This window comes from Glossina fuscipes, unplaced genomic scaffold (assembly GCF_014805625.2).
Source record: "Glossina fuscipes isolate IAEA_lab_2018 unplaced genomic scaffold, Yale_Gfus_2 121, whole genome shotgun sequence".
Taxonomy (NCBI): domain Eukaryota; kingdom Metazoa; phylum Arthropoda; class Insecta; order Diptera; family Glossinidae; genus Glossina; species Glossina fuscipes.
The window spans coordinates 7,023,517-7,088,413 of NW_023998464.1; the positions used below are offsets into that span (position 1 = coordinate 7,023,517).

General features: G+C 34.7%; 6 protein-coding genes across 10 annotated transcripts; 2 read left to right on the forward strand and 4 right to left on the reverse strand.

Moving 5' to 3' along the window:
* Positions 1–12,782: 12,782 nt before the first annotated feature.
* On the reverse strand, positions 12,783–15,852 carry LOC119640456. The gene has a single exon (XM_038038521.1). The coding sequence runs from the start codon at positions 15,795–15,797 to the stop codon at positions 15,303–15,305; it is 495 nt and encodes a 164-aa protein (XP_037894449.1). The 5' UTR covers positions 15,798–15,852; the 3' UTR covers positions 12,783–15,302.
* Positions 15,853–16,909: 1,057 nt separating this feature from the next.
* Positions 16,910–17,653, reverse strand: LOC119640657 (probable phosphorylase b kinase regulatory subunit beta). Its single transcript, XM_038038847.1, has 2 exons — positions 17,102–17,653; positions 16,910–17,041 (listed from the first exon to the last, which is right to left on the reverse strand). Exons 1-2 carry the CDS (start codon positions 17,493–17,495, stop codon positions 17,037–17,039), a joined length of 399 nt encoding a protein of 132 aa, XP_037894775.1. The 5' UTR covers positions 17,496–17,653; the 3' UTR covers positions 16,910–17,036.
* Positions 17,654–29,325: 11,672 nt separating this feature from the next.
* LOC119640621 (28S ribosomal protein S2, mitochondrial) lies at positions 29,326–30,515 on the forward strand. Its single transcript, XM_038038789.1, has 2 exons — positions 29,326–29,601; positions 29,666–30,515. The coding sequence occupies exons 1-2, from the start codon at positions 29,577–29,579 to the stop codon at positions 30,436–30,438; spliced, it is 798 nt and encodes a 265-aa protein (XP_037894717.1). The 5' UTR covers positions 29,326–29,576; the 3' UTR covers positions 30,439–30,515.
* Positions 30,435–32,032, reverse strand: LOC119640620 (ras guanine nucleotide exchange factor Y). The gene has a single exon (XM_038038788.1). It carries the CDS (start codon positions 31,836–31,838, stop codon positions 30,528–30,530), a length of 1,311 nt encoding a protein of 436 aa, XP_037894716.1. The 5' UTR covers positions 31,839–32,032; the 3' UTR covers positions 30,435–30,527.
* Positions 32,033–32,665: 633 nt separating this feature from the next.
* Positions 32,666–40,494, forward strand: LOC119640435 (eukaryotic translation initiation factor 4E-binding protein Mextli). Of its 5 annotated transcripts, XM_038038487.1 has the most exons (11): positions 32,666–32,732; positions 34,630–35,107; positions 35,170–35,428; positions 35,648–35,719; positions 36,115–36,175; positions 36,239–36,540; positions 36,607–36,680; positions 36,758–37,046; positions 38,137–38,286; positions 38,353–38,471; positions 40,130–40,494. In XM_038038487.1, the coding sequence occupies exons 2-11, from the start codon at positions 34,712–34,714 to the stop codon at positions 40,259–40,261; spliced, it is 1,854 nt and encodes a 617-aa protein (XP_037894415.1). In that variant the 5' UTR covers positions 32,666–32,732; positions 34,630–34,711; the 3' UTR covers positions 40,262–40,494. The 5 variants fall into 5 exon arrangements, with proteins under 5 accessions (XP_037894415.1, XP_037894412.1, XP_037894417.1 ...); XM_038038484.1 differs by having other exon boundaries at positions 36,239–36,680; positions 40,130–40,492; XM_038038486.1 differs by lacking the exon at positions 32,666–32,732 and adding an exon at positions 34,448–34,550 and having other exon boundaries at positions 36,239–36,680; positions 40,130–40,492.
* Positions 40,495–42,005: 1,511 nt separating this feature from the next.
* LOC119640522 lies at positions 42,006–43,087 on the reverse strand. Its single transcript, XM_038038609.1, has 4 exons — positions 42,884–43,087; positions 42,671–42,828; positions 42,411–42,616; positions 42,006–42,349 (listed from the first exon to the last, which is right to left on the reverse strand). Exons 2-4 carry the CDS (start codon positions 42,781–42,783, stop codon positions 42,006–42,008), a joined length of 663 nt encoding a protein of 220 aa, XP_037894537.1. The 5' UTR covers positions 42,784–42,828; positions 42,884–43,087.
* Positions 43,088–64,897: the final 21,810 nt, after the last annotated feature.

The following is a 64,897-nucleotide window of genomic DNA, read 5'->3' on the forward strand; positions in this document are numbered from 1 at the left end:
AATCTTTTTTATATAAATGTATCAAAAATATAAATTCATCTCCCCTTCACTTCAGCATAGCACCGTACCGAATGCATTTTTGTTCATTTTTTTCTTTATTTTTCCCTTTCTCGATGATTTCGTCGAGGCCCATCTCTATTTTTATTATTCATTCTTATGAAAAGAAGTAGTAGTAATTGCCAGATATGTTTCATCTCGATTGTTTCTTTTATTCTAAAATTTGAATTCATTAGTATTAAATTATAATAATGGTGATAATAAAACTCAAGATAACTGAGCACGAGTATTAAAATAAATTCGAATTGCAAGTTTTTGCTTTTATCATATTTGCATCAAAGATATTATTTTATTCAAATTTATTTCTTTTCGTTTTAGTTGATTACATTAATATTTCAGAGTATTTTTTTTGTTTGACTGATTTTTCTACTTTATTTTAAAAATGAAAAATTTTTAAATTTTTAAATTTACTAATCTTTACCGGGTGAAATTATTAATTTCTGGCATGGTGTACATGAACACGAAAGCAACTCTGTGCTCATTCTCATTCTTTTTGTTTACTTTTGGCGTAAAAAAATGGCCGGTTAACGGTTTTCAAAAGCCAAAGCCATTTGACAAGCGCAAAAAGTGAAGAAAAATTTTTTCAAACAAATAAATAATTATAAGTGATTAAATACAAAAGCAAACTATATTAAAGCGAAAAGTTGATATAAACATTATATTTTAATTCATTTCTACAAACTAAATTTCATAATTGTAAGTGAATTCCTTTTTTGCTTTAATTTTGTAATTTAATTGCATGTCATCGGCATCTCGAGAAGCATTTGTTATCATCTTTATTTGGCGCATTATTATTTAGCACTGATCAGGTTATCGATTTGCTTATTTAAAACCAAAAACTTTAAATTAATTTATATATTTCAGTTTATAACAATTTGTGCTCTCCATACTATTGTCAGCAACTGTTGAAAATATAGAAAAGTAAAAGTGCATTAAATGGGTTAGTGTTGTGTTATCATAACATATTAAAAATTAGACCTTTTTTTGGTATTATTAACCACTTCTGATTAACCACTATCTGAAGATTTAATTTTATAGAAGCGGTGTATTGTGCAGAAGAGGGTTAGAAAAATGTAGTCCTTTTATTAATGCGTGCTATTGACTCGCAAAAAAATGCATTGAACTATTTGGAGAAATTGCTGTTGGCAATTTAAGAGAAAACTATAATAAAGTTTTAGCTTCCAAATGGATTGGTCTAAAACTGAAAGTAATTTGTGAATCATACAAAGTGGTGTACTCTTCCATTAAAATTTACATTTTACGCAAGATTTGGGATCAATGCAAATGAGATGACGAGGCACCTGTTGTCTGTTTTTATATCCACAATTATAATAACCATGAAAAGATTCAAAGTCGATTTGGTAATTGTCCGCCCGTCCGTCCGTTCAAATGATTTAAAGCAATTAATTACTGATCCTCAGTATTTGTTTTGTTTGTTTTTTTTTTTTTTTGGTACATTTGCAAGCAAGCAGATAGGACATATGTTAAAAGACGTACATTTCGTAATGCAACTATTACAAATAAATTACGTGCTGCCTTAATCAATTCAACTTTGAGTAATTACTTTCAATTCCTTCTTTGAAACTTCTTCCATTTCATCACTAAGCTCGAACAATATTTAAATCAATCGTATGGGATAAAAATATGGAAAGTATATATAATATTATAAATAATAAATGATAATCAAAAAATTATAATAAAATGAAAGCAAGTTCGCATTTCTTTCTATTTTTCTGTTTTTTTTTTTTTTTGTTTACATTCCATAACATTCCGCCTCGACTGGTCGAACTTGATGAATTACTGTAAATACCAGAGTAACTGCTCGATCAAAATTGAAAAATCGCTCAAAGTATTTCGCGAGGTTACTAAACTGCAATTTTTTCTTACTTACTCAGCTACTGCCATTTCCGTAGCCTCCTAAATAAAAAACTAATTGTAATGAATATAAAATATAGGTACATTCTGCAAATAATTTCGATCTTCTATAAAACATGATAAAATCTCTTATTTAGATTTGCATTGTCTTAAAGCGCAGAAAAAACTTATAGATAACAAAAAATGGGACAAAAAGCCACATTGAATTTTTTAAACTTACGGTTCCATTTTCGAATGAAGTTACTTCATCATTTACGCTTGCTGATGATAAACTGACTCATCCTTGTTTGATGTTACTGCTTGATTTATTGTGGGAGATGATAATGTTATTGTTGTTATTGGTAATTTGTTTATCCCTAAGGATAACTGGTGAATTATTATTTATAATTGGGCAGCTGGTTGATGGTTTTGGTTTTTACTTTTAATTTGATGCCTATTTGCTATATTTCTATTATTTTTTTTTTCTAGTAACATCGCCACTCAAAAGCTGCACGAGGGGTATTCTCAACTTGCCTCCCTTATTATAATATGTATTTATATTTGTAAATTTTAATTTGTAAATTTTAATTGGTAAATTTGCTTTCATTTCTTTTATAATTTGATACAATGTATTTGTAAATTTTAATTTGTAAATTTGCTTTCATTTATAATTTGTTTTTTAATAAAATAGTTGTTTTACTATCTTACTATCTTCTATCTTGTACTATCTTTTGTTTCTATCTTTTCTTGCCGTGTTTCGGAATATAATTTAAAAAGAATCGTTGTATAGAGGATTGCCTGCCTGATAGCCAAAAGTTCAATGAAGATGGATGATAACTCTTGTAGAACTTGGATCATTTATCGCAGATAACATAGTTGAAAGGCTTAAAGTGGAAAGAACTAAAGTTCTTCATTTCGTATTTAATACCATCATGACCCGCTGCTGTAGATTTCTTTTTTTGATTTAAGGATATGTAAAAGTTCTTCCAATGAAAATGCAGAGATGTCTTCCACCTTCAAGTTAAGCGAGAGAATATTGAGAGCATTTGTTGTGTGTTGTCTTGGTTTTTCTAACGGCTTTTTCCATTCTTTTTGGGATAGTTTAAATTCGTTGAAATTAGATATGTTAGGGTATTTAGAAAATTTTTGATTTTTAACTAAAATATTGTTTGACTTTAGAGTCGAATCTCTTATTCATTCAGTCTTCATTGCCGGGAAATCTTCATCGTAATTGTTGTCTACTAGATTGAATGGATTGGTAGATAGTTTTTCTTTGTATTCTCTAAAAGAGAGAGAGAGACTTTTTGCTTAAGCTCTTTTAAGAAAATTTGCTTTTTGCTCACGCCATCCTGACGATGTTTTCTCCTTTACATGAGGCCAAAAACAAGCCGCGAAGAAACAAAACGTGTATTTGTGGAAAAATGTTGCATAAATCGTGATATTTTTGGGAAAAAAATTTTGTTTTTTAAAACATTGCATATTTTCGGCCAATCGTTATAATTGTGTATAATTGTAATAAGCAAGTACTCATCTTCAAGAGAAATTCCATACAGTGTCAGACAGCAAATCGGTCTTGTTCGCTTTACAATTATTTTTTTTTTTCGTTTCATTTATACTCTTTATTTCCACAAATAAATAAAGCTCCTTAATTTATTAATTGCGGACTCAGATGTGACAGATGTTTAATTACACGAGATGTAATGATTCAAAATTAATACCGTGAACAGCCATATCCTGTTTGTCTGTCCGAATAATTCCATTTCTTAAACGCCATTTCATATTTCGTAAGTTGGGTACAAGTAGTCGTCACAACCGCAAGATGATTAGAAAAGATATCCCTTTTTTGTGGTTTTTTGCATAAGACAGTAAAAAATACTGAATTCCATACTTCGACACAAAGAGCTTTGCCTTTATTATTTATTCATTTAACTTTGGTGGATGCAAAACGTTAAATATATATTCAATATATTGGCTTGTACAACTTGAAATATAATTTCAACACTTGGGTCAACAATTTCATTATTAGGGATTCTTTTTTTCTTTTTTATTATTTGAGAAAGATTAGTGAGTCAACGAAAAGTAATTTTTCCTATCCAATTAAATTCTTCAATTAAATGACTACAAAATACCCTTCAATCTGAACTACCTTCATTAACGCTAATATGGCAGAATAGTGCAATGAATTTAAGCTTCATATATAAAGTATTTTACTTGTGTTACAACGAAAGTCGTAAAGAATAAGGCCAAGTCCATTAAAATGCAACTTAGGAGACTAGACAGACAAGAAACGAGAATACGATCGGACCTGGGCGCGTTTTTATGGTATGCGGTACAGTTAGGGCTGCGTCGCGCAACCGACAGACTGACTAAAAAACTGATAGCGGACCACAAAATAATAGTAGAAGTAGACAGAAAATCGGAGAACTTTTTAGGCTTAGGAATAGACCACGGACAGACTAATATTAATATGCGAAGCCCCGCTTATTTAGACGAAGACGATGGGCCATCAACCTCGGCCCAGGCAGCAGCGAGGATATCCCGAAAACGGCGCTATGCGGACGAGCCACTGATAGAGGGGGCAGCAGGGACATTGTCAAAACGGCGTCATCTCAACGAACCGGAGTACGCAGCAGTCAACATAACAGTGTACCAGATATTGCCGGATGTCGAAGGGCTACGAGAGGTGGTAGGAAGATTAACCCCTGAAGACAAAGTAGTCGTATTAACCTTCGACGAAGTGTTTACGAAACCAGAAACGACGTATTCGGCAGCAGAAGACAGGCTGTATGGGTGCTGCTACAATGAAGAAGGAGAAGCAGACAAAATACAGAGGTTTCTGTTATTCAGAGTGCGTAGCATATTGATGGCGTTCAATATGCTACTCGAGATACATGGATTTTTTCGCTACCGCGGGGCCAAAAGAATTCTACACAAATATATAAAATTAATAAAAAGGTATTGGCCTGGACATAAAGGGAGTTGTGAACGACAGGTCCGGTGCGCAAAAGTGAACACTCAGAGGGTTTGAAACCGGAGTGTACGTTCGAAAATCAAGTAATGCAACGCGGCACAAGGTACGCCTCTTGCATGATTACATACACTTAATTACCAGATTTCATAGAATTATGCAAGGCGACTCAAACTACAATACGAAAATTATAGCCGAGCTAAAAGACGAATATTTGAAGGATGGGAACTTAGCCAAATGTAGATTCTGGCTAAATAAAGGAGTTTTACTGTCGGTCGTCGCACCGTCGCCGCGGTATCCCGAAGCTGTCATACCCTTCTACGATAACGTCACGCCACCGTTTTTAAGATCGGCTATAGACGCAAAGGTCAGAGGCGGCCCCAAGATAATGAGGACATATCGATTTATTCCAGCGATGACCAAATTCAACAACGTTTTCCATCGAAACAAACTGAATAATAATACTTGGCAGCACAACAAAAAAGATTTAATAACTGCAATAAATTATATGAAAAAGGAGCACAAGATGGCGGAGGTATCGGCTGACTGCAATCAACTTCATCAAGATAGTAGAAGAACAGCTGCGGGCTTACCCTGACATTTCAATTTCAGGGTACAGGGTAAGCCAGGACCTATTGGAGCGATTCATATGCAACATGGCGCCAACAATTAGAAAACGGTTGCGGGTACCATGGCAAATAATTCAAATCACGAAACGTTTTATTACCTTCCAGAAGGAATTCTGGGAGACATCGACCGACGACGACTATGAGATCACCCAAAAATTTAATTATCGACTTGAAGAACAGAATTCGTTAAAGAAAACGTCAACACGGTATTTGAAGATGTGTATCACCTATTATACTTAACAGAAAAATATATGCCGGATAAAAATATAAAGGAACATGCTGTGGCGGCCATTATCTCCCGAATTGCCTTTTTCAAAGAGAAAGGAACTTGCAAAAACGGAGATAATCACAGAAGAAATTTATTAACATACACCATTCAACTAGCGCTGAGCGGCAAAAATTGGAGGGAGAGACCGGTCCGCAACGTGTCGTCTTTTACAAACTAATTATAGATAATAGGATTTATTTTATAACATTGTAAATATAATGCATGTTATATTTATTTAAAGTAATGTGATAATGTGACATTTAATGTAATTAATATAATTGGTACCATTATATTAAGTATATAATGTTGTAGGCCTATAGGTGAGCCAGCCATTTCAAGCAATTGGCAACGCGCCTATCACTGTACCTCATGGGTGGTGTGGAAAAGCGTGATAATAATCGAAATAGATTATTATTTTTAGCTTGACAATAGCCGAATATGCGAAGAACATTGTCAGCGGCGGAATTTTAAATGTTATTCAAGTGTTAAAAGACCACAACAAAAAATAACACTATGTTTCATTTCGGCTTTGGTTCCCATTCACAAAACCATTCTGGATAGAGAAAGCGCTTGGTCTTACCTGGTTTTACATCTAAAAGTGTCGCCAAGTTCAATTTTCAAACATATGTTCAGATCTTTAATTTCTTGATTATGAACACAGGTTTTGTAGATTATGGAAAGGTTTTATTAAATTTAAAATTTTTCAAATGATGCCATAAAATGTTACTCTTTATTTCAATTTTTAGCATGGATAAAGTTTTTCAATGCATCAGTTATACCATCTCATAGGTACACCCCAGCTCATTGTATGGCTCTAAATGGTAATGTGGAAATGATGCGCTATTTAATAGAGCATTCAGCGCCTATTGATTTGCCTTGTTTGAGTACGCAAGGACCGCGCCCTATACACTGGGCTTGTCGCAAAGGTCATGCTGCAGTTGTGCAGGTTATGCTACAAGCCGGGATTAATGTTAATGCCGCCGATTTCATGTGGCTACCGCCACATATTTATTAGGAATGGGTGCTTTAAATCATCTAACTGATATAAATAGGGACGCAGCTTTGCATTTGGCTGCTTTGGCTTTTTTATTCTCCGTACTTTTATGGGGCTACCGATGTATATGATAAGAGTATGAAAAAATTGAAGCTCTCGCCGTGATTTATTCCTTATTCAATGACAAACTGTTTTCCAGGCCACACCAATCACTTCGAATATTTTACGACGTTCCCATTATTGTTTCTTTTATTGGAATGCTGTTATGTAAATTAGTTGGATTATAGCGAATCGGCGAGACAATCATGTGATCCTTTTATCATATTTATCTATAGATGATTAATGAAAGCATTCTGTTAAATGCGATTTAATTTTGCCCGGGGTATTTTCAGAATCGTTGATGGTCGGGCCACGTCAATGGAATCTTCTCCGCTGACTTCATTAAGCAGATATTCGATATTGTAAAATACAGGATATGCTCAAGAATCAGCCAATGGACCTATCTTTCAGAAATATGACAAAGAGTATATTGATATGATAGACATCTGCTGGACTCATTGATGTATTTAGTTCATATGCTTTATATTGTGTTGAGAGTATAACTATACCACATCGATCCTGGAGGTAGATGTTATATGTCAGCAAAATGTGCTTCGTGCTATTTAAAGAATAACATAGAAAGTACAATATCTTGGACGAATAATGAACCATCAATTCAGTATATTTTACAGACTCAGATGGGGAATTTGGTAGAGATTTTTGCATTTCCTTCTGTAGGGAGCGCATGTAAAGACGGTACTCTGAGCTATGAAAACGTATGCAAAATGTAATAAAAATGGTGACAATTATGAATTCCTTGGCTTATGTGATATATGGAATGCTTGAAGATACCAAAGAATACTAATATATATAAATTATAAAAACAATCAAGAAAACTGAGATTTTCTCGAATTTTACATCAAAATCATCTGCGGACAAAAATTCTTGGTTAAGAGCAAATCTGTCTTGGTCAATAAAAGCGACTGATAAGAGGAGGTTCTTTTATTTGCAACAAACAGATAAATCAAAAATATAATTTTTTTTATATATCCTTATTTACTCCAAAATTGATTTACTGTTAAAGAACCTGATGGGTTATCAATATGCACATCATTCAATGGCTGTTCCCGGCTTACTTCACGCCATCCAATTCTGTAGGTTTAGTTGTTACATTGCCAGTTCCATACATTTCAACGAGTTGGTTTTGGCTAGCTGGAAAAAAGCCCAGGAAGAACAATGAAGAGCCGCTCACAATAAGATAAGCATGCAAAATAAAAAGCAAGTGGGATTCTCTTCATCCATTTTTAAATAATAAGCGATAACTTTTAGCTTGTCAACTGATTCTTTATGCTTTTAACAAACACTAGATTAACCCGTAATTGCATTTTTTCAATAATTTAAAAAAATAATACGCTTCAAATGTTTTTATGATCAGCCGTTTAGCAGAAATCTTAATGTCCACATAAGAATTAAACTTAATAGTCATATGTTTTGTGACAGAATGCAATGGGTGGTATACAGATTAGAAATAAGAACACCTGTAGAATCAATGGGTGGTATATAGATTGCAGTGGGTTGTAAGGTATTTAGTATTTAAGCTTTGCAAGGATCTAAGTATTTTTATTTAAATCATGACCCTATCGCATGTTTTCCGGCCTGGCTCGTCGGATGGGATGGGTAAAAAAAATTTGTTTAGTTTCATGATAATTTATTTTTTACGCCACATATGTTTCATTATTTTAAAAAAACATGCTTGCTTTTAATTTGAAATTTTTTCCCGGATAAATACAATGTTATACCCTCAGCCCCTCAGTCACCCCAAGAAGGCTCACCAGCTATTTTTCCAAAAAAAAGAAATAGAAAAAATAACAAAACGAAATTATTTAAGTTAAATATAAATAAACTAATTCAAAATCTAAAAAAGGTATCACAATTCAAGGACATTTATATTTTTTTTTCTTTTTTTTTAGAAGAAGTAAATTATTTACAATTTATAGAATAATAAAATTATTTTTAATTAAGATTACTCAGATTTATAACAGAAAAGGTTATTCGCAAATTTAGATTAATTTAATTTAACAAATAAAAGCAAACTTACCAAATCAAACAACCACGTCGATGCGCATCGCCGCAGCTATATGATTTTTTATCCGATTATAAATTTTAAAGTTTTTGATTAATAATAAGAAAAAAAATACGAAAACAAATTGTCGTTCATTGATTCGATGAGACACGTAACCGCTTGGAAGATAGATATTTTCAACGCCTTAGGGATGATTGGTAAGAAATTGATCCTTAGAACCACGCAATTATTTCAATTAGTAACGTGTGAGTGAACCAACTGGACAGAATTGGAATTTGTTGTGTATTTTCTTCTTTTGAATTATAGCTTGCGTGTTGTTAGGGTCGAAATTCGTAACATAGATTTATTCACAATATAGCTATATAAATTTTCACTTTTTGTAGTTTTTTCAAGAAGAAGTTTCTGTTATTTTTCCTTTTTTTCTTTCCTTTTGAAAAAAATATCAATGAAATGATAGTCCTTTTTAAAAATGTAATAAAAACCAAATTTCAAAATCTCCAAAAACTGACAAATCAAAATTGAGTTTATAATCACTTCAAATGAACACATAGCTGTTCGTTCGAATAACTCAATCTCTCAACTGCCAAATTTTCTTTCGCTATCCCCCAAGAAAACTCAATTTTCTTCTTTTTTTTTTCTCTGTGACAAATAACTGCTTTTCTTTTATTTATTTATTTTTTTTTTAATATTGTCACGGTCTTAGCTACTTTTGTTGCCGGTAGAGTATATATATTTTCCTGACAAAGAATAAAAAAATACGAAAAGGTCCCGTCGGTTGTCTACCGTCCGTCTGTCCACCGTAAGTCAGTCTGTAACCGCTGGCGTCTGCCCTACATATGCACACCCCTTTTTTCTCCCAGCTGCAGCGGTGGCAGCTGTAACGCTTAGCCACGCATCGGAGACACAAAAACAAAAAAAAAGGGAAGTAAACAAACTAAAACAACTTACAATATAATCCAATCGCGATGTTGTGGCTGTCTCCTTCGGCAATTTCCCCTCCTTCTACGAAACTTCTTCACCTGGATCAAACTTTAGCTTCCATTGTTGCGTGTGTGGATGCACGGGTGGGTACGTGGTTCACAAGTTAACAAACTGGGGAAGCAGTTTTTTTTTTCCTTCCAATCCATGCGGATTGAAGTAAACACCTAGATTTGCTCCTTTTTTTTTCTTTATTTCTATTTTTTTTTTCCTCTTAACACGTAATGATGAAACCAACAAAAATACTCCAAGTTTCCAATAATAATGGTTAAGACATTTTAGCAATAATGTGTTTAAGATACTTATGTACTAATGATGTTTAGGAAATTTATGCACGACTGTTTTTTTTTTGCTTTAGCAGTCTTTTTATATGAAAAGGTATTTTTTCTTCATATGACAAACTGTCTCATTGACGCCTGGGAGTTTCCTGAGATTTTGTACAACGTGAAATCTCCCTTTTTTTTGTCAATCTTTCGCAGCTAATTGATGCGACATTTTTTCCAACTTTTCTTTTCGACACTTAATGTTTGCCGTTGAACTTTCATTTTGGTAAGAATTTCAGAAAATTAACAACAAAAAAAAATACGGCCATTTGTTCATAAATGCCCTTTTTTATCAACAATTTTCTACCTTATTCACTTAGTAGAAAAACTTTTTGCTTCTTGTTTAACTTTATATTCTTTCTTTCTGTTTCTCCTTTTTTTTTATATTCAGGCAAACGAAATCAATGAATTAATTATCAATAGGTGACAAATTCACAACTTTTATGGCTATTAACCGGTCTAGAATTTGGATGAATTTTTCTGTCAAATATCACTCAATGTAAATTTAGGATATTTCTTCTTTAAAGTGGCGTTTTTTTTCTTTGGATTCACAAAAACGTTTAACCTTTTTTTTTTTTTTTTTTATTTAATAAAACTGAAGACACAACTCGCGGACACGTCCGCACTCCATCAGATCCCAAGTTGTTCTCTCCTCTATCTTCAAATTAAAAAGCAGACAAACTTCTCGTTCTTACTCAATTTCCCTCTTCTTCTTCCTGTTGCTCTCTCTATAGCGGCTTGCCGCTACTCTCACAAAAGCAAGCAAAGATCCCGCAAAATCATACGATTTTTGCCCATGATTGCAAAAGCAAAGGAAAAAGGAATACCGCAAAATCATACGATTCTGCCTGTACTTGCAAAAGCAAGCAAAGATACCGCAAAATCATACGATTTCTTGCCTATGCTTGCAAGAGCAAAAGGAAAAAAAAGGAGTACCGCAAAATCATACGATTCTGCCTGTACTTGCAAAAGCAAGCAAAAATACCGCAAAATCATACGATTTCTTGCCTATGCTTGCAAGAGCAAAAGGAAAAAAAAGGAGTACCGCAAAATCATACGATTCTGCCTGTACCTGTAAACAAGGAAAACAGAAAAGAATAAAAAAAACATATCCCGCAAGATCACGTGATTTATAAGCAGTAACACAAAATCGCATGATTTTGTCTAACGGCATGCCGTTATTCCGCTGCTTGCGGTTGATACAGACCGACAGACACCCTACCCGAGGTTTGTTCGCGGCCGTTACAATATTACAGTGCCTATTACAATTCCCCTACGAAGAACCGCCTTTATGGCAACAAAAAAAATTGCCACAAAGATGATTAATGATCTTCACTGACGTATATCTTTTGCGTGATATGTCCCAATATATTTGCCTCCTAAATTGTTCAATCATAATATGAATTACCTAACTTTTTTTTTACTCTTGCTTTTATAAATAAAGGAGATAATTTACGACATTGTCCTTTTTCTCGTCCTTCTCTGTAAGTTATCATTTTCGTTCTCAAATTGTAATTTTTCTCATTTCTCTTAAACTGCTTTTCAATATGATTGCAAGCTTGTTTCCGGATGATATTTAAGGAATCTTCCCTGAAGAAATTTGCCGTCCCGTCTTCCATTATTTTTGCTTGTTTAATTAATACATAACTTTTTGCATTTGCAATCAGGTGTTGGTCAAATATGATATAATATGGCTCAATCCCAATCGCAGAGTGAACGCTTGATTGCAATGCACAAGCAATTTAACTAAGAATTTCATCCCAATTTTTCTGATCTACGTTGACATAAGCTCTAATTGCAGCAATAACAGTTCGATTTACACGTTCCAATGCGTTATCCTGAGGTGAATGAACAGCTGTTAAAGTGTGAGTAATATTCTTTTTCTTAATCAATTCTTTAAATTGATAAGACTTAAATTGTACACCATTGTCTGATACGGTAATTTCGGATACTCCAAAAACGTGAAAAATTTTTTCTTGTAGATATTTGCATATTGCATCAGTGGTTAATTTTTTAAGAGCCAGAAAAGGAAATTTTGATAAGTGGTCTACAACTACAAATATTCCAATGTTTCCTGTCCGACTACGTGGATATGGACCTAGGAAATCGATGTATAGTTTGTGAAAGATCCTTTGAGTCATAGTAGCAGCTGTACTATATGTACACATTACGTAGAAAATTTGAGCATAAGTCAGAAATGGAAAGAAACAAATTTGCTTAGAGAAATTTCAAATCATTGAAAAACAAATGCAAGAAACAAGATCGCGAAGGAAGACCTTCAGATGGTATAAAAGCAATTTCTTTAAATTTCCAATATTAATTGCTGCACTATTCGGTCATCGAATACCCATAAAGGCTATACAAACAGCAATGTCTGAATATAACAAAATAAATTGTTGAAACTGTATGAAAATTCGAAAAACATTTTCTCTTTTTATGCCCTACACAATTCAGAATAAATGAAGTTTATGCGTTTCTGCCTGCCGTGCGTTGTTGTTGTGTTTAACGTACAAGGTCGCTACTTTTAATATATTTTGACAGCATTTTCTACGTTGATGTGATTTGGCCAAAGGTAAAGTTCTGTTAAAAGGATTAAATCAAATCAATATATTTGAGCGTTCCTCACATTCATGCCGCTCATGACAATTTTTAACAGATTTCAAGAAAAATTCGTAGGAAATTCGTTTTAAATAGCAACTTGAAAGTAAGCCTTCGCACCATAACAAGTGCTGATTTGGAATAATTTTACCAAATTTGGACCGCTTATGCTCGGGCTCTCTTCTTTACTGCAAAAAGTAAGCATCTATAAGGTAACGAGGCATGATTTTGGATATTTGGTGAACGAAAGAAGTTTGCATTAGATGAAGAAGCGCGGGATATTTAAAGATATATCTTGCCTAAATATAATAGTTTTATTGTTCTCTTTGGAGGTATTCAAGAACCATTTAAACATCTTCAGTTGAGTGTCGTTAAAAAAGGTTAATAAATGTTACAGGAAAAATAAAACGCTTAAAGAATATATCTCTCCGATTTCGTCAAGGAATGTTTATTTGAATGAGTAACCATAATGATACTCGGTTTCTTCTAGGCAATTCCACACTTATCAATGGATCCAACGTCATCGGAAATCAACCAGTGCTAGTGAAACTTTGCTCTGACCTCCCTAAATGGTTTTGTGAAACATGTTAAAAAACATGAATCTCCTGGTGGCTTTTTTTGTTGCTGTTTTGAACCACGCTTTTGCATGGATGAAAACTTAAAGCGACATCGTGACACGATTCGTGTGACGATTGCATGTCGCCCCTGCAAAAATACAACTTTTACTAGTGAAGAGCAACATCGAATTTACATACGCGATGTACATAAAGACGTTGATCGCGAATTATTCAAGTGTGATAAATGTGGAGCTAAATATAAGACAATTGATCCATATCGGCGACTTATACCTACTGATGTGGTACCAAAAAACCTTATAAATGTGAACAATGCTCAATGATGTTCATATCCAAATATAATCTGAAACAACATATAGAATTTCATACCGGCGAGTTGAAAAATTATTGCAGTTATTGTGGTAAAAATTTCTATCAGAAGGGCCGTTTAGTAGAGCATGAAAGGTCACATACTGGGGAGAAGCCTTACGAATGCGACGTAAGTTAAAAAGCGTATAACAATCTCCAAAAGCTGTCGTAATTCTGTCAACTTTTGCACCAAGATTTGTGGCAAATGTTTTTCGCACCGTGAAAGTTTAGTTGCTTATTCAACAGTACACACCGGCATCTGTTTGGTGGAAAGCGGATGCTGTCAATCCCGTTTCTCATGTTATTCTAATCTCATTAAAAACCGACGCACTCGTCCTGACACTTGTGGCCTTCTGGACTACGACATCCCAAAAAATCATGTTCGATAAATTCACTTCAAGAAGTAAGCTATAAATGTAAATGTACTTTGTATTAAGTTAGTTGCTACACTTGTTCTTCACAGTTTCTGCGACACTTAATCCCACCTCAGAAATAAAAGTTAGCAATGTTAATAAAATTATTAAGCCCGACGATCAAGAGAAAATTGCTTCGCAAAAAAAGAAAACGACTGTGAACCCAAGTGTACAGTAATTCCAAACCATCGCTATGCTGCTCTAAATGTTCGTAAAACCGCGGAAGCATAATGCGTATCAGTTCACGCAAATAGTTAAAATTACGATCAATATCGTTGTCAGTTGGCGTACAGACAAAAAATGCTCTCTGCATCAAACCGACAAAACACCAAAACGTCTCTGATTCATTTTGTATTTCGCATAAAACCGGGGCTAAAAGATCGCTCATACCTTGTGAATAAGAAATACCGGTATTGTAAAAGGCAAAGTTTAATGATGTTTTTCATAATTTCAGTCTTAGGATTGTCTTCGCCGCAGAATAACGGATTGGAACAGTCTGTACGTACAACACCTTTTCTACAATACATTGAACGGTTTTCCAGAAATATATTTGTTCTTTGGGCGAATATAAACGTCGCCGTGTAAACTCCTCACATTCCTGCCGTTTAATATCCGTCAAGACGGCTCGATCTTCAAAAGTCGATGAGAAGGAGTGACATTTTAATAGAAATGGCCAAACGGTCTGGCGCAAACGTTTCTCCAATTCGCCGAAGAATACGCATTTCCTTAACATTAGATCATCGTCGATTTCTCCTTTTGCATTGAGCAATGTACCGTAGAAAGTGGTAATCTTTTTTCACATTTCCTTCATTAGAATGAAGTTCAGATTTCTTTACTTCTGGCCGACATGACTATGGCGATAAGGCAAATTTTGTTTTTCTTGTCCTAGTGACATTATGCAAAAAACAATGCCATTGTTGAAAGACTTAGAAGCATACAGAAATATGAAATATATTAGTGTGCAAAAAAATAAACACCTTGCTACTTGCGCCAAATAATTCAAACCACCGTAAGCCACCGCCAAGCAATGATCGCATTTGACTTAAATCGACTGAGAACCGTCGACATTTGATATTTCTTTTGCGCCTCACAGTGAGAGTAGTATTTTCACTATCTGGAAGTTTAAAGGCTAGAAGTTCCGGCGTCATCCAGTTCGGGTTATTGCCATCGGATATCTAGCCATCAGAATTTAATTGAAGTTTTTCTCGATCAGCAGCCACGATACAATTATAAGTTTGCGATATATTAGTACTCTCTGCTTGTGGATTTGATATGGTTATGTTAACTGAAGTGATGGGCTCCTTTCGAAGCAAAGCTTTCAAGTCCTCCGAAGATGCTTTTTTACCGCCTAATAAAGGCTGCAGCTCAATGCGCAACTCCTGCATATCAACCGTTGAAGCGTTTGTCTCGTCTTCCTTCGCATTTTCGTTATTAGCAGTGGAACAAGTTTTGAATCTACTAAGCTCGCTCTCGCCATTAACATCACCAATGAAAAGTTGAGCATTTGCTCCAGCTGTCAGTGGTAAAGGGCATTTAAAATAAGCTGGATATCCCTTACCCGACGATGGGCATTTCCACAGGGATGAATTTGGTATCCAAGTTAGCAAAAGAGTTGAACATTTGGCGCTGTTGTGTTGATCCAGAAACGTTTTCGTTGTTACGTTAAACATCCAGGATAGTGAAGTAAGTCACAATCCTGCCGTGCCACAATTGGTGGATGTACGCATACATCCGCTTGTCTGCAAAAACTTAACCACTTCGTCGAAAATAACTTCAAAATATACGCAACGGATGGATCTATCAATTCGGACATCTCTAGCTTTTCAATTATTGAATACCCAAACTTACTTATGGGAAAATTCAAAGTTCTGCAAGAACTATCATCCACCTTCATTGAACTTCTGGCCATCAGACAAGCAATCATCCATGCATCTGAAATTAAGCTAAAAAAATTTGTAGTTTTCTCTGACAGCAAATCTGCTCTAATTTTAATCAAGAACAAAGACCCATTCAATAAGTATGTCTTCGATATCTACAAACTTTTAAAAGACCCAAATATTGAAAAATGCCACATCATCTGGATCCCAGGTCACTGCGGTTTTAGTATCAATGAAAAAGCTGATTTCCATGCTCGTCAAGCTAGGTTCGATGGTACAGTTTTGTCCATAAACTACCCCCCCCAGCGAAGCTTTTCTGCTAGTCAAAAAACTCATCATAAAAGAATGGAAAGATGAGTATCATGTTTTAGCTAGAGAAAAAAGTGACCGGCTGTTCTACAAAATTTACCCTTTTTTGCCACCCACGCTTCTACCTAAAGGAAAATTCACAACATGGGAATTTAAAGTTCTTCACCGTCTTATGAATAATCACACCTACGACAAGGTCTATTTTAAAATGATCAAAGTCTCATCCTCTGACATCTGTGAGGATTGCAATATCACTGAGTCTGCCGAGCACCTTATTTTTGAGTGCAGGAGGTTTGACATCCTTAGACAATCTTTCAGTATATTTAACCTGTATAACAATTTATATGACATTTTTCGTACTAGTAACTTTAGGTATTTGAAGCAACTGACTGCCTTTATCAAATCAGCTGAGCTTTCATTCTAATTTTACATTTAGTATTTCTATTACAATTAAACACTTCAAAAATTTATGATGGCACGTAAGAAATTGTACAAATACATCCGCATGCGTGCTAGTCAGTAAGATAACCCAGCGCCAACAACCAACAACCGGATATACTTCTTTCAATTACCAAATTACTGATTTTGATCTGATTCTACTATCATTCATTTAGCTAAGTTTTTTGTAATACCCTGGCCAAAATTAAAAAGTTTCCTTACTTTTAATCTGGCGTACGATAAGCTCTTTCGACATAGTATACCAAATTTTGGATAATAGCCACTTCATCCTTTAAGAAAAATATTTAGTTTTTAATATAATGTAAAAAGTATTGTTCATGTTGAGTTACCTGCGTATAGATAATTTGCAAACCCGATGTAATCATTTGAGCTAAAAAAATTATATACAAAGAGATCATATCTATTTGCAAATGGTTGTAAAAATAGGTTGAGGAAATAGTCCTCCCCAGTGTGCAAATGAAATTTACTATGTAGACCATATTGATTGGATTGTCTCTGTTTGAAAAATTCAACACGACAAGCTTGCTTTATCCAGCATTGTAATATGCCACGCATGCACTTCACTGTTGATTGGCCTAGCTCATAGGATTTACCGCGATCATCGTCTGTGCGTCTATAAGCTTGATATAAACTCCAAACAGCAGCTGCACAGTAAACGCTACCACGCACCGAACCCACCTCCTGATCAGTGCTCATAACCGCTTTAGTTTTTTTTTTGCCCATTTTACAAATATTGCACACATTTATATGGTTTTTTACGTCATTAACCAAGCTAGGCCAATAGTAAAGTCGACGAATTCGTTCTATCGTTTTGATAATTCCTAAATGTGAAGACAGACGGTCATTTTATTTATTTATTTTATTTATTCCACTTATACTAGAAACTCAACTAAACAAATAACAGTCGAGTTCAATAGGCTCTTAATGCAAAACTAATATTAATTAACAATAAAATTGAGTATAAGCATAATAAAACAAATAAGAAGAAAAAAAAAAAGAAAAAGGAAAAAAAGGTACACTATCAGCATAGGAGCACACTTACAACCGGTACAGGAGCAAATTGCAAATGAACCCCTAAGCCATCGCAAACATGCAAAAGCCTGGCAACCGATAATAAATTGACAATAATTCACTTTCGAAACGTAACGACTTTTTAAGGATAAAAGCTAGCTTAAATACGACATAGGTAAATCGAGTGTATTAAGCAATGTTGCTTTAATGCACTTTAAAGATAATGAGAATAAGTGATAGCCGTCATTTAGGTTCTTGCAAACAACTCTGAGCGGATTAAACAGCTCATAATTATATTTACACTGACTATGCTTAACCAAGATAAAGTGCGTAGAGAAGTAAAGCTTATTTCACCAAGTAATGAAGGCGAGTCAATAGCCCCATTTATTACTTTGATTACAAAAGAAACGCCAAGAACAAACCTAAGAGACGGTAAGGACAGCAGAAGCAACCTATTTTCATACGGAGGAAGAGAGGCAATCGGATCCCAACCCAAATTTCTAAGGGCAAACAGCAAGAATTGCTTTTGAACAGATTCAATTGAATCTACGTAGCACCTATATGAAGGAGACCACACAACTGATTGTGGACCTTGTAAATAATTTCGTTAATTAACGTACTTGGAATCCAAAATTTCCAACATAAATCGTCATGTAATTGCTCACCTACTTCATGTTGAGTTCGTTTGTACACAAATCCATCTAATATTTTTACATCCAGCAGTTTATTTGCCTTTCTTTCTATGCCCTGTATTAGAATCTTCTGATTTAAAATGAGGTGAATTAAGATCAACAAATAGACCAGTATCATCAGCTGTCAAGCCATTTACATAACAATTTTATGGAATATTATCTAGTAAGTCTACTGAATTCTCTTCGTCTGACGTCTGACGTCTACGTGAGAGTATGTCGGGAACGATATGGTGACTGCCTTTTCGATGACAAATTTTAAAGTTAAAAGCCTGTAGTTTTAAAGCTCGTTTTGCTAATCGGGAGTTTAAATCCGCTTGAGACATAAGCCACTTTAAAGATGCATGATCTGTAACTATTGTAAATCCATGGCCTTCGACATAAGCCCTAAATTTTTTAACACTAAGAATGGCAGCTAAACACTCTTGTTCCGTAACTGAGTAATTTCTTTGAGCTTTATTTAACTTTCTGGACATGAGTGCAATAGGAACTTCATCACCTTCAGCATTAAATTGAACAAGTACGCTTCCAATACCTGTGTGGATTACGTCACAATGAATTAAAAAGGGCTTGGAAAAATATGGACTATGCAAGACAGGTGTAGAACTCAATAAATATTTTAAATCTTGAAATGCCTGTTGAGCTGTATCGCTCCACACAAATTTCTTTCTGTTTTTAGTCAGATCAGTTAATAGAGCGCAAATAGTTGCATAATTTTCCACCACCACTTATGCCAAGGAATCTACGTATTCCTTTTACAGTTTTGGGAGCAGGATAATTGCAGAAATTTTATCTGGATCAGTGCGAATGACACCTTTTTCAATAATATGTCCTAAATATTTAACTTCTTCAACGCAGAACTTACTCTTCTCTACATTTAAAGCTAAACCGGCATTCCTAAGCAGTTTCGATAATAAAGACGGAACTTCTATATGGCGCTGAAAAGTGTCAGATATTACAAGGAGATCATCTAAATACACAAATATTTTTCATTTTTTAGATGAGCTGGTACTATTTTGTCCACTAATCTCGACATTGTTTAAGGTGCATTACAAAGCCCAAATGGCATAACAGTACAATGGTCTTCCTGGAACAGTAAACGCAGTTTTGTCTCTAGAATAATTATCTAGAGGTATTTGCCAAAAGGCGTCTTTGAGATCAAGTGCAATAATAAAATAAGCTTAAGGTAACCTGCTAAGTATACCGTCTATATGAGGCAAAGGATACGCATCTTTAACAGTGGCTTTACCTGCCTACATAACAGATTTTTCCCAGCCTTACGTACTAAAACGCAAAGTGAACTCCACGCACTATTAGATTCCTGTATAACGCCCAATTTCAATATTCGATCAAGCTTGTCATACATCATTCTTTCAATTGCAGGTGAAACGGGGAAATGCCTTTGCTTAATTGGCTTAGCACTTAAATCATAAATCGTATGAGTAAGAATGTTTGTCCTTCCTAAACCTTCTTTAGCAAATGATGGAAATATTTTAATAATGTTCTGTAATTGCTGCAGTTGTGAACTGCTTAACTCACACGATATGGTCGTTTCTACCGGTTTAGGTTGACCAGTAGAAATTTCTGAAATACAACTCAAAGATCAAATAATTTGCAAAAATCACAAACCAAGAATAAATCTTTCGATAAAGATGGAATGACAAAAATTTGAATCACTTTTTCAACACCACGAAAAGAAATAACAGTTTTTGTGAATTCAAAAATACTTTGTAAATTACCATCTGCAGTTCAAATTGATGATATTATGCGCTTCAAAAATTTGCCTGATTCTAAATAAGTTTTAGCCAACTGATTTTTTTTTCGAATAGTATAACGTCAGCATAAGGACGAACATCATTGGGTCTCTCAAAAATAGAAGATGCCATAGGTTGAATTCGTTTAACATTTTCCAAAATAACTTGTAACGGCCGCGAACAAACCTTGGGTAGGGCATCTGTCGGTTTTTGCCATTCATATTTAACATTTGTACTTGCAAAGGATAAACCGCAATTTCATCAGATGTTAATTTTTCAATAATTGGATTTATGGTTTTTACCATCGTGCACATTTCTGTACACGAGGTGACACGAGGTGCATTTTTGTAAGTTTATATACATTTCACCAAATGTTGCGGTACACCTACCGCAACCGTAACAGAAAATATTTCGTTCTGCAAAACACTCATGATAATGATGACCAGTCTTTTGACAATTCCAGTGGACTAGTCCAAGTTCTTCCAGTTTTCCAGTACACTTATCAACATCCTGAGCACCATCTCTTTTATTTATTTCAGATACGCGTTTATTGTGAAAACAGCCGGATTTGTTTAAATTCTTTTTGGCCGCATTTCATTCACACTTGACACAACACGTCATCTCCGCAAACGGCAGCTGGATAATTTTTGTGTTTACCGGTGTTAGTGAAAAAAAAAAAAAAAAAAAATTAAGGAAAAAAAAGAAGAGATTTTAAATATTTGATAAAAGGAAAAGAGGTTTAATAAAGTAATAAAATAACCAAAGAAAACAATTTTAAAGAAGGAAAAGGAGGGAAGGAGGAGGAATCTCTCGTGAGAGAAAAATTTAGAAGCAATACATATATTCAATTATTATTTTTTGTTTTTTCTTTGTGATTTTTTCTTTTTGTGTTCCCTGTGATAACAACCAAAACAACATCAGCCCGTCTCCTTATGGAGACTGGGTCTGATCTTATAACTACTAATAGAGAAAATTTTTTTGTTTTGAAAATTTTTACATGAACGCCACTGGGCACACCAAGAGATCGAAAATGGGTGAGAATAATATTCTTTTATCTGATAACGGAGAAGCTAACGCAAATGTTTTAATTCCACCTAGTAGACAAGCCCTCTGATTTGGATGCCACAGCCGCCCCAAGTCTCGAGATTAATTTGTACGATTGCCTTTCCAACTGCAATTTTGTCGTTTTTGTCGAAACGTGCGCGGACGCAGAAGGAAATCGCATCAATATTAACTCCAATCTCTATTTCTATGATTACTTGAAAGATTTCGGTATGTACGGCTTAAAAGAATTAAAAGTTGTCAGCAGGGGTAGAGCCAAACTGCTTTTCAGCTCCGCTGTCAATGCCAACAATTTTGTTATGAATAATGAATTTAATAAAAAGAATTTAAAAGCGTACATACCGACGTCGTTCACTGAGAGATTTGGAGTTATTTAAAACATCCCATGCACATATAGTGTCGATGATATAATTAAAACCGCCGTATCCGATATTCCGATTAACTCCGCTGTCCGTTTCCAAAGAAGAAATCCCAACAACAAAGACGAGTGGATTCCCACAACCAGCATCAAAGTTGGCTTCAAAGGGAGAGCCCTCCCTAAGGCAATAAAATTTAACTATTGTAATCTGCCGGTCGAATACTTTGTACCCATTTTAAAGCAGTGCTTTAAGTTTGGCAGATACGGTCACGTATCTAAATTCTCCAAAGCTAAAGAGAGCAGGTGCCTTAACTGTGGAAAGTCTCCGAAGTGTGTAAATTGTGAGGCGATGAAGTGCTTGTCCTGTGGCTCAGGTGAGCACAACGCTCTCAATAAGTGTTGCCCTAATAGGGAAATTGAATTAAACATCAACAGGATAATGGCGATTAAAAATCTTTCGTATAAAGAGGTCAAAGAGAATTTTTCCGAAAATTATTTCGAATGTCTCGATGACAACACTTATGACGGCAATTTCCCTCCACTGGGGAACACGCTTGCAATTTCGACCAAGGATGATGATCAAAATGCCAACAAAATCTTAACCAAAAATAAATACACTGCTGTCGTCAAAAGGAAATTGGTTCCCTCCAAATCTCTTATCAATTCACCCACCAAGCCTTCTCCCAATACACCCCCAAGTCGTCTGGAACAAGCCTTCTTGGACCGAAAATTTCAAACAACTATTTGCGGTCTTCAGAACTTGAAAAATTAATTCTCGCGATTCAAGAAAGTATCCGTCCGATGATCCCTCACAATCTTATTGAAGAATTTGAAGAAAAAATGTTTGTCTGTGCTATTTCTTGCCCCGTTCGAGCATCCAGTACTGCGAGGAAATCCGCTGGGGTTCTTTCTTAAGTTTCAACATGATATCCTTTTTACAATATAATATTCAAAGTGTCCGACGTAACCTAACTTTTCTAGATTTTTACTTAAACTCAAACAAGATTGATTTTTGTTACTTAAGTGAAGTTTTTTTGAAAGATGAAAATTGTTTCGAAGTTAAAGTTTCGAATTATGCCTCAGCCACCAAATGCCGAAATGATGGCTATGGTGGTGTTAGTATATTAGTTAAGAAAGGTGTCAATTTCAGACATATTCCCTATAACTCTGCCGTTGACATCATCATCATCAAAACCATCAACCTGAAACCGAATCTTTTCATAGCCTCATGCTACTTTCCACCCAGTCTCGATGTGCAAACCTTTCGTGATGAGATTCAGAGATTATGCGACTTTCTTGACGGTGAACAAAATGTGATTCTAGCTGGAGATTTCAATGCAAGACACCGCCTGTATGGCGATAAAGTCTCTACCAACAAAGGCAAAATCCTTGTAAGTGCCATCAATTCCAGCAGTTTCAGCGTCTTAAATAACGGCAATACTACCTTTCACTGTAACCGGAGCGGTCGCACGGCGAACAGTGTCTTGGATCTAACTTTCTCGAACTCAACTATTTTATCTTTCAACTGGAACACGTCCAATGTTTCCATTGGCAAAAGTCAGCACTCCCCCATTATATTCCACAGTTGTAAGAATTCCGTCAAGAAAATAGTAAATTTCATTTCACGCAACTTCCTTATGGACCGTCTGTCTAAAGTTGATCTTCCTTCTGATTTATCATCAATTCAAAGTGCCTTTCAGTCTGTGGTCATGTCTGCTAGAACCAACTTCCCTGACATTGAGTCCTTCTCACCTAAACCTTGGTGGAATCCTTCCCTGTCAACACTTTTCCGCAAATACCAAGCTGCAAGAAAAAAAATGAGTAAATACGGCAATCCAGCCAACTACACTGAATATATGAAAATACTGACAGAATCGAGGTCTGCAGTTAGAAAGGCGAAAAGGGCACATAGAGCCATCGCTATTAAAGAGTTATGTGGTAACGGCGATCCTCGTTCCTTCTGGAATTATATCAATGGTCATCGACATTCTAGTCGAAAATTAAGCGGTTGTGCTGTATGGAATGACCGTGATAATAAAAAATACTTAGATATGCTCAAGAGCTACATTCCAATTGTTAATCCTATTACAATGCCTTCAATTCCTTTTAGTAGTGTCAGTAACACACCCTTTTCATTTCATGAGCTAATGTATGTTTTACATTCCAGAAAGAGAGCTACTGCTGCAGGTTGTGATAAAATCAAGTAAGACATGCTCAGAGCACTGTCTGGAGGAAGCTTTAGCGTGCTTTTGCATGCAATTAACAACTGCTGGTTCACCAACTTTATACCCTCTGATTTGCGTTGCATCAAAATAGTTCCCATTCCCAAGCCAGGTAAGGACTTAAATGATTTAAGTAGCTTCAGACCAATTTCACTAATATCTGTATTCATAAAGACCATCAACCTCATGGTTAAGGAGAGACTAACTGCTTTCCTGAAAACTAAGAACATTATTCAAGCTCGGTCTTACGCCTATCAAAAACGCAAATCTACGAATATGTGCGTTAATGAACTGTGTTTTCTCATAGCCAGCTTAAAAAAAGCAGGGAAAATGGTTGTCATGCTCTCCCTGGACATCTGCAAAGCCTATGGCTGTGTCAATTTGATTAAGCTCGGTAGAATTATCCTAAACTTTTCGATTCCTCTTCAAATGCGGCTGTGGATACTTAATTTTTTATCCAAGCGTGTGTTTGTGATGGGTACCGAAAAAGTTGAAATATGTGGTGGGATCCCACAAGGCAGTTGTTTAAGCCCCATACTCTTCAATTTATACGCAGCTTCTTTGCATAATCTTCAAGATGACAATACTCACATTTTTCAATATGCAGACGATTTTCTAATCGTATCCGCCGACTCATCTTTTCCAGCAGCTGTCAATAACCTCTCGATGAAATCGAACTTGTTTTTCGATGCATGCGCTGATCTTAATTTATATTTTAACCCCAGCAAGACAAACACTATTTATTTTGCCAAAGGTTCTAAACGTGAAATCAGACTTCTTTTCAAAGGTACCCAAGTTAATCAGGTAAAATCTCTTCGATTTCTTGGAAGAATTTTAAATGACAGCTTAACCCTTCGTGGGAATTATGAAAAGGCGTTCAAAGATTGTCAGTCTGGATGCAACATCATCAAACTCATGACAAACAATCAGGCAGGCTTGCCTCCCATAAATGCTTTGAGCGTTTACAAATCTCTAGTCAGGTCCAAAATTGAATTTGGACATTCCTCATGTTGCAATTTCCCAAAATATATTGAAAAACGTATACAAGCATTTGAAAACCGAATGTTGGAGCGTTGTACTGGACTGACATCCTCAACTCCTCAACATATTCTCAATGTTATATCTGGTGAATGGCCAGTTTCCGAAAGAGGCCTTTTTTGCACTGCCAAGGAGTTAATTAAAGTCAAGATGATAAATCCTTCCTTTTTTCAGGAAATTATATCTCCCAGTGATACTGTCACTTGCAGCTATACTTTTTGCTATCAAAAACTATTTTTGATAAGTTACATTCAATTCCCCCCTTGAATTTCATTACCAGCAAATGCAAAGTCTTCATGAACATTCTCGAACCGATCTCTACCTCAAAACAAAATGTCAACATCTCTTGTATAAGGTTGTTATGCCAAGAAAAGCTCCTTTTTTATCACAACAACGGATATGATATATATGCCACTGACGGTTCCGTCGGACGTAATGTATCTGGCTTCTCGGTCGTGAAACATCTATCTGAAACAATACTTCGAGTCAAAGTGGAAGAGGAACTTTGCTATTTCCGATGATATCAGACGTTTTGTTATTTTTTCCGACAGCAGGTCAGCTCTACTTCTAATAAATAAAAGAGATGCAGAAAATCAATATGTGTTTGACATTCACAAGACGTTCCACGAATCTCAAGTGGATGACTGTCACCTCGTTTGGGTACCTGGCCACTGCGGCTTTTTTTTAAATGTAAAAGCCGACTTTCATGCAGGGAGAGCTCGTGTTGATGGGACAATTTTGTCCATCAAATATACTCCCAATGAAGCAATTCGGGCAATTCGCAACCACATCCTTCAACAGCTAAACGTCGAATTTAAAGTAATCGCGCGCGTTAAATCCAATCGTCTTTTCTATAAATTAAATCCCACATTTCAATTCAAACCCTTCTCTGTATCTTCCTTTAATTCCTGGGAAATCAAAATTCTTTATAGACTCATGAGTGGTCACACTTATGACAAAGTTTATTTAAAAATGATTCGCGCTATACCATGTGATGTTTGTGAAATTTGCAATGTTGTTGAGTCTGCTGAGCATCTAATCTTCAGATGTCACAGGCTTGATGGCATTAGAGATTCCTTTAGCTTCTTCAAGTTATATGGCTGTCTCCTCGATCTCTTTGCAGCAAAAAATGTACGTCATCTCGGGGAACTAACTTGCTTTATTAGAAAAGCCAATTTATCCTTTTAGAATTTTTCTTTTTCCTCCTCTTTCCTTTTTTTTTTTTTCTTTTTTTGCGTTCAATCATTTTCAATTACGATGACATTCCTTTTCGTTTTCAGCCAAAGTTTACAACACTGTCTGACTTTCAAGAACTCAACAAGCAAACTTACACACACACACACAATTAAATTTAACATGCTCACTCCAGTTATTACGGCCGCTCTTTTTTTTTTGTTACGTTTTATACATAATCGTGACTAAAAATTACGACAGTTTATTATTTGGACATATAAGCCACAAATCTATTGGCTTAGTCCATCTCTGTTCAACATACCAAAAAAAAAAAAATTCTTTTTGGCCAAATTTTGCATAAATAATTCGCGATTTCTAGAAATTTCCCGCAAATGTGCAACCGAAAAGTCTTGAAGATATAATATCTTCTGCTGTATTTCCGGCAAAAGGTTCCTTTGAAGGATTTTCACTAACGCAACTTCCGGCATTCGCTGATTTAAGAAATCTACCAGCTGTAAAATGAATTCATAAAAAAAGTCAAAGCTCTCTCCAGGTTTCTGCTTCTTAACCCGAATTGATTCACGATAATCCATGTTAGTACGAGTGTCTTTATATTGAGTCTTCAATGCAACACTCAGTTGACTCCATTTAACTCTCGATACTGAACGATGATAACACCAAAAGCAATCCGCTGCCTTACCATCAAAAGTATGCTGGCTGGTAAGTCTCCCCTTAGTATCTGCCTCGTCAAAGCCTCTACTCTATTTAAAAATGCTTCGACCGATAAGCCCGATAATCCGCCTGAAAATCGTATTTTCCAATTGTAAATTATTTGGCCTATTTTGTCCGATGCATGATTTACGGTATTCGTTGATTGATTGCTATATCCCTGGTTTGAATTTAATTCCTTAGTATTTAAAGTATTTATTCCTAACAATTGATCTACAGTTTGTACATTTTCTTGTACAGGCGGTAATTAATATTGTAACTTGTTTCAAAATTAAGAGTAGATATTAAATGTCGTTCCTAAGCTAGACTGAATCAACGTAGTCATTTGCTGCTTAAGCTCGCTAAACAACTGTTTGCTGTGCAGTCGCAGCAGCTGTAACTAAGCTATTAATTTTACTTTCTTCATTATCCGTTATCCCAACACATATTGTTTGTTCTGACTGTAATGCTTCGGTTTCTAAATTTGCGTTTTGATTACGCTCTTGTTGTCTAGTAATCATTTGTGTATGAATGTTTGGATTAAATTCTATGAAATTCTTATGTAAGAAATGCTCACAACCGGTTTTAATATGACAAGTATTTGTATTTACATCTTTATTGCATAAACTGCAATAAGGAGAAGATGTATCAATTACACCGGATTGTTCGATATAATTGACATTTTTTTTTTTTAAATTAAAATTTCACAATCAAGGATATAAATCAAAAAGGGAAAACACAACTGATTATTAACAAAAATCGTCAATTAAATATTTCGCAAAATATTGACACTGGTTCGAGTTTTAACAGAAACAAAAGGGCGAGCTCAAAACAATACATGGCAGACATCTACATTTTTTTTGTGGCATGAACCTAAAATCAATCCAAGATTTCAACAGAAAACACCTTATTTCAGAGTACTGACTCAATGAGTGCAGAATAAATAAGTTAATCTGAATTTCTCAACTTGATTAATATTCTGAACAAGACAACAAAAAAAAACAAGATAAGTCAATTCAGATGGTTTCTATAGCAACCCTTTGTAAGAGTAAATTCCATTCCTGAATTTGCTTATCAAAATTTCCATTAATGTAAAATAAAGTATTACCTTTTTATTCATATTTCAATAATGGTTACAAGTAATTTAACACAATGAAATAGAGCAAATTTTTAGCCAGAATACTTCGGAACTCACTATGTAGATCAGATGGTAAGAGACATTACGGGTGAAATTAATTTGTGGCCCCACGTTGGGCGCCAAAAATAATAAATATGTAACGTATTTGATATTAATACTTTGCAAAGTTGTAAATTTTATATATATATCATGATCCTATCGCATGTTTTCCGGCCTGACTCGTCGGATGGGACGCGTAAAAAAAAATTGTAAATAGTTTCATGACATTTTTTTTTCGCTCTACAAATGATTCATTTTTAAAAAAAAACATGCTTACAATTTAATTTAAAAATTCTTCGGAAAAATTCATTAGTATGCCCTATCAATACTGTTTATCCATCACCCCTTAGTCACCTCTAGGAAGTCTCACCGGTTATTTAGTATTTTTAATAATAAAACGTTCTTTATTTTAATTTTCCAAAAATAACAAAACGAATTATTTAAGTTAGAAATAATTATATTAATTTAAAATTTAAAAAAAAAGTAAAATCATTTTCAATTTATAGAATTAAAATATTATTTTTTGGTTAATTAACAACCCTTAACAAAGGGTACTCAGATTTTGAAATAAAAAAAAGTTATTCACAATTAAAAGAAACTTTAGTGTAATCTAATTTAACCAACCAAAGGAAAACTTACCAAATCAAAGACCCACGTTGATATGCATCACTGCAGCCATATGATATTTACAGATTATAAATTTTAATTTTTTTTCTTTGATTAATAATAAAAAATATAAAAAAACACAATTATCATTTATTAATTTCAATGAGACAAGATGAAAAGCTGATCCAAGCAAAGCGAAGCATATTCGCACAATGACAGCAGAACTCATGACGTATCCTTAAAATTATGTACGACTTTTTCTTTAATTTTTTTTTTTTTTTTAAAGAACCCATTTTGTTGTATTTGGTCTTTTATATGAAAATCCATTTGAATAATTAAGTTTTCCTGTCTCGAAATTTGCTGATAGGCAGAATCCCAGGCTGATCTAATTTTGATGATTTTATGTTTTTTTTTGTTTTATATATCAATTGATTTTTTTCCAGATTTACAATTCATAAAATTAAAATTACATCAAATTTGGAATTTTCCGGCTATTTTGTGAATTTACTCATATACATCGCTGTTCGTTCAGCAACTCAATCACTTCTACTGCCAAGTTTTCTTTTTTCTATTCCCCCGGGAAAACTCAAATTTTCTTTTTTTTTCTGACAAAAAACCTCCTTTTATATATATTTTTTTTTATACTACCCCTATTACAATAGCCATTTGTAGTCGTTGACTACACTACATTCCTATTACCCTCTGTTAGTGTCGAATACACACACTACGTAGACGTAGACTTCTTTGAAAAACAAAAAATAAATAAATAAAAATTTTAAAAAAATGTAAAAACAAATAAACATAAAAATTTAATATCAACCAATAACGTAAATTAATTGTCAACTTTATTAAGGCCCAGATAATTTTGTGTTCATACGAGCATTATTTTTTTATAACACGGCGAATCTCTTGCTGTTAACTCGCTGAATATTTAGAAAGAAGAAGAAGAAGTTGAAATATTCAGAGGAAAAATATATATAAAACAATACTTTAATACCAAGTATCCATGATATTCAAATCTTTTGAAAAATGTAATGTTCTTTTATCGCGATTGAAAGAGGATTTCATTCTAATTTTTTCATTTTATTTATTTAGATGGAAGATTATGTGCGCACTGTAGTTGTGTAACTCGATCACGACGTTTCAGTGCTACACTCGCCAGTCCCGCTAACGTCTCCACAAATCTGGAATGGCAAAATGGGCCGGAAAATATTTCTTATGTAGAACAGCGCATCATTAAGCAGGCTGACTATTTTGAAGTGCACAATTTGTTTAGTGTACGCGATTTATTTAATGCTCGGGTTCATTATGGCCATAAAGAAGGTTCGTTAGACGATCGTATGCGGCCATTTATTTACGGCAGTCGTTTGGGTCATTTGATTTTTGATCTCGATAAGACCGCCTCCCATTTACGAGATGCCTTAAACGTAACGGCACATATTGCTTTTCGTGATGGCATTATATGTTTCTTCAATCGAAATGTTTTGAACGCCCATATAGTAGAAAAAAAAGCGATGGAAGCCGGCGAATTTTCTTACACCAAATTTTGGCGCGGAGGTATCTTCACCAATTCCAACGTACAGTTCGGTGCTGTAACAAGACTGCCGGACCTCTGTATCTTTCTAAATACTCAGAATAATATTTTAGCTCAACATACGGCAGTGCGTGACTCCGCAAAAATGGCTATTCCTACGATCGGCATTGTAGATAGTAACTGCAATCCTAACCTTATCACTTACCCCGTGCCAGGCAACGATGACACTCCGTGTGCGATAGAGTTGTATTGTAACTTATTCAAAGCAGCCATATTACGAGGAAAACAAAAAAGGCGTGAATTTTTGGAACCGTTAAATGAAAAAATTAAATAATGACTTTGCAACTATTACTGTTACATTATATGTAATTTTCTCTTTCGCTATATTTAGTAATAAAGTGCACCGCCGTAGATAATATATGATTAATTTTGATGTGCCGCAGGAGGTATAGTCCCTTCCAATACACCTCCAGGCACGAAACTTTGGAACTTGCCATGACCTCCGGTTATAATTCTGCCCGAGCCGTAAGTGGTCGGAGTGACATTTTCGCCAAAGTTACCATAATTATCGTAGCGCTCTGGTGTTGGCTTAGTTGAATCCCAATACTTAAGTGTTTTTTGCTTTAAAACATACACTTCACCTAACTGATCCGGTTGACTTTCAGTTGAGCGTATGTAAGGGCTATATTTCTGCGACAGTCGCAATTTATGTGCAGCCATTGTTTCTTGCGCTTTAGCAAGAACTGCTTTTTCTTTTTCATCTAACTCTGAAGGATGTTTTTTACTCAATCGTTGAACTCGACGTTTGGCATTGTGAAATTCTCGATTCTTAAAAGGCTTCATAGCTTCGCGGTATTCTTTCCATTGTTTCTTTCTCTCTTCAGGAGACAGATCCGAATTTTGCTCAGGCATACGAGGCATGGGAATAAATGGTTTGTTTGTATTTGGTCTCGGATTCTTAACATATATTTTCGGCTCCGACATAAGCGACGGCGGTGGAAGTGGCGGTGGCGCCAATGTTGAATCGCTATTTGATACGCCTTCGTTGATAGTTGGGATTTTATTTGCTTCTTTCTGTTTTAATGAATTCGTTACTTGAGAATTTTTTTGATCCCCTTTATCTCTAGGTTTTCTACCCTTACCCTTTGTGTAGGCATTACCATTTAATTCGTTTGCATGCTTATCTCCGACACAACCGTTGCGGAATGGATTGTAATGTGATAAAGGTTTCTGCATGTTGTCTCTCTGACGATACATGCCGTCTTTAGCAAAGAAATTATTGGGATATGGACTATTTAGATTTGGATTGTAATTTTTGAAATTAGGACCAGGACAAAATCCATTCCCGAAATTCATACCAAAACAATTATTGTACGAAGGAGGCTGGTAAAAATTTGGGCCAGGAAAATTAGGAGCACAAAAATTTGGCGGCATGCAATTGGGCCCATTATTAAAGCCTCGATTCCACCCGCCCCCATTGTTGTAACCATTTCGAAAGTCGTTATAATTTCCTCCATTATAACCACCCCGTTTGTTTTCTGTTGTATGATAACTGCCTCTTTCTTTTGCATTTTTGGATGAAGTTGTTCGGTTTTCCCGTTCGGGCTTAGAAAGAGCCTCTTTGAAAGTTTTCCAGTCCTTGAACGACATTGTGGATTTTTGTTCTGCTTCTGCTCCATTAGTACTCTCTGCTATATCCTTTTGCAGTTTTTCTGATTTTATTTCTGAAGCCATGTAAACCAATCAATATAATCGCGAAATATTTCACAAGTGCAATAAAAAAACAAATTTTTCTATAACCATAACAAGATTTACGGTAGACTTTCAATTGTAGAATGGTGCTGAACGGCCATTTTTAAAAGTAGGCAATTTGCAGTGTAAATGCGAAAAGTGCGAATGAAACAGTATGTGTATGTATTTATTTACAAAATTTTGCTTATTGTGTATGACTCTGACGGGAATGAGCAAAGAACAATTCGTTTTCTTTTATGATTAAGGACCGAATAACTATCCTTTTCTATGTAAGAAGAAACACTTCTATCAGCTGTTTGAGGGAATACGAGAAGATTATGCTCTTTAGGAATGAACATTTCCTAGCCATATACAACAACTGTTGTAACGACGCATCGCCCCGTTTGTAAGGGATATTGTATTCTCGACGCTTATAATTACTATTATATCGTATTCCAATAAAATAAAATTCTTAGAAAAACAAATAACTACTGTTCAGCTATATCTAGGACAACCATCTCTGCGAGAAATGTTAAATTACAAATTTGATAATTTCATTATACACCGTGGAATCGAATTAATATTGTGTTGACTTATTTGCTACCTGTATTTGTTTTGTTTATACGTTAAATAAACGGCTTCTGTTGGGGTATTACATTAGTATAATGTCTATGAACCCAAGCATATCAACATTGTACCATAAGGTGGTACTCACACGCCCAGCTATTTATTTACCTATCTATTACTATTACAGAAAATTGATATCTTGAATTCATATCATTATTTTTCGTCGCTTTTTAATCATTATACCCCAAAGCATTGTAAAACTTAATTATTGGCAACACTAGCATCAGCTTCGATTAGGTTACTTTGTAAGTTACATTCGCAATAATTTGGGTAAGTTTAAAAAACGGAAAAATAATAGATTAACATTGTTAAACAAACTAATCGAGGGTAGACGGTATTATATATACGTGTATATATAAATTTGTTGCTATATATTACGAATATTACGCGTGCTTGAGCGCAAGAATTTTTCATGGGTAAAGCTATTTGGCACAGCCGTTTGTGGGTTTCTATTCTCGAGGTATGATTTAATTTTTTTTTTCCTTTTTTGCTTTAGCTTACAGAGTTAGCTTTCTCCACTAGGAAAAATAATGCTACATTAAAGTCATCTTGACCTATTTTGCGCTGAAAAAAGAATATAGAAAAATAACTTTTTTGTTGTCATTTTTTCAGAAACGATAGCGAAACCCATGTCTCCGTCTCGTTTTCGGAAGAACTTGTTTTGTGTTCGATAAAGGTGTTAGATTTCTGGAAACAAATGTAAGGAATATATATATAATTTAGTAGCCAGATACTTATTATGAAGTTCATTAAAAGATACTTAAAGCAAAACTTTGTGTGACTCCCTTTCGCGAGGAAGTGACCTGGGTATTCATACAAGTAAAGTTTTAAGGGAACATCGATGTGTTAATTATTTACAAGTCGTTTATATGATTACATGTATCTTAGTTATAAAGCGTCCGCAATAATCTGTCTTATCTTATAGCAGCGATAGTAAAGTTTACGCTCACATTTATGAAAGAAGGTTGAAGCAAAGTTATTTGTTTTTCACTTATATTGGAACTTAATATTGCGTCTTTAATGACCTGCTTTGCTCTATGGCATTTAAATTAAGATGGAAATTGTTCTACATCTTCTTTGAATATGGTGCTCGCAAGACTTCTTCCGAAAGCAACAGTATTTACCGTAGATGATTAGGTAACAAAAATTTGATAATTGATGTTGACAGTGTACACGTCAACCATTATATTAAGAAAGCTCGTCCTGAATAACCAATTTATTCTTTTAACAAGACTGACTGACACCCACTGAAATAAACTTTTGTGGTGAAAGCAAGTAATACTGAACAATCTTTTCGGTTTTTGGGAGAAGTGAAAATGTCAACTTAATTGAATCGATACATTTGTACATTTGATAGACTTGCCTGTGGAGAAGTAAATCCTCTTGATTTGTTACACACTTAACATGTTTAAGAAAGTGGTTAAGCAGGCGCTACATATATGTTTTATATCTCGATTTTATTCCTGATAAAAATTTGTACGCATTTACATCTGATGGTTCCTTCGCCGAATGCGGATTTTCTATTGAAAGCGAGTGTATATAGATGTTATTTTGTCTTTATTTGGGTAGACCTCATATCACTGCATTCTAAAAGCATCTTGAGAACGTCCTTGCACGTTTTAAAAGCATTTGTTGTACCCTCTGACAATAGTTACGTTTCGTTTTTGATCTGAAGTTTGCCCTGATTTTGGATTATAGTTGGAAGAAATGGTATTGCTTTACAAAAACAATCCTAATATTATAAAATCTTAAAAAAGGCCATATGGTGTGAGCATATTCCACAACTGTTAGATCTGGATCAAAGCCTTTAAATCATTTATGACTTTAGGCGCTAAATTGGTAATTATTTGCTTTGTGCCAAGATCCACCAACTCAGGTAGGCGTAAAATTCCGCTATTACGGACGTTGAAGTGAACAGACGGTTTTTGCAGTTAATTCCAAGAATATGTATCAGCATTTAAGTTCCGATGTAATCAATCGCGCCAATATACGAATATTTTCAAGTCGACTTAAATATTCGCGAAACCCCTGAATACGTGTTTCCACTCTTTCAAATCATAATGGTAGAAAAAACACTTTATTTTAAAGGTAGATATCAACTAAATTTGCACAAAATATTTCACAACATTAAATAATTTTGTGTGAAACTGCAATTTTTCTTTAAAAGCAATACGGATTTTGGCGGAGGCTTTTAATAAACTCAACAATTGGCCGTAGATTTTGCAGAAGCTATTTTCAAAAAAGTCATAATGGCTCATATTGGACGTTCGGTTAAAAATGTGGAGGCGCCACGTCCTCTAAAAACCCAATCGCGCACTTCGTTGAATAATAACTTTATGTTGATTGAAGAATTAATGCAACTGATTGAAAATGTAGCCATGTCTCTTCAATCGGGAATTAACAACACTGAACCCATGGCTACGTTGGCTCAAAATTTACGTGTTCATGGTCCACAACTGGAGACTATGTCTAAAGACACCTTAGACCGTGCGTTTGTAGTTTTTCGCAATGCTTCGCAGGACGAACGTTTAAATATTATGACTCGTTTAAATTTATTAGAATTGATAGAATTGCGCGCCAAAGGTTGGGAAGACAATGGTATCAATTCGTATTATAAAACTAAACAGGCAACGAACGCAAATGAGGTATGTAAAAAATCATGTTAATATATTGCAGCACTTGAAATAAAGGCTTTATTAAAATGTAGCTGATCGATGGTGGCCAGCATCATATGGATGTAATGCAAGCAACGTTTTTGAGCACTTCCCCCACATTTAGCGGTGCTGGAAGTACTAATGCGACGGCGGTCGCTCTTGCCGCTGTAGGTTCTGCCACTCAGCAACAACTGCTTTTAGGGCCGGGAGAAGTTATACGTAATTCCGGAAAATTCCCAAAGCCAACGCGTATTCCTGGCAAAACCTATTGTAAAGACGAAGTTGTTATACGTAATGCTGATTCGGGCAAAGGTATGATTTGATATTAATTCCAATTTATGTACGTACATCCGTCCATCAATCACATTTGCGTATTCTTTATCGAAAACAAATAACAAATGTGGTTGCCTCCCGTTTTAAAACTGGGTTGGTTGATATATATTTTTCAATAATGAAACGTTCTGTTATATATATATATATATATCTATTATATATCTTTCTTTGAATGCCCTCCTTACCATTTGTATTAAGTTATGGGCATTAAAGGTCGTCGCGTCCATATGATAGAGGAACTCAGTGAAACTGTAATTTCTTTTCAAAGAGGTAAACACACTCCACCTAACATTAAATTGCATTATTAAAAGGAATAAGCATTATCACATTCAACACATACATTTATACAAACAAGCAATCATCCGTTAAGTAATCGCATTCGTTTCATATTTTAATAATTACATCAAATTAATTGTGCATGTTATCTGTCGTAATTTTAAGAAAGTCGGAAGAATCGGCCAAATTAAAATTAACCGCATTTAAGAAAATCATTTTAAAAAGAAAATGCAATAACAATTTGTATGGTGCTAATCTTCATATCGGGTGCCAAGGAGAAGCGTTTTTTGTTTTTTAATTAATTCCATCTTTTCCTCATAATTGTATTTAACTACTCTATTATATATTTCAATTAAGTTGCGCACTAATATCCTTTCAATTCGTTTAAGTGAACCCGGGTGCAAAAGAACGCTTGGTACAAATAACAGGTCCTGCTGAAGATAAGATAAAGTACGTACATGTATTCAGAAAGTGGTTTTTGAGCTAAGCAGTGTCTCGTTCGTATCTCTTCAGTTATGCTAAGCAATTAATTGAGGATACAATACGTAGGAATGCCTCACCAGTACGTTTAGATCCGGTGATAGATAACAGCACCGTTGGTGGCGGAGGCGGTTCATGTTCTTCTTTGGCTTCTTCCAATTCGGACGAAATAGTGCAGCCGCGTACACCTGTTGCTAATTCCTTATCCAATCGTTTGAGCTTCAATTCGGCTCAAAACTTCATGACTGCATCAGCGGCAGCACAACAGATGGCTCAGCAGCATCTCATGTCGAACGCCTCAGGCCCGATAAACAATGCAGTTGCAGTTGCTGCTGGTAAATTGATGCGCCCCAATATGCAAATGTTGTTGCATTCATATTCCACAAATGATGCTTCTTTAGGTGAATACAAATTTACATGTAATGTTGGTCAGCATGTAATCAAAATCACTGGAGATTGCTGTGATCTTGTGAGGGTACGTAGGCGATCAATAATGTAAAAGTACAGCCTTCTCACATATTTACACATTTGTACAAATTTCAAAATTTAAAGATTGCAAAACTGGTCCTGGACGATTATTTTAGCAGTGCTGAATTTTTAGCCTCTTTAGAAGCGGGTGCTGCTTTTGATGGTTCTTTGGTAAGCCCAATAACAACACCGTCCGCCACAATGACGGCCGCACCTCAATTTGCCGTAAGCACTCCTTTGCAAAATATGGCATCACCTTTAAATGCCGACAGCGGCATTGGTCTTAATTTGATGACCCCTACAATAGCTAATAACAATAGCAATAGCAATGCAGAAGGCGACGATGATGTATTTATAGAGGGAAATAATTTGAGTAAGTAAAATATAAGGTGGGCAATCTATCAGTACTTTTTTTTTAGTCGGCAGTATTTGTTTCAAAGCGAGCCTGTGGATCGTCAAGTTGAAAGACTTTCTATTTTCCATAATCCTATCATTACCGCACTAGGACAGTAGAAGTTCTTATTACAACCTCTTACGTACAAGATCCCGAACGACTCCACTGTTTATATCAAAAATTTGAATTCCCTTAACGCCTACTTACTTATTACACTTTTCATATAATCAATATTCCCATGATTTCTTACTCCCCGCTACAATTCACATAAATTTGATCAAAAACTTTGAACAAAAACGTTTTTCTAATCTGCCAAAATAAACTATTAAGCAAGTGCATTACAGAATCCTATGTAAAAGCATCACGGTACTAAAAATTATAACCTTCTCCTCAAAAAAATTGCTTATGAAAAAATCTCCTCAGCGCTGACTTAGCTTCCGAGGATGTCACTAGAATGTCAATCAGAAAAATCCTTTATAAGATTGAGAGACACAGCGTTCATGCCCTCGATGAAGGAAGTTTATCCGGTCGTACAACGAATTATGAGTATCTAAATGATATATATGATATATGTGTGCGCATGTTCTAGCGCAATCTATACCAATTCCAATCGTGTTTTTATCGAAACGGTTTCAGCAATTCAAATTTAATGAAAAAATGAGCGTTTCCGTTATGCACTCCTTTAAAAATAAGCTAAAGGTTGGGATACAAAAGAACAAAAAAAAATTAGACAGCATAGGTGGGATTTTGCGCATCGGTATCTATCTGAGTTGATGCAAGAATATTTATAGTGTGTTTGACTTTTTAAGTTAATTTCGATTAAAAAGGTTAGGAGAAATTTTGATTTGCGTATACAGATCTGTAAGTATGCCCTGGTAGTTATTTAAATAGCATTTTACTAAATCAAACTTTTATTTCCGATATTTAAATTGGCTCAAAAGAAAGCATCAACAGATCACCCGCCGTAGATTAGCATGAGGATAGCATAACACTGGATATGTACAGTCGCTGCCTACATAATGTATAGTTTCAAAATGGGAAAAGTGAAATCTGTCTCTAATACTTTCAGCAAAATCTTCTTCTCAAAGCAACGGATTGTCACGCTCACGACGCAGTCATTTTTCACGTAAAGACTCAAGCACAGAAATAGCTGGCAGTCAGACCAATCGCCAAAAAACCGATACCGCAAGTGCCGAAAACACTAATAATACTGAACGTAGTATGGCTCAAAAAGTTGAATATGTTATATAAAATGATGAACTTCTATTTTCTTTCTCTTTTAAAGCACGCATTATCCATCATTACGAGCATTTATTGTATTATGCCAAGAGTCCACATTCGTGGGCTTTACCTGCTGATTGGCAATACATTTGTAAAACATTTCCGGCTATCGTGCGTAACAAGGTAATGACATCACAAGTTTTAACCATCACTACTACCAACACGTCCTCAACCACACATACCAATATCACTACAAATGCTTCTCCGTTAGCGCAGAGTGTTGATGCTTGTTATAACGTTGCATCATCCTCACCTTCACAATCAAGAACAAGCACTTTCGCTCCCGCTATAACTACATTATCTAGCGTAGCTAAGTGTTCTCCACTTGTAACAACTAAAACTGTTGCTGATAGTTATATTATTACTAATGACATTAATACACTTCCTGCTTTTAGCACCAGTGCTACTAATAATCATGTAAATAATCAACATAATCATAATTGTGTCCAAGTTACTAATTACACTAACAAAATTAATAACGATCCGATGATAAATAATAAGGAGCACCATCACAATGTAAGAAGAGGTATTAATGAATATAATCAAACGAAAGTGCTGCCGCCCATAAATTTACAATTTGGTCCTTCCACATTGCGTCGCAAAGGCTTCTTCAATCGTCATACAATTAGCATCGACGAAGAGGGCTATGCGCCAGCTGCAACGTGCGATGTAACTGAAACAGATGATTTGCTAACCATGATGGTAAATAGTAATGAACCATGTGGTGTTTTTAGTCCTGTTAGGAATCGATGATTTACTACGGTCACTGCTCTTGGCGATGGCTTGCTACAAGAAGAGCAAAATGTCCGTCAACAATTATTGCATAAACAAATTAAAATTATATCGGACATAATGATAGAGAGTAGCAAGCCTACTATAAATAAATCAAGCGATGCGACTAATCAAAAGCTTATTCAAAAAGAAAATATTGAAGAGGACGACGATATTATTGAAATCATAACGTTATGTCCCGGTAGTCATTCAAAAGAGAATATTATTTCAAAAAATTGTCTTATCAAATGTGATCAAGGACTGTGTCCAAATTCTGGCAATGATTAAATAAAAAAAATACGATCCGCTTTGAAAATCCTCTTCTAAAGACACAAATCATTTCGAAGCAACACTTCCATATTTTTTTTTGTTTTTGATATTATAAAAAAAAATTTGAATCTCTCGAGGATTTAAAATCGAAGTAATTCTAATGTTTAGAATCGTTTACCAAAAGAAAAAACAAAAGATCTGTGTTTTGGCTGTGAAACAGATTATTTATGTATGTAAATATATATACATGTATATATATGCATATATATAAAAAAAAAAGAAGTAATTGAATAATCATTTTGTTCCTCTCAATTGGTTAGTCTTAAGTGTTTTTACATTTCTTATTTGTCAGTATTTTTGAATTCTGTTAGTTGAACTAATCTCTTGACATTGTAATCAAATATATATATTTGTTTTTTACCACCGACTGAAAATAAAATGAATTCTTTGTTATTAACTCTTGAAATGTCCCCAAAGTAATTTTTCAATTATCTCATGTGGTGTTTGGTAATGTTTTTCATTCCATTAAGTGCATCATTAACTCATTTTTTTAACATTTCGTACATTACTTTAAGTTAACAAACTCATATGTTTCCATAAACATTGAATTACTAAAAACTAGCCGCGCTTGTATGAGTATGCTCCAGGTAAGATTATGATCTTAAGTCGCTTTGTACTGCTTTCATTTTGACTTAAGTTAATTTGTTTAAAAAAAATAATCTTTCGATTTTTTGATGTAGGACTTGCAAGATGAAAGTAACCGTTTTGATGGCGAAAAATATTTGGAATTGGTTAAATCGTCCAGTAAACGTAACATATCGGCACTTATAGATGAATCAACCAATGATGCTGAAAATCTAGAAAACGAATAGCAATCGTGACACCACTCAAACGAATGTTTGCTCTTTCCTTTCTTCAAAGATTTCATAAAGATAAATATGATTTAAACCATTATTTGCTTAAACCAAGTATTTATATACAGTGTATTCATAAAAAAAAAAGAAAACTAACGAACGAACCCAGTTATAGAAGATAAGGAGTTAATTTTTTTCTTCCGGGACTTCTATCTTTTAGATAACGAAAAAAATATGAAAGTAGTACATTTTATATATGTAAAACTGTATAAAAATTATTTGTATGCATTTTTATAAAAAAGAAGTAAAAAAAACTACAACTTAAGTCTCAGATACCAAAAATTTAATTAGCTGTTAGTTTATTGATTTGAAAAAGTATTTATTTTTAACACATTATTGGTTTCTATTTTACTCAATCTCTAGTCTATTATATGTTTCTTTTCATTTTATTCAACTCGAAGTGGAAAATATATTTACGACTAAATTTAAAATATAGTTACATGTATACTCATTCATGTACAGCCTATATAATGAATTAATCTAACGCATCCATACTTACTGGAAGTCGTTGAATAAAAAATTACTTCTAGAAATAAAAAGCAATTCAGTTTTTATTTTCAAAATTCTTTATGCAGGCCTTAGAATAGAAATTGCGCTGACATGTGCTTTATGAAAGTATTTTACTATTTAAGTATTTTATAACAGTCAGTACTTTGAATTCAACGTCGGTCGTAAAAATAATTTTAGACAGTTTTCCTTCAGAGTAGAACCTTGTTCTCTGCCTATTAAAAAAATATGGAATGAAATTATGCCTTTGTTTACACGCAGTGTTGGCTAACACCATTTCTTAATTTTCGGGGAACATATGTGTTTTTCAATGAAAGTATTGCTCTTTCGTTGGTATGAATTTTTTGGTGAAAATGATAAAGCAATGCGAAGCTAAACAACAAAGAACGCAAGCATTCAATTCGTGCTGTCGCAATTCTATGGTTTCTTCGAGTTTCTGATAAGAAGGCGAACTTTATTCTCCAATGAACTAAAATATTAAAATCAACTTTGTAACCGAAATTCAAACCGTTCAATACAAACATCGTTTTTGAATACTTAAGTGCTACCTCTACTCAATGGAGCCGCATATTTTGGGCTTGAATATCTGGTTACGTACGTTGTAACCGAAATGACTTAATAATGTCCGTTCCCTTCCTTTCTCCTTTTTTCTATGCCTTCTAGTCGCAATTAATAATGCACAATATATGTTTCTTATGTACATAATATATTTTTTTTATTTTTTATTGTATTTTTTGTTTCTAACGTTTTTTCTTCACCTCTTTCGCTATATCAACTGTAAACAGAATTGTAAGGCCGACATTAGTGCGGTCCAGGCATGCTATTTGCAGAATGTGCCCATCAAAAGGCAAATTACAGGAAGCTATTTTCACAAAATCTAAACATGGCAGTTAAGTCTCTCTATAGATTGAAATCACTTCTCAGTTCCTCATCATCGCTTTATCGTCAGATTTGCTTATAGATGTGCGAAAGCAAGCCGTTGGGGTGATCGTTTGCCAATAATTGGAGAACCTTTTTCTACAAAAGAGATGTCTCCGTATTCTACGGAAAGCAAAGAAAATACTCTCACTAATTCGTTAGACGATCGTTCAACGTCAATTTAGTTTTTTACATTCTATTAAGAGAAAAGTTTCAATTGGCCCAGGTTTTCAGTTTGGTAATTGACTTCATCCGAAAAATAATATAATAAAATAATTCAACATTTCAATACATGCTTATTCTTATTATTACAACGTAAGAATAAAATTGCATCTATTAAACTCCCGACTAACATAAAACGTTTTTGATGAGCTCGTACTTGTTCATCAAAAGATTTTTTAAAATTCATATTTACAGTGCAGGGAACGCATTGATATATAGCGGCCAAATGCTTTAAGGCACCATACGTGTTACCCGTTTTCTGCAACCACACAAAAGGTGATTCGTCTAGACTGACATAGACTTCGGTTCGACAGCGTTTTATGTCAGCTTCGACATTGCTTTGCTCATTTGCCAGCTGCTCCGGAGGTGTTTCAGTCAAATCAAAAAATAACTCTAAATCTGAAAGCAATATGTTTAGACAATTAAACAGTTCATGGAGCATCGATTTCTTTCGCATTACTTGATTTCTTCACATTTGTGTTTAAAGGCGTCTTTGGTCGAACTTCTCCAACTTGTATCGAACTATCAAAACCTTGGCTTTCACTAATTCTATTAAATTTCTCAGTTAGGATTTGCAAGCATTTGTTAAAATTGTTAACAGTTATTAAACGATGAAATCTTGGATCCAATAAAGCCGAAAACGTTAAATGGTCATCAGATAAAATACTGAAAAACTGAAAATTTGAAAACCATATTTAGAAACTTAGAACTTTTGCTTACAAATATTGAGGCTTGCTTTTGATAACAGATTTAATAGAAGCCATAAATTGATCATCATTTTCTGTTACAGTCAACTTATTATTCAATACTTTACATGTAATGGGTGATAACATACTGTTTAACGGTACCTCTTCTCCTTTTAATGTATCCAATGTTACTTAAAAGTATATATAACTGAATAGCAACGTTTTCTACTCTTCCAGCATAACATACAGCAAGGGTGCTCAAAGTGTCCACTATAGCCTTTGAAGAAGCTACTAGACCTTCTGCTTCTTCCAGCTATGAAACGGTTTCCGTAAAAGATTTCAATAATTCATAATAAGTGCAGGGGAAATTTTCGTTTGCTTGCGGTATATTAACATCCTAAAATGAAAACTTATAAATTGGTTATCTTAAATAATATTTCTATGGTCCTAATTTCGTCTCAGTGATTGTTAATGATAGACTAAACGTAATCAAAATTGTGGATATTGTGGCGGAATTTTCATATAATCCGTGCTCCTATGGTCGTAAATCGTGAAATACAAGATCAAATACCACAAAGTTTCATGTTTTAAGGTTTTAAATGTAAACATTTTACAGTATTACCGTCTGCACTTTGCAAAAAGTTAACGAATGTTGGTTTCGTACTTTTTGTTTTTTTTTTTTGGATATAGGTTCTTCTCATATTTTATTTGTGGACATTAACTCTTAGCGATCTTAGTGTATCGATGTTTCGCATATCATCTATTACTAAATTCACGATATGAAATTGAAACTGATAGGAATCTAACGTTTCACTACGATGGTATGAAACGGCAATAGTAACTTCATTGTCATTGTTTTCAAATTTTTTAATGGTGTGAAACTGAAAGGATGCAGCATTCTTTGCCCCTTTGGTTTAAGTAAGTAGATTGACTACTGAAGTATTCATCGTAAACTAAATTGCACGGAATGAAACCATAAAAGTTAATTCTTTCATCCTTCAGGCAATTTCAGTTTATCATCATCTACTGTTTCATCATATCTTGATTAGCAGAAATTAAATAATCCCATTCTTTGGTTAATTCTTCATCCGTGTCATTCCAAATCATACTTTAACGGTACTTTCATTTACCGCCATTATAATCCCGCCGAGTTTTGGAGAAAGTAGTCAATGAAGTCCAAGTAAATCTGATCGATGCATAAACAGATCCCCTCTAACTTTCAATTGATAATAACGCTAGATATTTATTGCGAACTAATTAACTTATATATGTAACTTATATGTAATTAAATGTAATGTTAATTCAAGTAAAATTGAGGGAAATTTATGTTTATATCATATTATGTTGCAAGAACAATATAAGAAGTATAAGTAAGTAAACTAAGAAAGAAAACTGCTAGAAAGGTTTTACGAGAAATTTGTGTGAGCGTATGAGCATATTTACTTTTCGTTATTGTTTTTTTTAAAAATTGTTCCAAATGTTTCCCTTTTTTATTTTTGCTTCTCTTGACGATTAGCCCACTAAAAGCGCATAAAAAGCGAAAAAAACTTTTATTTTTTGCTGATTTATTTTACAACATAGTGGGTATCTATAAGTTAATATCCATGTATATATTTATTTGATTAGAGTATAGAAGGGATTACAACATGACTAAAACCCTGCAGGTCGCTATATGCTTTGAACATGTTTGCTAATTTTATTTTTTGGACAATTTTTAGCTTGTTTTGCTTTTATACATTTTCTTACCATTTCTTTATATATCTTAAATTTATTTAACACAATAGTAATTTTTAAGGTAATATAAAATTTTATTTGGTACTTACCCTTTTTTTTTATAATAATACACCTCGTTTTTTTTGGGAATTTTTCATTTTGTCAAATTTGTTTGTGCACTTATAAAATGGCTTTGATTTTTTTTTTAAAAGCCTTTAGCCGGTTTTTCTTACATATCGTTTATAAAAAAAGACTGTTAAGCATAGAGGGATCACAGAATTGCTTTCAATAAATGGCAACGCTTTAAATGAACAGGAACAAAATAATACGAAATTAATCACCTGTTTGTAGTTTTAACAGTTTTGAATAGTTTTCTGTTAAACATAAAACTTAGCGTGAGATCTCCGTTAAATGTACCAAGTTTAAAAGGTGTTATAGACATTTTAACGTAGAATGTTTGTTAAACACAAAAATTACGTGAAATCCCCGTTAAATTTATCAAATTAACTTATGATAAATATAAAAAGCGAATTTAGATCTATGATAAATATTAAAATCTAATTAAAATCTACTTAAAGCCCCCCTTAAAACATTTGACAAAATAGCTGTAAATAGCGGAGGGATAAAAGACGACATTAACTTTTACAATATTTGTTTAAAACAGTCCAATTCAAATTAAATGCTTATAAAGTATAAACGAAATATTATCATTATAATTTTAGACTAATGAAATAAATTCTTAGACTAAAAAAAGAGAATTGAGCACCATCAACACAGGCTATCGGCTCTAATTTAAATAAATGTACATTAGATGTTGAGCTTAGTAGTATTAATGAAGTAATATATTGAATTGATTTTCTGTTCTGAAGCTGATTTTAGAATGTCCAAAGGGTTAGTCGTTCCAAATGCAATACTTCTAGCCACGGAAAAGTTAAGGCAGTCGCAACTGCAGATTGGAGAGGAAGACTTCTTCAAGATACATTGGTGAGTTGCAATTGTATGACCAAGGTGCATTCTCGAAAATGTTTGGATCTTGGTTTTCTCAACATTTGTTGGATATAAAGGTAGAGTTAATTGAGGGTTAATGGAAGAGTAGTGTTGATGATAGTATTGTAAATTTCCTTGTTCAATTTTCTCTTTAACTTTTCTTCCAATGTATCTTTGAAGATCCAACTTTTCCCTAACATCCACAATAAGAGGAGCAGAACCAGCATTCTTTGTCGCTCGATCAGCCTGCTCATTTCCCAATAGACCGATATGACTAGGTACCCATAACATTTTAATATTTCCGCCGGGTGTTGTAATAATATTCCTTAGTTTGTTGATGGTGCTCCATCTCGAAGTCGAAGGATTTCGTATAGCTTCTATTTATATATATAAGCTGTCAGTAACAATGACGATTTTGAGTTTGCTTTTAAGGGCAAGGTTCGCAGCGTGAAGGATAGCTCTGGCTTCGGTTGCGAAAGTTGAAGTACTTTCGTGAAATATGCGATTGAGAAGAACCTGTCCTGTAGCGTCTACCACCGCACAAGCAGGAGGCAGACCAGAAGACTTTGAGCCGTCTGTGTAAAAAAGATTCCAACCAGTACTCTCCAATACTTGGGTTTTTTCAGCTATTAGATTCCTGAAGACGTAGTTTGGAGTATCTTCTTTCTTGTGCATAGACAGTGAAATGTCAAAAGAGCAGTGTTTCAAAATCCATGGACGTTTAACATCAAAATAACAGAAAATTTTTAAAGGAATTCTCAATTCCTTTGCGACCTACAAACAATAGTCGATTGCAGATGATGACTTTTGAATTTTCTTGGCAATAATAATCTTCTCACGTCATCACCGAGTATAGATTTGTTTGAATTAAGAAGCTTGGGGACTATTTTAGCTTTTAACTCATAAAGTCTATTTTCTAAATTTGGGAGACCAGTTTCAATTATAATATTATTTATGGCGTCGTCCGAAAAGCATAACAACTTGCTCTGACGGTTTGGTGATAAACCGACTTAAGGATCTTGATATTAGATTTGCAGCTATTGTCATAAATTATCAAAGCATAGTCAATCTTGCTTAAAACAAGCATTTTGGTAAGATAAGCAATAGTGTTAATGTGCGCATGGCTTTTCCAAGCAACATACTGTATAAAATTCACTCCTGTTAAAATAGAATTTTTTAACCGAAGACAGTGTGCTTTCCAACGATATTTGTTGGAAAACGTGAGCCCGAGAATTTGCAACGTCTGCGCGTTTAGCACTGGTAAGTCATTAATACGCATAAGTAGATTTCCTGCATCGAATATCTGCTTTCGACAAATGTGCATTTTTTTTTTATTTTTGTATGGAAATTTTAGCCCCTGACGGGTTTGCCCATGTGGAGATCTCTCGTCCAATAGATTCGAAGATGTTGATTGCCTTCGTGCTATCTTTTTCTTTTGTAAAAATGTATACATCGTCCGCGTAGAGACAATGTTCTACTCTTGGTACACGGCAAAGAATTTTGCTAATTTCGTTGAAGGCGATTTGGAAAAGCGTGACAGCGATGCGACATGAATGATTTGATGTAGTTGAAAAATTTGGGTCCAACATTCCATGATTTCAAAAGCTTTAAAATACCATGAAGACCAACTCTGTCAAATGCTTTTTCGAAATCAATTGAGAGAATTGTTACGTGATTTCGTTCGGAAATTGCTTCGCTTGTAAAATAATCAATATGTAACAGAGCGTCGATGCACCCTCTATACCGCTTGAAACCGACTTGTTGCTTTGCTATCAGGTTCTTGGACTCAAGAAACCAAGATAATCTAGATGCCATAATCGTCTCTAATACCTTTGAGAGCCAAGATAAAAGAGAGATTGGGCGATAGTCCGATACGATGGAGACATTTTTAGACTTTGGGATTGGAACAACTGTAGTCAGTTTCCACATGTAGGGTATATGGCCAGTCAAAAATACCGTATTATATAGGTGCAGTAATTTCCTTTTACTTGAATTAGACAGCGCACTGATCATTTGGTAGGAGAAGCGATCTAGACCAGGTGTCCACCCCTTCGATTTGGAGAGACAACTTTCAAGTTCTAAGGTAGATATGTAATTTTCCAGGAAGGTGGTACATCTGTCAATACTATTTGAAAGGAAAATTGGAGTCCTTTTAATTTCGATGAAAGCATTGGAAAAGCTGCTGTCAGAGGAGTATTCGCACCACACTTTTGCGAAATAATTAGAAATCTTATCTGCGTCAGTTCAAATTCCATTGGGAGTGCAGATGGCAGAAATTTCGTTCAGATTTGAAGTCCCATTGAGCCTGTTTATTTTGTTCCAGGCATCTTCCCTTAATGTATTTCTGTGAATTCTTTTCGAAAAAACTTCAAAACTAAGTGACTTTGATTTTTGTAATTCCTTCTTGAATAAAGCATTGACCTTTTTGTATATTAACAAATGATTATGATCAGGACGTCTCCTAAAGCGGTGCCATAGATTCATTTTATTTTTCCTCAAAAACGAAAGCGTGTTGTTTCACCAAGGAAGGCTAGCTCGTGCAAAAGAGCTTTTGGATTGAGGAAAAAAAAAATGAGCAACCGTGCGAACCGCTTTAGACATAATAACAGCATCATGGTTGCAGTTCCCGTTAAATGGCTTTGAATTCAGAAGTGACACGGCCTGTTTGGAGTAATTGATCCAATCCGCTTTATCTAAGAAGAATCTGTCCTGTTTTCCTGGAGTAACAGAGGACATTGAAAGTTTAAGATCGATTGTGATTAGAAAGTGATCACTATTGTGTAGGTCATCAGAAATAGACCAGGAAACCAAAGGAAGAAGTGAGGGAGAGCAACATGTTAAGTTAATATGAGAAAAGGTGAAATGAGTTAAAAAGTGCGTTGGTTTTCCAAACTGAGAAAGCCTGCGTTGTCAAAAAGAATAAAAAATTGCTGTTATGATCATCTCGACCATAACTGTGTGTCATAACTTAATTTTTTTCACAACCTTTGTAAGGCACAGAAGCAAACTTCAAAAACCAAATAATGTATATAAATTCTTGGCCAGCTTTAAAATATAATTTTCAAACTTCACTTTTTCAAATTCAAGCTCGCTTATTCAATTACTGACAGTCAACGCTTTATCAGGAAAGCGAACGAAAGCGATAAATGTTTATTATAGGGTGTCACGGAAGACGAGCCATAATTGTTTATGATTGCTTATGGTTGGGTTAGTATGACCGTCAATGTTTATAAAGTTTCGGATTTAATGTGGTGGTCCTTAAAATGATGCTTAGCTTATGGGTGTACACAGACAAAAAAGGCGATTTTGCTTCTTTTTCTGTATAACTAAATAGTATTGCTCTCTTATAACTTAGCAGTTCGTAAGATATTTGTGAAATAAAGAACTTTATTTCAAATAAATACAGAAGACATCTTAAATTGAAGCGTAGTTCTACCAGAGGAAATTAGCAATGTATACTGCTAAGCTACTTTACTTAACAGCAGAATATTGCTTTATTTTGAAGAAATACTGTGGAGTAATCACGTAGCTTAAAGTTAAATTCCGCTTTATTTTTCAGGAGCGTTTTCAAAATAACCGAAAGCGAAATTAAATTTTTCATATATAATTACACAGCTTGACAGCAAAAGCTGAAAACTTTATAGAGCAAAATTAAAAATGTCCGTAATTGATTTAACAAAATTATCTACCCAACTGACAAGGGTACACAAAGTACACAAGTATTATATTTACATTTCTTGTGTTTTTCTATAAACAAACTGGTGGAGGTTTTATTCATACCACAAAAAGTTCAAGTTTCTTGTGTTTTCTAATAAACAAACTTGTGGAGGTTTTATTCATACCACAAAAAGTTCAAATTTCTTGCGTTTTCTAATAGGGAAACTGGTGGAGATTTTACTCATACCAGAAAAAGTTTAACTACTTGCCCCTTGGAATACTCTACTTAAAGTTTTGTTTCCAAACTTTGTGATATATCTGATGCAACTTACTTTCTACAATAATCGGTAAGATAAGAAAAAAATTAACGGTTTCCTTTACGATCCTCAAATCAGCGTTTTTTCAAAATTAACCTGGCAAGTGCGATGCAGAAAAGGCTTTGAGACTAATAGTCAAATTCGACTGATATGAACGGTCGCTACTCATATTTGAGAGAACTGCTAATATATCGATAAATCATATTCGCTATCTGACAATCATCTTGCTCATACAGTTTTAAAATTCTTTTTATTGCGCTGTTCATATATTTTACAATTCAATTCTTCCTCTTGCTCATATAATTTTAAAATTCTTGTTATTGCGCTGCTCATATATTTTACAATTCTTCCTCTTGCAAATTTTTTTAGAAAACAAGATTATTCAGTTATGAAAATCACAAACAAGAAAATGCTTGTGAGAGTCTTGCAACGCCTTGGTGTCTCAAAATATACGGGCGTGTGTTTGTACATCTCTGGCATTACGCTCTTAGTTTTTATATGGTTGTGGTGCTTATATGCTATTTACCATGTTGTTATTTGCCTGAGAGTCCGAAATATTTATAACTCGGCAATCGTGAGCTATTACATTTAGGGGATATCGAGGCTCTGGTCTTAATATAATATGAAATGAAGGAAGATGATGATGTCGCCTGCAAATTCGCAAAAGAGTCCAAAATATGATCTCAATCGGTCAAAAGACACGCCTACAGCGTCCACACGCCTATGCAACAAAAACTATGAACACCTTCGCATTCCGTATTTATTGCTTGTTACTCATAAAGTAGATAAATTTACACTTTTAGTCTATAAATAGAAAAAATCAGTGTAGTATATAAAAAACTGATTTTGGTGAAGAACATAAAGTAAAAATATCAGGTTCTTTTCACTTTTTAAAGTTAATGGTGGTGGGTATAAAAGATTCGATCACGACATAATATAATTTTCTTACTTATTTTTTATTTATTTAAAAAATTTATTTTTTTTTCAATTTTTTATGAAAATGTTAACCTACTATCCTGCGGGCGAATTATGAGCAACAAAGTGTGTGGTCAATGATCCCCCGTAAAAAAGCCTTAAAGTAATCGACGTTTTTCCGAACAGTAATGTTTACATTATTTGGGCTTTTATGCTCGAGGCTGCAAGCATATGGCTGCGTCAACTCGAAGCTGCCGTCAAAAGTAGAAAAACATTGACGATGCTCCGTTGATTTTGAACCAGTTCGGCTTGAGTCTACTACGAACTACCTATTACATGCCCAAACTTCAGCTTTTATATAGCGCTCTTCTGTTCAGCGGCCGCTGAAAGAAGCATTTGAGAGGTTTGTGACCGCATACCATAAGGACATTTAAAAAGATTGTGCCCGTTCTTAACTAGACATTCTGAAGGCACAAGAAGCTACTATTACTTTTGTATCAAATAGTTTTCAGAAATCATAATTCAACCAGAATTTTAAAATTTTCTTTTCTTAACCTTTGTTAGCAGAAACAATACTACTAGGAGGTTTATGGGGGCTGTAGTTGGCGGAAAAGAGCACTTATTCAATGCAAAGGCGCGTTGGAGCCTGGAACTTAAACCATAGAACGTCAGAGCTTCTAGATGAGCTTCATCCTGGTTAATAAGGTGAAAAAAACTGTCGGCCTGACAATCAGAAGCGACTCATTCCATCAAAGTGTGCGATGTTCACTGCACTGGAACTCAGGTTCTAATTGTTATAATTTCATGATAAATTTGCTCATTTCATTTGTCTGCTCAACATGCAAACAAAATTGGAAACGATGCAGAAATTTATTCTAATATTTATGAAAACAATTTAGATATATATGTATGTGTACGTAATAATCTTAAACGTAATTACTTCCTAAACTTGTTATATAGAAAATACTTATATTCGCGCGTAAAATGCACGTAATCTCGGAGTATTTGTAGCAAAGATGATCCTGTCATAATAGTAAAATTTTACATCTCTATCGATGATTTTGTACATTTATCATCTTTTTAATAGACTCGTTATGTAAACGTTATTGAATGAATGAAAGTTTTGTTGTTATTGTCGTTGCTATAGGCAATTTACATCGAACGATGGATGTTGTATTATTAGCCTGCCTAACGACCATAAATGTTTCATTTTCTAGGTTGCTGTTGCAATTGCTTTTATGACTTGACACGCACATGTAATATAATAATAATGTAATATCCACGCTTGTTAAGAAAAAGGAAAGTAGAAGTAATGGAAGAAAAGAGATGCCGATCGAAAAATCTATTTTCAAAACAACCGTGACACAATAAATATTTTATTTCTTTACACATTAAAATTTATTAAATTTATAATTGTTTAATTTGTATTGTGATAAAAGTATATGCTTGTGTGTGTGAATTGTATAATGAGAGTTACATAATCACACTACAATTATAAAAGTATATGTACCTTACCTTAATTTTTACAAATTTGAGCATTTCGTTAACATATCGACCGGTAAACGAATACAAGTGCGAAGAGACAGACAAGAAAAACTGGCTCAGTTCATGTGTAATATACAAATAGAAGAACTAATGTAAAAAATTCAAGAAAGTCTTCGAACATTCGCCCAAGTCGTTGCATCAGAAAGAGGTCGACAAGCTTAGCTGAGCTGAACGCATTGAATGTCATGCGCCGAGAAACACGTCGTGCGGTATGTGTATACCCGATTAGCTTTTGGATATCCTCTCCTTCTGCGGGTCAACAAATCACCAACAAATGGTTTAATGAGTTGAGTAAAAAAGGCTCAAAATTCAACCGATTTAACAATTTTCAATTTTATCTTGTGTACGAACTATAAGCGTCCACATTTGTTTATGATTCTCAATTATTGAAAACGGTTCGCGAGAATCTCTGTCGTATTTTAAGTAAAACGTATATATTTGAAAATATACCATAGTTTAGCTAATTCGAAGCGTTTGAATATAAAGTTAATATGTTCGATGGTATTGACGTTGTTAACTTCTTTAAACGGACGGCCATTTTCTGTTAAAACGGCTAACCTGTTAAAAATCCTTCAAGAAATCTGTTAAAGTTAAGAAGTAATTAAAAAGAAGAAGATGAGAAATAAAGACCGTAAAACGAGCACAGTGTCAACCAAATTTTTGTTTTATTGCCGACAGGTTTGAGAAAACAAATTAAAAGGTGAGTACAATGACAATGAGAGTATGGAATTTTGAGTTATGTGAGCGCCAAAAATTTTGAATTATGTGAGAGTACGGAATTTTGAATTATGTGAATATGCTAGTCAATATTCAAGATGGGGAAAAAAATTTGGATCGAATATGGATAATTAAGTCTTGTTTAAGAGATAGCTTTTTCTATTGTAGGCGTTTTAAAGTACACAACGCCCATTTTGCGAATGCAATCAGGAAACAAAAAACAGAATGAAAATCATTGCAATGAAGTCGTTATTAAAAAATACTAAAAAGGGGCCGAATTTATGTTTATTGTAAATTACACTATTGAGGGGAGGAAAATATAACATTTTCGTCATTCTGTTTATAATTCGCGCGAAACGGCGCCGGAGGGAAAACTTTTAACAACTTGGACCGGTGTTCCGTGCATCTGCCTTTTATTCTTAAGAAATCTATTTTATGTGTTATAGTAGCAACAATTCCTTTCCTTGCATTTTTTAAATTGTGATACTTTCACAGCTTCTTTCGAAATGTAAAAATGCTCTTTCAAACACTTACTTACTTATTTTATTTATTTATTTTATTTATATGTACGTATGTTTCTTTTAGCACACATTCATTTTATTGAAAAATGTTAACAATTACAGATTTAAAGTAATAAAAAAAAATGTTCGAATCGCTAAGCAAATTATTTACATAAAGAAAAAGAAACAAACGAATAACTATGCAACAGGTTGCTAAATTAATCACTATCACTGGTTGCACACGTGCCGATTAGCATGATAACTGTCCGTCTCAGTGTTTTAAATCCGCTGTACTTAATTGGTTGATTTTTTTCTGTAAAGTCAAATAAACTTTCATTTTGGGTTACCTGTTACGATGCTCTTCTTGGGTAAGTTACCAGCGAGCCAACTTCCAATCCTAGACTCCTAAAACCGTAATAGCTTTAGCGATTGCTCAGGAATTTGGCAATAAAGTACCTTTCTGTCCCACGGCTGAGCTCCGTAGTGTTTATCAGTGACATCAAAAAAACCGATATTCTAATGAAAAGCTTTCGTCAATTGGTTTACGTATAAAGAAGTGTACGGAGGTGAGGTGCCTGAATAAACTTCGGTTGAAATTGAAAATTTGACAGGCGGCTATCGAAAAACAAATCAGTAATGTAATTATTGGATTAAAAACGGCAAAAGGAACACAATAACTTAAGCTAGATTCGAGTATTTTGAAGTTTTGCAAAAATACGAGGTCGAAATCGATGACGTGAATTTTATCGAAGCAATCATCAAATACGGTTTTAAAGATTTGCATTTACTCGAAACAATTTGTGTATAATAATCAGGAATGGGCCATTTTGTTTTTAATACCTAGTTGTGGGATCAATTCGAGAACAAAAACCCAAACTTCGCTTTTATATTTTAACTCCTAGAAACCCAACAGTATACTAAACATTAAATCGATCAAAATGACTTGGAATTTTGCACAAATCAGGAATGTGTAGACCTAATGGAATGTCGTATTCCTAAAAATTAAAAAGGACATGTCTTGGCAGTAGGTACAAAAATTAATATTTTTGGATCAATTCCTTTGTATAGCCTTCCATAGCTAATAAACGAAAAATGTAGCAGTTACGTTTCTACGAAAAACGTGAAATATATTTTGTTGATCATTTGAAACATTCCACGATGTATTTAGTATAATCACCCGGTTGGTGCCTATTAAATTGATACCTTGGCCACCACCTTTGGCCGAAATCAAAAATACTCGTCCTCGTTTATTTAACACGTTCTTAAAGACTTCAATCATTTCGTGACGTATAGTTTTCGGTGTTTTGTCATGTAATCTATAATAGTCTTCGCCCCATACCCACTGTGAATTGGAATTGACATCTGTTTAAATATCAAGTTTAAATATTCTCATACATCTATTTTAAAAGAGACACTTACTTAATTCCTTTAAAACTTGAGGATATTTTCCAGTAATTTTCTTAAAGAAATGCTCCACTACATTTATTATTATTATTATTATTATTATTATTAATTTCGCCAGAGAAATAAATTCTAAGACTAAACTCTTAAAAGCACTAGCATCTAAGGCTATCGGCTTTTTATTAAAAACTCTACCGCACTTGAGATTCGAACCCACGACCATTGACTTGCTAGTCGAGATTCCTCCCCTTCGGCTACTCAGGCGGATCCCACTACATTTAAAACAGCCACAAATGCTGAAAATATTAAACTGCAAATATAATATATATTTAAGAAACTGTTCATATATTCATTATTTTTGTTTTACTTCTCGTACCATTTTTCGCTTTTTTCGTCACACATTTGTATTGAACATGGTCTGTAGTTTATTGGTGGCCATCACCGATTCTAAATCCTTTTCACTTAATAAATGCGTCCACCGATCATTAATTACTGACATTTGACCCGTCTGGCTATCGCACATGTCATCGACTTGATCATGCTCAGATTGGTTTTTAATTTTTAAATCTTTCTTTCGATCCTTCTTATTCTTTTGTTGTTTAAGCTTAGAAGAAATATAAGAAATGTTTAAAAAAAATATTTTTTAGGAAAGTTAAACTTACATTAACTGAATTTTTCCATGCGTCTTCTAATACCTTGGGAAGAGTTCAAATCTATAAATAACGTATATTTGAAAAGTGGTGAGAAAGAGAAATTTTCTAAAAATAATAATATCTAAGGTGTTTATAAAATCTCAATAAAATGATTTTGAATGAATATGCAAGAAATCTCGAAATATACAAGCACGTGAACACTCCAAGTAAAACTTGTAAAGATTTACTTTACATGAAATTGAAATATTTTCGAGATGGTCAAAGACGTCCCGTAAGATCTTGAGAGACCAAGAACAGGTCGGAAGATTACAGTTTAACCGAAAGCGATAGAACATGTTAAGTCGGATAACACGATTTAGGAAATGATCGCGGAACTTAAAAATTTTCAGAACTGCGGTAGAAAGAAGTAAAATGAGTGTGGGTCCTTCCTTTGGTACCGAGAAACACTTGAAATTTTTCTAGTACCGAAAGAAGTGGTTCTTTGCCACTTGAGATAAGAGCTTGTTCAGATAATTTCAGAATTAAAATATTTTGTTACATGTTAAATATTAATGCAAATGTAGACGAAATGCAGAAGAAATTTCAGAAACATCATTTTGAATATATATGTCCATTCCATGAGCATTTACCTGAACTACAGTCATTGGTATCAATAAAACATATTCAAATTTTTGCGGTAAAAGCGTTTTCAAAAGTTCAGCTTCTTTCCGCTACAATTCAAAGCATTGTTTCATAAGCGATTTTCCACATAGCCCTTGAGGTACCGTGATAGGCGCGTTCCCGATTGTTTTGATTGTTTGGCTCCGCTGCACGCCTACGTCATTATAACCTTAACTATTATAATATTTAGAATAATAAATAAAGCCCCTCTTATTAATATAATAAAATACAAAAATATAATATGAATGCGTATAATATAGATAAGATAAGGTAAATAAATAATTATACAGTGGTATGCTGCTTGACACTGGTGCGGAGAGTTGGACTTAATTTTTCTTATCTAAAATAGAAGAAATAAATAAGTAATATATAAAAACCTTTTTATCTTTACTTAGCTTATCTTGGGCGGACTTTTTAATCAAAAGAAAAAAATTGAGAACGCAAGTAATTAATTTATTAATACATTTGTATTATATACGAATTACCTTTTATTATTTTAGAATGCTGATACGTTGTAAACCGGTGATTCTCCCCAATTATTCCCAGTTAGTAGCATTTGGATGATGTAATCGAGCAGATTTATTCGATAACTACGTCCGCTCCTGCAGTACTCTGATGCCCTGAAGAAGGCAAACCGTGGCATTATGGTCGCCTGCATCCGCTTGCTGATGTTACGCTCCACCATATATTGCCGCATAGCGGCGTAGAAAAAATCGTAGACTTCGTAAAAGACTTCATGGACGTATGCTTTCAGGAATTCTGCTCCCAAGCTTCCGCTTGTGAGGATGACATTGTCACAAAGGACCCGAGAGACAATGTCATCTATCACTTGTTCGCAGGCGTCTTCTTTTGTTTGCGTTAGGTCGTTCAGGCATGCTTGGCATCTTTGCTGCTCACGTATGTATTCAGCTATTCCGCACCCCGTGAGCATCCACATGTACTCTCCTTTTTTTCTGCTTATTCGACCTGTGCGTAGGTCGTTAAACACCACCCCATCCGGGCCGAATGCTAGGAACTTTTCTTTGGCCCGGTCTTTTACTCTGTAGTGTATATCGTCTATGAGATGATAGTCCTCAGTTGTCCTGGAGCCACTTCTCTAATATGCCACTTGCGAGTCAATTAAATGTGTCGCCAGCTTCTGTATTTGTACCGCCGATTTCGTCCTTTTTCTGCAAGATAGCACCATGTGTCAAAAGAACCACTACGAAGGGTTCTGGATCACCTTGCAGGCCGCGACAGTTATGCCAGGGTAAGCCTCCAACAGCTCATCCATTAAGTGTACAAACTTGTTGATCGTTAGCTGGGTTTCCACCGATAACAAGTCCGCCACAAGTTCTCCTGGAAATATGCTGTCATTTCAACTAACAACGTTTTATGCTCCTCCCATTTTGTGCTGCTTATCCTGTTGCGGCGAAATATGTTGGTGAATTACGTCAACCTAGAAAAGATTTTGTATGTCCGCAGTACTTTGCGATCGCTGATTATTTTCCGGTTTATTGCTGCTTTTAAAGTTGCAGGCAGTACATCACTGAAGAATCATATCGTCTCTGCGAAATTCCGCGGTGCGGCAATTGATGGCTTTGCGCTTCTCCTCGCCCAGAATTTCGAACTGTGCGTGTTTCTTTGCGCTAATATCATCGTAATAGAAGCGTCGTATAGCTGGTGGTATCTCAATTTTTGTAAGTGCGCGTCCAGCAAGTATGTGGTCGTACATCAGTACGACACGTCTGTCGCTGCCATCCGGTTGTCTCCCTGTGTATGCGCCGTTATGAAAATTTTGTAATGTTACTCTATTATGGCCGACTCTGTCACAGACCATCGCTTTTATATCAAGGCCGATCTCCTGGGCATTTTTCATATTTTATCTAATATCTCCGCATCTCCTTTGTCGCGGGTGAAGGAATCGTGCTGAGTAGCATTTTAAACTCCGTGTCCGGAAATTTCGTTTGGTGCATGTAGCCACATCCATACAGCCTATCCTCCGCCCGGTTCTATTTATTTATTTATGAATACCTTGAAGATTCAGTTAAATTACGCAATATGTACAACAAAAAGCTTAACCTAATTACAATGAAAGTAGAAAAGATGTTAAAAGTACGACAATGTATATGTAAACGCACCCCTATGAGTAAACTACTTCGTTTGAATATCAATCAGTACGTTGCCACGCCGCGACATCCACCATAATTAGTTTAAAATGAACACACTTAGCCAATCGTCTTCTACCCTCCAACGCCTTTTATTTAATAACCATATCGCTGGTATTAATAAGAAGAATTAATCCACCAGATCGTGCCATCCATCATACTTTTTTAATTGATACAGAATTTTTAGGCAGGTAATATGTGGTTATTTGAGAAATGTACATTAAATATTCTGTCTATCTATGTTCACCTTGCATAATTTCTGAGTAATGAAAAAAAACCCTTTCTCTTCAGAACAAGAAGTTGCGTTCAGCTTTCCATTGCGCAAAACTGCATGAATTGAAGCTTCAATTGCTCCCTTAATCAGATGAGTCTGAAAAAAAAATACTGCGGATCAGTCTGAAAAAAACGTGCTAACTGTCTGTAAATGTTTCATATATGAATATGCCGCAAGAAGGGAACCCATTCGAAAAATGAACCTTGCCTTTGAAACGGTTCTTGGCTAGAAACCGATATGATACCAGAGAAATGTCGAAGATTTCGCTGTTTATAGATATAAGCTTTATCCATAAGATAATCTTTTTCCATGATAGTTTAATATTTCTTTTAATAGCACCATAGTTTACCCAATCCTATCAATTTTAACTTTAAGCAAAGTCAATAGAATCAAGATTGTGCACCTCATCAATTCATTTTTTTTAATGTCCTTACCGTTTGTTTAAAATATATATTTCAAGGAATTCTCTTTGAACTGCCAAAGTTCGACTACATAGTGTGTGCGTTAACTTTTAAAATATTAAAATATTACCAGAATATATTATTATTATTATTTTAATTTTAGACTAATGAGCTTAGTAGTATTAATAAAGTAATATATTGAATTGATATTCTGTTCTGAAGCTGATTGTAGAATGTCCAAAGGGTTAATCGTTCCAAATGCAATACTTCTAGCCAAGGAAAAGTTGAGGCAGTCGCAGAGAATGTGCTTTATAGTAAGAGTTTGTCCACAACTGCAGATTGGGGAAGAAGACTTCTTCAGGATCCATTGGTGAGTTGCAATTGTATGACCAAGGCGAATTGTCGAAAATGTTTGGATCTTGGTTTTCTCAACATTTGTTGGATATAAAGGTAGAGTTAATTGAGGGTTAATGGAAGAGTAGTGTTGATGATAGTATTGTAAATTTCCTTGTTCAATTTTCTCTTTAACTTTTCTTCCAATGTATCTTTGAAGATCCAACTTTTACACGACATCATCCATAATTAGAGGAGCAGAAGCAGCATACTTTGCCGCTCGATCAGCCTGCTCATTTCCCAGTAAACCGATGTGACTTGGTACCCATAACATTTTAATTTTTCCGTCGGGTGTAGTAATTATATTCCTTAATTTGTTGATGGTGCTCCATCTCGAAATCGAAGGGTTCCGAATAGTTTGTAATACAGACAAACTGTCGGTAACAATGACGGTTTTGAGTTTGTTTTTATGGGCAAAGTTCGCAGCGTGAAGGATAGCTCTGGCTTCGGTTGTGAAAGTTGAAGCACTTTCGTGAAATATTTGGTTGAGAAGAACCTGTCCTGTAGCGTCTACCACCGCACAAGCAGGAGGCAGACCAGAAGACTTTGAGCCGTCTGTGTAAAAAAGATTCCAACCAGTACTCTCCAATACTTGGGTTTTTTCAGCTATTAGATTCCTGAAGACGTAGTTTGGAGTATCTTCTTTCTTGTGCATAGACAGTCAAATGTCAAAAGAGCAGTATTTCAAAATCCATGGAGGTTTAACATCAAAATAACGGAAAATTTTTAAAGGAATTCTCAATTCCTTTGCGACCTACAAACAATAGTCGATTGCAGATGATGACTTTTGAATTTTCTTGGCAATAATAATCTTCTCACGTCATCACCGAGTATAGATTTGTTTGAATTAAGAAGCTTGGGGACTATTTTAGCTTTTAACTCATAAAGTCTATTTTCTAAATTTGGGAGACCAGTTTCAATTATAATATTATTCATGGGCGTCGTCCGAAAAGCATAACAACTTGCTCTAACGGTTTGGTGATAAACCGACTTAAGGATCTTGATATTAGATTTGCAGCTGTTGCCATAAATTATCAAAGCATAGTCAATCTTGTTTAAGACAAGCATTTTGGTAAGATAAGCAATAGTGTTAATGTGCGCATGGCTTCTCCAAGCAACGTACTGTATGAAATTTACCCTTGTTAAAAGAGAGTTTTTTAACCGAAGACAGTGTGCTTTCCAACGATAATTGTTGGAAAACGTGAGCCCGAGAACATGGAGCGTTTGCACATTTAGTACTGGTAAGTCGTTATTGAGTGCTTTTTGATTTTTGTATAGAAATTTTAGCTCCTGACGAGCTTGCCCATGTGGAGATCTCTGGTGCAATAGATTCGAGGATGTTGATTGCTTTCGTGTTGTCTTTTTCTTTTGTAAAAATGTATACATCGTCCGCGTAGAGACAATGTTCTACTCTTGGTACACGGCAAAGAATTTTGCTAATTTCGTTGAAGGCGATCTGGAAAAGCGTGACAGAGAGAGGAGATCCTTGCGGAACGCCATTCATTAGCGGAAAAGAATCAGAGAGATGATTGTTGATTCTAACTTTAAACCGCCGATGCGACATGAATGATTTGATGTAGTTGAAAAATTTGGGTCCAACATTCCATGATTTCAAGAGCTTTAAAAAAACATGAAGACCAACTCTGTCAAATGCTTTTTCGAAATCAATTGAGAGAATTGTTACGTGATTTCGTTCGGAAACTGCTTTGCTCGTGAAAAAATCAATACGTAGAAGAGCGTCTATGCACCCTCTACTCCGCTTGAAACCAACTTGTTGCTTTGTAATCAGGTTTTTGGACTCAAGAAACCAAGATAATCTAGATGCCATAATCTTTTCTAATACCTTTGAGAGGCAAGATAAAAGAGAGATTGGGCGATAGTCCGATACGATGGAGACATTTTTAGACTTTGGGATTGGAACAACTGTAGTCAGTTTCCACATGTAGGGTATATGGCCAGTCAAAAATACCGTATTATATAGGTGCAGTAATTTCCTTTTACTTGAATTAGACAGCGCACTGATCATTTGGTAGGAGAAGCGGTCTAGACCAAGTGTCCACCCCTTCGACTTGGAGAGACAACTTTCAAGTTATAAGGTAGATATGTAATTTTCCAGGAAGGTGGCACATCTGTCAATACAATTTGAAAGAGAAATTGGAGTCCTTTTATTTTCGATGAAAGCACTGGAAAAGTTGTAAAAAAAATAGAAATCTCATCTGCATCAGTTAAAGTTCCATTGGGAGTGCAGATGGCAGAGATTTCGTTCAGATTTGAAGTCCCATTGAGCCTGTTTATTTTGTTCCAGACAACTTTCATTGATGTATTTCTGTGAATTCCTCTCGAAAAAAGTTCGAAACTAAGTGCCTTTGATTTTCGTAGTTCCTTCCCGAATAGAGCATTTGCCTTTTCGTATAATAACAAATGATCCTGATCAGTACACCTCTTAAAGCGTTGCCGTAGATCCGTCTTATTTTTCCTCAAAAATGAAAGTGTGTTGTTCCACCAAGGAACCCTAGCTCGTTTAAAAGAGGTGTTGGATTGAGGAATAGAAACATGAGCAGCCGTGCGAATCGCTTTAGACATAATAGCAGCATCATGGTTGCAGTTCCCGTTAAATGGCTTTGAACTCAAAAATGACTCCACCTGTTTGGAGTAGTTGATCCAATCCGCTTTATCCTGGAGGAATTTGGCCTGTTTTGCTGGAGCAACAGAGGACGATGAAAGTTTAAGATCGATTATGATTGAAAAGTGATCACTAGTATGCAGATCATCAGAAATAGACCAGGAAACCAAAGGAAGAAGTGAGGGAGAGCAACAAGTTAAATCAATATGTGAATATGTATGATGAGTTGAAAAGTGCGTTGGTTTTCCATCATTTAAAATGCAGACATTGTTTTGAGTGAAGGCCTTTTCTAAAACAGTACCGCGAGTATTTTTCACTGTTGAGCCCCAGATGATATTTCAACTATTAAAGTCGCCGCATATTATTAATGGGGGGGAGAATACGGAGAATAAATTGTAGAGTTCTTGCTGACAAAACGATTGCGAAGGTGGGATATAGAGGGAAAGCACTGTAAATTTTATGTTTAAGATTATTTGTATGGCTACGGCTTGTATATTTGAGCTTAAATTTATGCGTTTGTGAGGTATACTTGATTTTATAAAAACACCTACTCCTTGTTTGGAATATGAGTTTTGATCAGCATTCGTGAAGTATCCAGTATATGATTTGGGTGGAATAGGATTAAAAGAGCTTCTACAATGAATCTCTTGAAGCGATATAAGGTCGGATTAATATCACTTATGAGTATACGGACTTCATCAAAATTGTTAAGAAGTCCCTTAATGTTGCATTGTAGAATTTTAAAAACTTTATTTAATTGTAGTGGCACGGAGTGGAAAGTAGGTTAACTTGACATGTCAGCGTCTCCGTCGAAAATGTCACTATAAGAATTTTGCGTGAATAATTTTTTCTTACCAGCAGAATAATCTGTACTTAGGTGCGTAAATTTGAATTGCAACGAGTGGGCACACGTGAATAATTTGAAATTGAAGGTTGATTAATGGATGAAAGAATGGGTTCATTACCACTTGTGATATGTTGAGTAAAGTTGAGAGCTGGAGATTCTGGAGAATTTGGTATATTAGATTTTAACATATATGTTGTTGTTTGGATTTTTTCAATATTTGCAGTTGCTTTAGTTTTTTCAATATTATCTTTGGCAAGTAATTTAACTGGTTTCGCAATATAATCTTTGGTTAATGGTGGAACAGGTTTTTCATTGGAAGCAGTTGCAGTTAAAGGCTTCCTAGGCTTGTTTTGCGAGGCAACAGCAGCGCAGGTATTACTTTTGCCAATTCCATGGGCTACAGATGGATTTCTTTCCCGGTATGTGCGTCGCGCTTCGCCCATGCTACAGTAATTTTCTGTTTTGATTTTTAATATTTCACGCATCTGTACAAAACGTGGGCATTGTTTGTCTAACGCTGAGTGTTGATCATTGCAATTTATGCAGAAACTACGGGTACAGCTTTCAGTATGTGGAGGATGACCACAGTTAGCACAAGATGCAGCATTAGTGCATCTTTTTGCCGTATGACCCAGGCGTTGGCAATTTTTACACCTCATAGGATTTGGGATGTATAGTTCTACTTTACATTTATACCACGCCACATCAACTGTTCGCGGTAATCGGTAAAATATGCTTGTTTATACTTCTCAATAATTGAAAATGAGTTTGTTTATTAACAGCTGTCGCATGTATAAAAATTGCGCCCATTAGAGAGTAAGCGTATAAAAATTAAAAATAAAATAATCCGCAAAAATAAAGCCAGTAAAAAAATGATATTCGTCTGTGATCGAACCTTTCATATCCATCACGTCTATGCTAAAAAGAAGTAGAAACATCATAGTGGATAAAGGACACTATACGTCCATTATTTATATAACAGTTTTTCAAAATAATGCGTTAAATCTGCGGAGAATCTGCTCCCCCTGCTGAACCCAAGAGGGAGGAGAAAAAGGAATCCGAGCCTGAAGAGTCTGATGATGATTTAGACTTTGCTCTCTTTGAGTAATTTCAACAAGTTGTTTTTACTATTTCTAAGAACTTTGTACCGGTTTTAAGGTGCAATCAAAAGTATAACGAAAACAAATACAAATAAATTTTGTAAAAACAAACCAAATTTTATTTAGGTTATAATTTCGTCCAAAATCTTGGCTACATCAGTTAAATTAGAACCATTGATTTCCTTTATTCCTAGACTGATTACGAACTCTTGGGGGCACCGGTTGAGTTTGGATTTGTTTACCAAATATTGTATGCCGCCGCGTATTTCGTCTTTATCGAACTCTTCAAATTTCACAGCATATAAATTAGCTACCCGACCGTGCTGAGTTATTAAATTATTAATATATGCTGACGAAGTGCAAACTTAATGAGTTTTCAATTAAATCACTTAAAATGAATATTCCAACTTGATTTTGATTCGGTAATTCGAATTTTTCGATTTTCGTAAAATTTCAGAGACATACAAAACCTGCAGAAAAAAATTGCATTCATTAAAAACTGTAAAGCACGGCATCAAAAAGACAGTTGCCAAGAAATGAGGTCTTGTGAAAACGAACCATCCGATCCATCATCGTCGACGACGAAAACGGCAACAACAACAATAGCAACAAGAAATAACGACGAAAAAGAGAAACAGGTACAACAACTGTTAAACTATTTAGTGCAGCAGAAGTAGTGAGGATATGATACATACTTTACGTACTTTTGCTGAAAACGAAGATGATGCTGTCGGTTGCGTCTGTATTAAGTAATACATAATTGCAATGCCTGCATTGTATAATTATATTAAGCTGAGGTAATAGTTGCTTATTTACACTTCAACGTATTGAATTTGACAGTCTTTTTTCAGACATAAAAGGAACAAAAATTATTCGATTCACTGATTGCCCATGATACTTACTTAATGATGTATAATGTTTGCAACACCCAAAAGCAAAATATTGAGAATGTTGAGCTGCCCATAGCAGCCCCGTTGGGTCCGCGGAATACAATTGGGACATTGATCTGCCCCCCGACATGTAAAATGTTTTAGCCGCTGAATTTATAACCTTGCATCAAATTGTTTAAAGATATAAAAACTCGTAAAGTATTTAGAGATCTCAATTACAACCGTGCAATAATATATTTTATTTTTTTTCAGACGAAAGAACATATTGTGGAACAGTATGGCGGTGAAGAACATTGAAGAACATTTGCAAGCACCACCTAAATCGCTAAATCGCTGCTGTTGGCCCAAACCGAAGACTATATATGTAGCGGCAAAGGAATGGAAAAACCAAAAGCTCGTAGTATATAAGGATATTATCTTAGTAATATATAAACTGGGATTATTTTGAAAAATTGAAAAATTTGATGATAATTTTTTCCATATATTCATACAAGTGCTTGAAATATAATATATAATCTTTT

Coding starts and splice junctions, on each gene's coding strand:
- LOC119640456 (XM_038038521.1), bottom strand. CDS start 15,797: ATGTTTAACGTAACAACGAAAACGTTTCTGGATCAACACAACAGCGCC.
- LOC119640657 (XM_038038847.1), bottom strand. CDS start 17,495: ATGGGCAAAAAAAAAACTAAAGCGGTTATGAGCACTGATCAGGAGGTG.
- LOC119640621 (XM_038038789.1), top strand. CDS start 29,577: ATGATATTCAAATCTTTTGAAAAAT. Junction 29,602..29,665: donor ATTCAAATCTTTTGAAAAAT/GTAATGTTCTTT, acceptor TTATTTATTTAG/ATGGAAGATTATGTGCGCAC.
- LOC119640620 (XM_038038788.1), bottom strand. CDS start 31,838: ATGGCTTCAGAAATAAAATCAGAAAAACTGCAAAAGGATATAGCAGAG.
- LOC119640435 (XM_038038484.1), top strand. CDS start 34,712: ATGGCTCATATTGGACGTTCGGTTAAAAATGTGGAGGCGCCACGTCCT. Junction 36,176..36,238: donor CCTGCTGAAGATAAGATAAA/GTACGTACATGT, acceptor GTATCTCTTCAG/TTATGCTAAGCAATTAATTG. Junction 37,047..38,136: donor TATAGAGGGAAATAATTTGA/GTAAGTAAAATA, acceptor TAATACTTTCAG/CAAAATCTTCTTCTCAAAGC.
- LOC119640522 (XM_038038609.1), bottom strand. CDS start 42,783: ATGTTATCACCCATTACATGTAAAGTATTGAATAATAAGTTGACTGTA. Junction 42,617..42,670: donor AAAAGCAAGCCTCAATATTT/GTAAGCAAAAGT, acceptor TCAGTTTTTCAG/TATTTTATCTGATGACCATT. Junction 42,350..42,410: donor CACAAATGTGAAGAAATCAA/GTAATGCGAAAG, acceptor TATTGCTTTCAG/ATTTAGAGTTATTTTTTGAT.